This window comes from Gymnogyps californianus, chromosome 3 (genome assembly GCF_018139145.2).
Source record: "Gymnogyps californianus isolate 813 chromosome 3, ASM1813914v2, whole genome shotgun sequence".
Lineage (NCBI taxonomy): Eukaryota > Metazoa > Chordata > Aves > Accipitriformes > Cathartidae > Gymnogyps > Gymnogyps californianus.
Genome location: NC_059473.1, coordinates 101950057 through 102021138, shown reverse-complemented (window position 1 = coordinate 102021138; position 71082 = coordinate 101950057). Strand labels below are relative to the sequence as shown.

Below are 71082 nucleotides of genomic sequence, written 5' to 3'. Positions count from 1 at the left end.
CTCTGAATGCAGTTCAGCTGATGTCCTTCATGTAGCCTGGAAACAAACAGGTAAAAAAAAAAAAAAAAAGAGAAATCCGTGCTTTCGACTCCGAGTATCTGGATTTAGAGCTGCTCTGGCCTGAAGCAGTTACGAATTGCAATTGCTAGGGAGGTCCTGCTCCAGGCCCTGGAGCATGTCCCATGCTCATGAACTCACCAGAGAACGAAGCCTGCAAGCTCTAGCTGGCCTCTGGTGAGCACGTGTGAACTACAGCTGGCTTGGTTTTTTTCCAAAGCCTTATGAATTGGCCAAATTGAGACAGACTTTTCACTGAGATCAGAAAAAGTCCATCTCAGCAGTAAGGTTACTTTTTTGTCCAGCTCCAAGTCCCTCTTCCAATAAAAAAAGCACCACAGCTTTTCAAAGATGATTGCCAGAGTATTGGGAGGGGGATGTGGGCTTTTGTTTGTCTTAAACCTGGCCATGATTAGGTTAAGCAAAAAGGATGCCCTCAGAAATGTGGAACTGTTTTGGCTGAAAACTTTGAAGAAAACCCAGGCTTCAACATACACCTGGCAAGGAAAGCTTTGGCGTAAATATTTGCTGATTGGGCAATGGTATACGCAAATAAACCCAGGATTGAGATGGCAAGATGCATTGGGCAGTCCTAACCATAGGTTGCACTACCAGCCATGTATGTAACTTGCATCTTTCCCTCCCTCAACCTTGAACTCTGAGAAAATTTGGACTCAAGGATCGATGTGGGATTGGTTGTGGTTTGGACCAGATTTGGCTCAGTCTTTGTTTTTAACTGGGTGTCTTCAGTGAACCCATTTTATGACTGCACATATCTCAGATTCCGCTTTCTGTGTAATGAAGTTTGGCTACTTGAGCCAACCCAGTAATATGCCAAGACAGCTTGGCTATACAAATGAGGTTATAAAGGTTTAACTAAACCAAAGGGCTGAAGCAGAGGGTAGCAAAGTCATGTACAGAGTATCAAAGTGTTTTGCTTCCTCGTGTAAGTAAATACTGTATTTTGTTCACTGAGTATTAATTTCTAACAGCTGTTCCAGAGTATACCTTCATCGTCCCGCACTGATGTGTCTCTAAAGTGCTCAGAATCGGTCCTGCCCCCCAGGTGAGGTCAGTGTTGCTATAACCAAACTGGCTGGCTGATATTACTAACTTCTGCCTGGAAGAAGTTTGATAGTTTGATTATAAAATGCATTAGAAATATGAGACTTAAGGCTGGGGGAAGAATGCAGCCCTTAATTAAAAAAAAAAAAAGATTTCTGTCATTAAGCGGACTCTGCAGCACACAGTTCCTCAGTCATACAGTATGCCAGTACTAAGTGTTCAGCAACAGCCATGTAGCTCATATGTTCAGGCTCATGGGGCTCCTTTTTGGGGTTTCGGCATCCTCCATAGCCCCTAAAAGAAGCGGCTAGCGTGCCAGGGCAGCTGGAGTTTGCATCTTTATGGTGTGCGAGTCGGTTGTGAGAGGCAGGGCTGTAAGACCCCAGCACTCTGCCAAGTGTCATGTCCTTCTCGTTTCTGGATCAAAGAGGTCCTCTGACACCACCTGCCAGCTAAGTGACTGTTGAGTTTGCACAGGAGCAGAGCCAAGGAGCAGCTTCACGCAAACAGTGAAGGTCTCGGTCAGGAGGCAGCAAGTACGAGCCAAGAGGCTTCTCCAGTACTTGTTAGGACCTAATTTGTTCACAACAGCAGCGGCTCAGCCAGCATCTTGGATTAAACCCCAGAATTTGGGCCCAGCTGACACATGTGGTGTGGATGCTGTCTTACAGGTTGTCTGACACAAGCCTCCCCTTGCTCACATCCACTCCCGAGGTGCTCAGGTAGCACAGTCCTGTGGGGCTCTCTCCCTCCTTTCCTCTGCCGTCAGAAACTTGCCTTTGTGTCACCTCTGAGAAGTCATCACTGATCTGACTGCAGCGATGAGCACTGGAGTACCAGCTACTTCTCCCTGTGCAAATGAACTCAAACTCACCTGTCCTCTCAGCAAGCCACCCACAGTCACCAGTGGGTGACACTCTGTCCCTGCAAGCTCAGCCTCCTCTGGAGGCAGGAGCCTGGGGCTGGATGCCCCATTTGATCCTACTCTTGGGCCCCTGGGCCCCTGCAGTGATCTGGGCTACCTGGGTTTTTTGAAACATTTCACATCAAATTCTTACATGGGTGAAGCTCCTACATCGAGCTACACAGAAGGACTGGAAGAGATATTACAGTTTATAAGCCAAGGGGTTAGAGTTGTAAGGGGGTGTTTATTATTCGACAGCAAGCATGTGCCGATGCCGAGCACGCTCCCGGACTGCGGCAGCGCACCTCGTGGTGTCTGCCCGTGGGACTCTGGCCAGCATGCACCTCGCATGCCCGCAGCAGGACACACCGACATACGGGGGACTGCACGTGTGTTTCAGCGTAAGGACTGGTGGTTTTTTCTTTCCATTCTTCCACGTTTGTCCACGTTAAACTGCAAATGCAGAAGGGACATACTGGTTTTCATTGCAGTGAAAAAGTCAACCCCGGATCTTTCTGTGCATTTTATAATGAAGCTTCAAACCCAAGTTGTCTCGCCTGCACAGTTTTTGTAATGCGGTGGCTACTCTAAGGTAGTCAATGCATATTAAAAAGGCACTTTCTGTAAGACAGATATTCCCTAAGGAGTCCTGTGCCAGAGCGCTGGGGAGCCCAGGCTGTGAGATGGACTCTCTTTGCCTGCCCTTTGCAGATAATCCTGCTTTGCCCCCAACAAACTCCAGGTGTAGTCACTGGTGAGAGCTGCCATCTTTTCTTCCCTGTGTGGTGTGAGACAGCATGTGTGCGAAACAAGGCTGGAAGGGACCTCTGCAGCGAACCCCTAACTCCAGTAGCAGGGAGAACGGCAGTACTGGTAACAAGGGGTAAATAGGGAGAATAAGTCTGAACATCCAGGGTAAAGACGATAACATAAAAAGGTAAAGGAGTCAGAAGGAGAGAAAATTAGGCTATAATGAAAACAGAGTGCATTGCCAGCATTTGCGGATGCCCAGCATAAATCTGTCACTCCGGTCTGGTTTTGCTAAGGGAGGGAAAGGGAAGCCGGTGCTCGCCAGGCGATGCGCCGGCACCGGCCCAGCGCTAGCATTTACCGCCATCTCGTGGTGAACGAGAAGATACCAGCTCCGGGCCGTTCCCACTGAGTCCTTAATAGCAAGGGGAAGGAAGGGGCAGTGGGTTGATCCTCACGTTTTACAGTCAGCGCTGTCCCCGGTCACCCCCGGCACAGAGGAGATGCCGGGAACTCACTGACCGGGATTGACCAAGGGTGAGGGAAGCGTCACTGGGTTCATTCCCTGGAGACCACAGGCAATGATGTGCAATATGTGCCCAAGAAAGGGCCTAAGAAAGTCTGTCCGATAGACCTGCGCTCGTCTATGCTCACCAGGCTCACAAAACTTGAGAGACCTGCCTTCCAAGGAGCCTTCAGTCCCGAGGGGTGGTGCAAGAGGACATGATGCTTCTCCTCCAACACTGGCATAAATGCTCTACGTTTGCAGGGAGGAAAAAACCAACCTCCCTGCTCCTTTTCTTGTCGGATGGTAAAATGCATGAAACCAGCAACAGTAGCAAGTCAGGTTCACAGTGAAAGAAATTATGGAAATCAGTTTAGAAAACAGAATTTCATGGGAGGGCAGAGGAGGAAGAGTGCTGCCAAAAGGACGGGGAAGATTTATGATTTCCTACTGAAAATATGTGAAGCAATTTTGAGCTTCGTTTTAGCTGCTTTCAGAAACCAGTGACACAGTAACAAGCCTTAATGCACCATGCTTTATGTAGGAAACTCGCTTAATGCACAGTGGACTAATATCTACATTTGAGATTCTCCCCAGCCTGATAATAAATCAGAAAAGGTCTCGGGTGCGTGTGGTGTGGGGGTTAGCAAGCTGCAATCTGAACCAGACGGAAGGGAGCTGAGGATTAAGGCAACGCAAACCCAGTGATGCTTACTGACCGCCCTCGGAAAACAAAGTAAGTATCTAAACAAATGCTCATCTCGGGAGCTGGGTGTTTTACATCTGGTTTACCCACGCAGAGCCTAGTCAGCTGGACCTCAGGTTCAATGTAGTGACTAACCTGTGGCCTACAGGAATAAACTACTTTTTTCCCCCTCCATCTCCTACTTTGCAGCAAAACCAGGGAGAGGAAGAGAGATTCCCTGTGCTCTGACTTTCATCTCCTCCAGAAAAAAACAAAGACTTTCTCCTCCCATTTTTGAGGGATCCCTAGTGTGGACTGTTTTGCCTGTGGATCCTGTGCCAAGCTCCCTGCATTCCTTTGCTCGCTTCTTGGCTGTCCCAGCTAGAAAGAGGGCGTCTGATTTAAATTTGTGGGTGGTGATCAGCAGGCCTGTGAGCTATAGCTGAACAGACAAAGCATTTGGCATCACACTCATCTCAGATGATGACTTGAGACGTTCACAATATACACAGCTACAGCTGATGTGGACTCCCTTACAGGAGACAGAGGAGCCCAGACCCTTTTACTTCTCTATACTGTCACTCGGGAGATAAATGCATATCCAGCGTTTCCTTCATCTGAACAATTTTAGACATTGATTCCAGGACGAGATGAAGCGGAGCCTAGCCTGATTCATTATATTGACTCCGTGTCTGCTGGCTCTAAGGAGAGCGCAGCCTGAGCAGCTCAGGCGCAGACGTCCGTGCTGGCGGTTGCCTACGTTCAGCCAGGCAGACGCTGGCCCCTGTCCCTCTGCCTCCATTGGGGCACAGGAGATGTCTCAGTGCCTGCAGTCCAGGGGAAAGGGCTGTAGGCAGTGCAGCCACCCCCGAGCAGAGAAGTCACCTCCCGCCGTCCTCTGCTCCTGGCCTGGGGCGCAGAGGCTGACGTGGGGATGCCACCCTCCTGGGGGCTGTTAAAAACGATAGGTCAGCTGCCAAAGCAACACACCTAAGCACCTGCGATGTGTGCGTGGTTTGGCTTGTGTGTCTTGACATCCTCACACAGGGTAGCCTAGCCTCCTCCCTTTTGGGGGTGGGCCTGGGGACAGATCTGCCCTCTCGCAGGGTCTGCTTGCTCTGCCTCTTTGTTTTCTTGATATCCAGCTGATATGGAGCTACTCGTGTCATACTGTGGAGAACGACAGAAGCTGAGTTATATTTAGCAATGTTCCCATACAAAAGATTGGTCTTGTTAGGCAATGTTTGATGTACTGCATCTAGTGATGGCTAAATGCCATGCTCTGATCCAGAAATTTCTATTGCCCAAGCAAACAGGAAGCCCAGAAAGTGCAATGATGTACCTACTTTTAGAAGGAAAAATCTAAACCATGGTTAGATCTATTTCTACCTTACTTTGGAAACTTCTGTAATTCATTTCAGGGCAGTCAGTGGTGGACTTACAGGATGACCAAGAAAAACCCCCAGAGCTTACCACCATTACCCAAGGTGAAAGCTCAGCACAGTGGGACAGCTGGGGCCGCAGACTCTGCACAGTGTTCGGCTGTGGCACGTCATTCCCATTGGGTTCAAAGTAAATTGGTCCTATCCAGTTTTCAACTAACTTGCATTAAACCTTTGACTCACTGGACTGTTATAAGTTTTATTTCTCCTCTCAGGCAAGATCACTTGCTCTGTGGTGTTAATGATCTCCTAAGCATTCCTGTTGTTTAACTTTCCATGCAGAGTGAAGCATGATGAGAGCGGGGCTGTATTACATTACATTATAATAGTGCTTCTCAAACTGATATAATGAAATACCTGCAGCGGAGCCAGAATGTCTGAGGCATCCTGGGGTGTATTCAACAATATACTATATGCAGCTGTGCATATTTCTATCATCTGTGCAGCCCACGGTCAAAGAAAACCAAAAAGCAGAAAACGGAGGAATTTCTCCAGTCTCGCATTAGAAGACTGGGTGCTACAACAGAGCCGGATTTATCTGCAGAGCACCTTGGGGCCTGTCTTCTCAAGTGAACTGTGGAAGGACAGACAAACCAGTATCCCCTCTCTAGAAACAGGCAATCATTGTAACTTCTGTCCTCGCTAAGACACTTACTGCAACCTACAACCTCCCTCACCTCCACACTGTACCCCTTATCTTCAGGATCTATCACATGCTTTTACTGCTTACAGAGAACATAACTTATATTGCCAACAGCTCAGTTTATATTTAGTCGTTATTAAAAGCCGGGGGAAGTAAATAGAAGACACTATTGGCTCTGAGAAGCTCTCTGCTCTGCAGGCAGTCAGATGAGATGACCTTGAGAGCTCCTCCATTGCTGGTTGCTGCAGTAATCACTGCTGCTGAGAAAATGAGCCTGAACAGGATAAATTCAGCATACGATTTCATTACATTTTTTCTGTACTTGTTTTTTTATGGAAAAGCCTCCCACACTCTCAGCTTTCAACTTTGTTTCTCTCTTGTTCAGTTATCCTAAAGGTTTCTATCCTCCTCACTTCATGCTGCCTTCCCTCTTTTTGTTCCCTTCTTTGTGGTTTCTACATCACTGCTCTCTTAGCCAGACACACTGCGTATTTCTTTGTGTGCCGTTTTCTTGTATCCTTGCTACTTCTGTAACTTTATCTTGCCCCTTCCCTCTGTCTTTTACCTCTCTTCACTTTGGGGTACTCTTTTCCCTGTCTGTTTTTGCCTTGTGCTTTTTGTATCCTGGCTTACATACTGTTACTTGGACTGATTCTTTATTTTTGCATGTAAAACCCATTGCATTTCTTTAATCTTCTCTAGTACAGTCTCACCATCCCTTACACTACATTGACTTCATTGATTTCAGGGGCACCGGAAAGAATAAGATAATCCAATTTGGAAGAGATCAGGACCCAGACAGTACAAAGTGGCAAAATGAGGAAGAGAAAGCTTACAATAATCCCTTACAATTGCAAAGGGAAAACTCTGCCAGGTGTATGGATTTGCTAGACCCAGGACCAGCAAGAGACCTGCTGGCACGACTGCGACACGTAGGCTGGGCATGCCGTAAACTCACTTGAGTTTTCCAGAGCCAAGCAAATAAAGGATCAAGTCACCTGCATGACTTCCCAGCATCCTTATGAAGAGCAATGTATTCCTCCACTAGCCACAGTCCCACATTAGGTACTAGAAGTGAATTTGGGGCTACAGATGTCTGGGGAAACTCATGTTATACAACCTGCATTCGTATTGCCATTTTCCCCCGTGGCCAATGATGGAGAGCTCTTCTTTTTCCCACGTTATCTGTCTCTTGGCTATGAAACACAACAAACATCTGTCCCTTTGTTCAAAGAATCTGCTGATGCAATTTGTTAAAGGCAGAGAAGTACTGGGATTAGGGAGACGATTTCTATTTATGAAAACAGCACTATCAGTCCAGTCCCTGGCGTGAGCCAGTTATACAGCACAGCAGCACCTCACATTGCCTTAGTTTATTCCCTGGCTAGTACCTGGGTCAGCAGGACAGTGGCTTAATTGCCAGACTGTGCGAAAGAAAATGTGAGAGCAAAATTAAAGAACCAGACCTAATAACGAGTATCTGAGCCAGGCTGTCAGTTATTTCAGTCACCTTCCTGATGACTGAGCTTGCAGGGCTGGTAATGCTGCTAGCAGCATGACTGCAAACAGGGTAAGGCTTCCAAACAGCAGTTTATTAGTATGCATTCATAAAAAGTTGCGTCTAATCTATCGTTATTTAGTCGCAATGATTTAATATCTAAAATATGCTCATCCTATATAATTCCTATTAGATACATTCAAAACTCCTTATGTCATTCAAAGCCCTTTCAAAGTCCCCAGGCCACCAGGATAAACACATCCCCTCACTGTTTCTGCAGTGTACGGCTGTTCTTTTTTGGTTCCAGTTGAAGAACAATTTTCAAGTGTTCAAATGCTCTCTCCAACATAGTGATTTAAAAATCAAAAGAAAACCAAAAGCAAAAGAACAACATAAACCGGTAGGCAGGCCCTGTAAGGCTGACTTTGCAAAGATGACCTGCTGAATGGCTTTCGGTGCCCCAGCTCAGCCCAATGGATGCTGGCCATGCCGTGGATCTCCATCAGCCTCTGAACGCTGCAAATGCAGAGCACAGCCCTCCCCAGGGGGGACAGGAACTAGTGGGGATCGCACACCGCACTTCGCATCGCTACTAACACACAATCAGAATTGCTGTCAACATTGCAATTGCTGTAAAGCTGAAATTGCTCTGACTGGCTAAAGGACTTGAGGAAGTGGATACAATGTAGAAGTATATTAAGTCATGTCTTTTTAAATTGCATGGTATTACAAATTTCTCAAAATAGCTGCACTAAAAGTTGTCCTGACAACATTCCCAGTGAAAATGCAGTAATTTTATCTATTTTACCTAGAGCAGATTATAATGGGTATATGAATATACTGTCCCTTATATAGAATTGCCAGCTCTTTTACTGAAATAAATCGCTCCTTTGCACTTTATAATGGATGCATTTTTCATAGCCGGGATGTTAAAGAGTTAATTTTCCAAATGAATGCATACAGTAGCATGGCTTCCCAACACTGCCCTGGAGATGCAGTATTGGCTTACATTTTGTTGTCCAGAGCTCTCAGGATTGTACATGCTGGCTGAACTGGAACTTTGCTTCCAGCTTTTCACCTGTCCCCATGCATGTCCTCGCCATTTCCCATCCCTCCATCAGTTCACTTCTCATGCCCCAGTCGGCAGTGCCCCTGCATCTCGCTCCTGCTTCCCAGCAGCCTAGGTCGCTGGGGGCTGTCCTTGGCCAAGTGTCTCAGGGAAGGTAATATTTTCTCCTGTCTGCCTTTTCTCAGAGGAAAAATATACCAAGGCTTGCCCAGAGACTTCATTTAGGCAGCAAATGTGCTCAAGTGGTTAAAAAACAGGCCTGGCGCTCAGTGATGTAGTTCAAATTCCACCCTCATGACTCTGAACAGGGCAGTTTTAGTTTCATTTCCCTCCTCTTGCCTCTCTCATCATGGAGCTCAGTGCTTACATACTCACAGAAAGGTTGAGGTGGGAGGGGACCTCAGGAGATCATCTAGTCCAAGCCCAGGGTCACCTAGCAGGGTCACCTACAGCAGGTTTCCCAGGACTGTGTCCAGCAGGGTTTTTAGTATCTCCAAGGCTGGCTCATAGGGTGCTAGGGTTTTGTGGCAACTCCTGCGTTGAGTTGCTGAGTTGCTTGGTGAGCCCCTGCATGCAGGCCAACAGCTGACAGACCTCTGTTCTTCACCCTGCTCCTGCGGCAGGAGGCCACCGACGTTGCGGCTGCGCCCTGGGTCTGGCTGCAGGAGAAGGTATGAGGCAGAAAAACTAGGAAACATGGACTGATGTGGGAAAAATAAGGGTGGGGAGAGGTGAGATAAGGGATCCCAGCTGCTGAAGCGAGGGAGGGAGGTTGGGATATGTTAGGGATCCCAGAGTAGCAGGTAGGAGAGTAGGATCCTGGACTGAGAGGGGGTTGTTAATAGGAGAGGGGTACACAGGGCTGATGTACTAGTGTAGTGGGATAAGATTATATTAAAGAAAAGGTGGGGTTGGAAGTCTGTCTTCTTTAGTGCTTGTGTACAGCCCATCCAAGGCATATTTGGAGAAAAGCCATTTTCTCTCCTCCCCTTGGTCCTCCTCTGAAGCCTGTGCAGGCCAGAATGACAGGGTCCCAACTTAGGTCTCTTTTTGCGTTGCCTCAGTTTTCCTCCCTGGGATCTGTTTTTTTCTAAGCTTTGTGCTCTTAGATGATTCAGCTGCAACAATTTTTATCACGCTCGTTTCAGGCAGGAAGCCTGACGGTACATCAGCCTTTCAACCGCCGGCTGTTTGATCAGGTGCACAGAGGTAGCAGGGAGAATTCACATAACTCTCTATCTATACAATAGCTATTGTTTCCTCTATCTGCCAACTCCAGAGCCAGAAAAGAAAGAGGTTGTTTCCCATCTTTGCTTCTAAAAGCCAGGGTTTTCAAACAGCCTTTTGATCTGACTTTCACTGACTGTCAAGGCAGCTGGTTCCTGGCTTGCATACAAAGGGCGCTCGCTCTCCCTCACCTACTCAGGTCATTAAACTTCAGGGCCTAGTTCGCTGCTGTTGTTCGTTTCAAGTTGGGAAACTACTGCTGCCAGGTAGGTTTATAATGCTACTGTGCCATTTTTTTAAAGTTTCATTTCTGCTTTCCAAAGCAACACGTAAATCCATAGACAGCTGTGCCTGTAGTATTAACTTCTTAATCAATGAATTGCACCAAGAAAACCATCTCTCAATCATTTCAACGTGACATAAAGTATGTCTCAAGAAAACCAAAGCAACAGACAATGAGAAAGAGTGGACAGATAAACACCATGGCCTTGATGATTTAAAAGCTGCATGAATGTGAGAAGTCTGCATCTGATTAAAGAAATCCATTCCTCTCATCTTCTCTCTCCTTTGCTCGGCCTATGGCAAGGGAGGAAATTCATCCCTGCTGTAAGCCAACTGAAGTCATTCTGATCTCGCTGTTTTTAATGCTTACTGCTGTGCTTTTTGTATTTATATGAAGAAACAGCATAAAGAAAGAAAAAAGAGAGAAAAATTAGGCAAAGTTACAATAACAAGTGAGATACCAAGCAAAGATTAAAGCAAGAAACAAAATGTTACAGCTCAGCATGGGGTCAAACACACAGAAAAACAGCATTTTATCTTTAACTCTCCTCTTCCCTCTTTGTCTATACATCGTCTTGTTAGACATCATCAGCTTGCCATCTCACACAGGCCCGATATATTTTACATCTTAAAAATTGAAAATGGCGGAAGGATGAAACTTCGCTTTTAAATAAGGTGGATGTATTTCACATAGTATACATGAATTCCAACTAACCTTAATGTGTTTGTGTAAAATACAGGAGTTTCTCAAGGAAAAAGCAGCTACTTCTCTTTATTGTGAGAAGCTCACTCCATGCCAGGGAATGCTGTGAAGACTCCACACTGGAGCTGATATGGAAGGGACCCTTGCTTTCTGCTCCCACTCTTTGTGAACCGAATGTGATGCTACTCAAGTTTGTCAAGTCTTTGCATATGTATCTCTTTCTATATATATGTATATGTGTGTTTGTGTATGTGTGTTTGTAGGTACATACATGTATATCTGCCTGTACATAGGTAATGCTTTGAAATTAATAAAGCTACCATCCTGTTGAATCTTCCAAATTCAGGGGCAGAGAAAGAGTAATTTTCAGAATTGTAGCTTCACATAGACACACCTAGATCTTGTCTATATCTTATTTTTGTCTGGACCTGAATCTCTATGCCTTAGTATCCAAGGTATTTATTTTATATAGTAACACTGCTTTGGGGTAAAGCCTGAGATAAAAGTGAATTTTTCTCTCACCTTCCTGACCCTTTTTGTTTAGGGAAGAATAAAATTAAAAGGTTAACTGGCAATGGAAAATCTTACACAATGGACAATGGAAAATTGCAATGTTTCAGGGACTCGTTCTGTTAATGAGTAGCAATAAATAGTATCTTTTGTCTTCCTATCTAGTTATTTTTGATAAGCCAGCATTGCCGTATACTCTTCTGCCTGCCAAGCAGTCTCACTACTGTTGCATAACGCCCACCCTGGCCAGCAGTAAGGGCATGCTGTGTGTACACCTGGGGATATCTGCTGTATGGATTGCAGTGTAATAAAGAGGTATCCATGTAAACCTGGGTTTTAGAAGCAACCAGGTGTGGTAACTCTATGTACTGAGGTTGCAAAACTCACGTTATAAGAAAGATAAATTAGCAACACTGCGCTTATGGCTTGGGTACCATTGCAATGGCTGGTCAAGGTGTTTGCAGCGCAGACCTGCTCTGCACAAGCACAGAGCAGCAGTCAAGGACAGGTGTAAACCGAGGAGTCCACAGCTGGAGACCTGTTACCAACACACCAAACACTTCTGTTTTGTCCCTGGGGTAAAATTCATCTTGTCTGGTTACAGCTGTGTTTGTGAGCTCAGCTAAGGGCATCTGCCCAGACAAATGCGTCAAAGCTGAACACAGACAAAGCTCCCAATACAGAAGTTGGTGACAATACATAGATAGTGAAAGTAGCTGTGTGCCCAGCGTGCCGGAGAGGAAGATATGGTTGTATAAACACAGCACTTGTCTTTGAACATAAGGTGGCCATCTAGTCATGTAATATGCTTGCTTAGGAGTATTCTGCCCTGCTGAGACAGTTTAAAGACATTGGTGGATGGCAGCTATGATTTCACCCACATGTACCTCAAGAAGCATCCAAATACAGTGCAAGACAATCCTCATAAAAGAGTAGGTTACGTAGAGCACTGCAATATTGGTCATGTCAAAAAACATGGCTAAAAACTGCCTTTAAACAGAGAGCAGCTCTCTTTCTTTCTCAGGCACATTGTTGAACCTCCAGGCAGGTTCAATAGTTTAACATGAATAGTCCTAACATTTAAATTATATTTAATATTTACTAATATTGCTATTTCACAGAATCATAGAATCACAGAGTGTTTGAGGTTCGAAGGGACCTCTGGAGGTCATCTGGTCCAACCCGCCTGCTCAAGCAGGGTGACCTAGAGCCGGTTGCCAGGACCATGTCCAGCTGGCTTTTGAATATCTCCAAGTATGAAGACTCCCCAGCCTCTCTGGGCAATCTGTGCCAGTGCTCAGTCACCTACCCAGTGAAAAAGTGTTTCCTTGTGTTCAGATGGCACCTCCTGTGTTTCATATTTACTAATATTTTAATGCTAATAACCCCCACAGAAGATTCAAAAAGACAAATTTTATAGATGGGGATAATGTGGCACAAAAAGAAAAAAAATAATTGCTAGTCGGGAGCTATCCAGCAGCCCCAGGTCAATAACACGTGTGTCTCCTAATTCCCTGCCTTTTCTCACATGGCTTCCTTTTCCTTCAGAACCTGTGGTGTCTCTTCCTTTACTTGCCCGTTTCATCCACCCTCATCAGGGAGCAGGAGCAGGCTACAGTCGCTACTGGTGAGGTAGTAATGAGAACTGTCAGACTGGCCAATGTCCATCCAGCACAGGACTCTCCTCCATGGTGGACAGCAGCAGATGCACGGGGGCACAACCAAGGCCATGCATAGGCTGAACTTTCTCCTGACATGTCCTCTCGACCTCCAGCAAACAGCCATTTAGGAACTTCCTGAGGTGACCGTTTCATACAAATCCCTATGTACTGATGGATATATTTTCCATGAACTCATCTAATCACTTCTTGAATCTACTTGTACTTTTGGCCTCCACAAAATCTTTCACAATGTTGTTATATACTCATGAACAAGTCTTGTTTGTTTTTAAACTTGCTGCCTGATCATTTTGTTGAGTGCTCTCTACTTCTTCTATTCCAAGAAACAGTGACTAATCATTCCCTTTTTAGCATCTCCTCAATAATCATCACTTCCTAGGCCTGTAGTGCATCCAGACCCAGCATCTCTCTTCAAGTTGCAGAACCTAGCCGATTTAGTCTTTCCTCACAGTGCTCTTTTCTGTATCTTTCCTGGTTCTCCTACACCTATTCTGTAGTGTGGTGACTGGAACTCAGCAGAGCATTCAGTAAGCCCGGGACAATGTAGATTAGGAGAGTGACGTAACGCTGTGTTCAGTTTTGTTCTCAGCTCCTCTCCTCATAACATCTGACATTGTTGGCCTTGACGAGAAGAAAGGGCATGAAGAAGAAGTCAGAGTGCATGGCCAGCTGAGAACCACAGACTTCTTCAGGTTGGAAGGGACCCCAGGAGACCTCTAGCCCAACCTTGTCCTTAAAGCAGGGTCAGCTATGGGGTTAGACCAGGATGTTCAGGTGGTTCTTGAAAATCTCCAAGGATGGAGACTGCACAATCTCTCTGGCCAATCTGTTCCAGTGCTGAGCTGTCCTTGTGGGGAAAAGCTTTCTCCTCATACTCAGTGTGAACCTCTCTCGTTTGAACTTAAAGACATTGTCCTTCATTCTCCCACCGTGCACCACTGTGAAGAGCCTAGCTCCATCTCCTTGACACCCTCCCTGTAGGCACTGGGGGCTGCTGTTAGGTCCCTCTGAAGCCATCTCTTCTGCAGACTGAACAAGCTCAGCTCCCTCAGCCTCTCTTCACAGTGCATGTGCTCCAGCCCTGACCATCGTGGCAGCTTCCACTGAAGTTGCTCCAGTTTATCTGTGTGTTGCAAGGGGAGGACTGGAGGCAAAACTGGACGTCCTAATCTAGATTAGGTCTAATGAGTGTGAAGTAAAGGGGAATAAGCATTACCCCAAGTCAACTGACCGTGCTCCTATTATTACAAGCCCAGATGCTGTTGGCCATCCCTGCTGCCAGGGCTCACTGCTGGCTCAGGCTCAGCTCGCTGCCCACCAGAACCCCCAGGGCCTCTTCAGTTGAGCTGCCCCCCAGGCAGTCAGGCCCCAGCCTGGATCGCTGACAGGGTTTTTTCACAGAATCAAAATGGCTGAGGTTCAAAGGGACCTCTGGAGGTCATCTGGTCCAATCCCTCTGCTCAAGCACGGTCACCTAAAGCGGGTTGCCCAGGGCCATGTCCAGATGGCTTTTGAGTATCTCCAAAGATGGAGATTCCACAACCTCTCTGGGCAACCTGTGCCGGTGATCGGCCACCCTCACAGTGAAAAAGTGTCTCCTGATGTTCAGCTAAAACCTCCTGTGTTTCAGTTTGTGCCCATTGCCTCTTGTCCTGTCACTGGGCACCACTGAAAAGAGCCTCACTCCATCTTCTTTATACCCTCTCTTCAAGTATTTATACACATTGATGAGATCCCCCTGAGCCTTCTCTTCTCGAGGCTGAACAGTCCCAGCTCTCTCAGCTTTTCCTCATAGGAGAGATGCTCCAGTCCCTTAATCATCTTTGTGGCCCTTCATTGGACTTGCTCCAGTATGTCCACGTCTCTCTTGTAATGGGGAGCCCAGAAATGGACTCAGCACTCCAGTGTGGCCTTACCAGTGCTGAGTAGAGGGGAAGGATCCCCTCTCTTGACCTTCTGGCAACACTCCTCCGAATGCAGCCCAGGATACCATTAGCCTTCTTTGCTGCAAGGGCACGTGCTGGCTCATGTTTGCCATCCCAGGTGCACAATTTGCATTTGTTCTTGTTGAATCTCATATTGTTCCTGTTGGCCCATTTCTCCAGCCTGCCTAGGTTCTTCTGAATGGCAGTCCTGCCCTCAAGTGTACCAGGTGGTCACTCCCCTAACCCCACTTTGTTGTCATCTGCAAACCTGATGAGAATGCCCTCCCTCCCTCCCTCACCTCCTCCGGGTCATTGACGAAGATGTTAAACAGGACAGGTCCCAGGGCAGACCCCTGCAGCACCCCACTTGTTATTGACCTCCAGGAAGAGTACAAACCATCAGCGACTACCTGCTGAGCCCGACCATCCAACTAGTTTCTTTCTGGACTGAGGAATGCTTGAAATTTGCATCTGAAGGTTTAGGATAATCTTATAAGCAGAGGTTGGCCAACCTGCTTCTGAGACTGATCAAGACTGGTTCATGAAGATCTGGGGCTTCACTTGTGCTAGTTTTGATCATTTCCACCAGTGGAGGAACCGGCTGGAGCAATTTTCACCTTTGGCTTCCCTTATAGTCAGTGGAGAGATAGAGCAAGAGCCTTATCAAAGGATAACCCATTCTATCCACTCTAATATAGATTTTTAAGACAGATGGGATAAATCATTGAGGGCTATCTGTCTCCACTAAAGAAGGAGCTTAAGCAACTAGTTCAGTATTAAACATCTAACTTGCATGTGGCTCAGGTCAGTGAGATGAGCCATACACCTGCCATCTTTTTATTTTAATTCCCTATCTGTAAAATGAGGATGCTAATGCTTCCTTGTTCCTCACATCTGTTTGCACTGTACGTAAGTACAGAGTTAGGCTGAAAGGTGTTTTGCCTGGTGTCTAGAATAATAACAACTGACATTTTTTTGAGCCTCTCTTATTGGCTTCATGCTACCACTATTAATGATGAGGGGATGGAAGATGGAGCTTCTAGAGCCAGTAAATTTTGAGCATCTGCACACAACTTAAAAAACTCATATAGAAGAGGCATGAAGGGAAAAACAAGGCAGTTAATTTCCACAATTTCTCATTCTCTCAACCTTCTGAACTGCTGCCAACTTCAAATCTAAACTGGCATATTTCTTATTTTGCTGTTTTTAACAGGAGATAATTATAGCTCATTGTTCCACAGCTTACTGTGTAAAATGCTGAGCAGTACTTCTGTCTATTCTTCTTAGCTCTGAGGAACTTTAACTACTTTTGATTCTTGTGTCCCAGATAACCACTACTTAGCAGTTAAAAGTTCATTAAAAATGAGGCCAAACATAGATGAAAATGCCAACAAAAACATGTCTGAAAAGACAGATGAATAAAATGGCAGTGCCAATAGAAACAGGTTTTCTCACACTATATTTTTAAACATATCTAATGAACATTTTATAAACTTTATTTGATGAAACAGACTTTCTACAAAGTAATTGTCCTAAGGATGGGGAATTTAAAAATGTAAATGATACTCTGAAGCAGCACCCAATGAGGACACTTTCTGCAAATATCCATGTGTATTTCTTTCGTGACCTAGAGTTCAAATTTCTCTACTGTTTTGCACGCTATGGAAATAAGTTTAAACTATAATGCACAATTAAAATGAAGATGGAAAAAGCGTGTTTGAATTGCACTCCTGCACTTTTCCACAATTAGGAAGGCAACAGTCCCCTTGGGTTTTCCTTCTTTGGCTGTGAAGGAAAATGGCTGGTTAGTATTTCCAAAACATTTCTGTGCTATTCCACGACATCAATTAGCTCAACAAAAGGAGGTTCCTTTTCCCATTCTTTTAATCCAAAATCCAAATGAAAAACACATCATTAGAAGACATTCTTTTAGAGGATCCTCAATTTTCCTTTTTTCATTTGAAGTTTCCACACTGAAAGGATGCTCAGATCATCCTTTCTCTCACCTTTAACTTTGTTAATGAGAAGGTCCTCAGCTTTTTTTCTTCTTTGTGGATGGGTAGGGAAAAACGAGTGCTTTTCTTGCTAGCAGCAAAACAGGGTGGATGAACAGGGCACCAGAATCTTAGACTAGGACAGAGATTCATCACTGACAGATAGGACAAAGGTCAAATAATTTCTTACTAGAAAATACCTAACACAGTGAAGCACACTTGGAAGCACAAGTTGCAACCAGAATTCCTGGCCAGGTCACAGCAATAAAATCTATTTTCCTATATTTAAAACTAACTCTGAAATACTAAACAATTATTAGTAAGCTTTGTGTTTTGTAGCACTGGTTGAAGAAGCCTAAGAAGCTGGCAGAGTCAGGGCTGGCAAACAGGCAGCAAGGCAGGATGATAACCTGAACAGGGCAATAAAAGCGTGCCTCTGTGTCAGCAGGCACACTTCACAGGCCAGATGTTTGTGGAAACACACATTCACTGGAGCCTGAAATAATTGTTCAGAGCACAAAGTAGGGCAGTGCTAGTAGAGATACGGGCTCAGTAGCCACCATCTCTGCTAGGGCACTGGCTGGCAGGAAGAGGATACAGATAACCAGAGATATGACTATATGTTATGAAGGGAATAATTTTTTATTTGCCAGAGGCAGCAAATATCCCCATAAAAACTGTTGTTCACCCATTCCTAACAGTTTACGGCATTGTTTGCAATGTATTCCAATGAGAACCTGATGGTCATTCAGAGATTCAAAATGAGCCTCTTTTTATTTGTTTGTTCATGTTATGCTATGGTCTGATAAAAAAAGACAAACATAAAGTTCTTGTTAAAGAATAAAAGAAAACCAGAATGTTCTCATTAACCCATCAGAGGCCTGACATTGTACCAAGGACCGCTGACTAAAATCGTATTTGTTTTATAGGAACATGTTTTGGTTAGAAAAATATCTGGACTTACATTGATTGGTCCTTCTTTATGTTAAGAAAATTTTATGTAATAGGAATGGCTAGGCACTGCACGGAGAACCAAGCAGGGTATGATGCAAATCTTTAAGGAGTGGAAAATCACCCAGATGGCAATTATTTATTATGGAGATGTTCAAAAGCATGCAACTTCCACTAAAAGTGCCAGGAGTTGAGTTCCTAAGTTCCCTGTACCTTCAAAGCTTTTTCTCTTCTAATGTCATGGAAATTGAAATTGCTTCTACATTTTCCTAACTGCTGCAGAACTTGAGGAATAATGATCCAACTCCAAACTGCTGTGCTCACATGAACCAAAACAGAAAAAGAAAAAATCCAGTGAATGTGAAATGTCAAACAGAAGAGAAACAAATTCATACAAGTACATAAGATATAAAAAATGAGGCCAGAAATTATATCTAGCTATGTGGTCACCTTGATAACTTCAACAAAGAGCCCTTCCAGATTGGTTTTGAGCCAACCTAGTGCTTTTCTCTTATTTAATAACTTCAATGATTTGTAGTCCTGTTTGTATGCTATTTCCTCCTATTTTAATCTTCACAGGATCAGTGAAATGTTAGCTCAGGGATACTTTCTCTCTGAAGCAGAAGAGGCTTAGTCAACCTGTTTTGCATAAACATCTGAAAATACACAGATCAATTGATTTACCAAAGGCAGTACAGTATCTAACTTGTCCATTCCTTCCTGTCCTGAGATAGATAGTAAAGATTAGAGACACGAGACGCATTTATTATGTTTTCCCTATGCTTCAACAATCATCATAAAAATGCAGTTCTGCTAAGTCCGTAGACTAAGAATGAAGGATACTTTGACTCCCTGTGCTTTGCCACCACAACAGGGCTTTAAGGTATGAAAGCTGATTAGGTAAGCAGTCAAATCCCACCAGGTTTTCTTCCTCCCATTTCTGAAGGACAGTCAGGTAGATGTGTAATGTGGGACTGAAATAAAAGGGATGGCTCCAAATTTGGTAAAAAGTGAGCCAGTCCTGTTCCTTTTTTAGGGCCTGAAATATACAGAAATAGGATAGGCAGCTCTTCTTGATACTTCTGTATGGTACCTTCCATCCAAAAGAATCTCAGAGACAGGTGAATGCTTTCACACACTGCGGAGAGCCCGAAGCTCCCCAGGTGGAGTTCTGGGGCTGTGATCTGAGACAGCCGTAAGGACTAACACACATAGCTGGAGCTGCAGGAAATGGCAGCAGAAGCAGTCTGCTCTTAACTAGATCAGAGCTAGCTAAGTAAGTACCAAAGATCTACCCTTGATCTACCCAAAAAAAGGCCTGTGACATCTTAAACAACCAGTTTGTCGGGACAATGACCAAGGCAGCGTTTCCAGTGCCACTTGGAAATCTGATGTGCTTCTTGTACCAATTAAAGAACATTCTTTGGGCTCCAGTGTCCCAAACTGTGCAGCCCTGATGATAGTGTCCCAGCTCTACCTGGTTAGGCAAACTGCACCAGGAGCGCATCCAATTTGAACCCACTATGCAAAACGTGTGTCTTCATCCTCCTTGTGCCTGGTCTCCCTGACACCTGATCACCACCATGACCAACAAATTTGATCCCTCACAGGTGAATCAGACTAAGCAAAGGACTGACCCCCATCTGACAGTTTCAAAAGCTCTTGTTCAAGGAAGAATACATGTCAACATTGATTTGAGCTTCTCTGGAGCAGCTGAAAGGCGATCTTCTGTCTTCCCATGGTGTCTATTCCAAAGCTGAGGAAAAAACTGCAGACCATGAACGCAGCTGAACAGGCACATCTGTATCTCTGCCTGAACACTACACTGAGCACTGAAGACTACACTGAGCTCAAATGTGTGAACAACACACATTTTTACCCACTGTTATAGCTAAGATGGCTGAATTACAAGGTCATGTATCTTGCTGAAGGCCATATCATGAGTCATTTGATTAAAACTCTGCCCTTCCTGGCTCTCAGTCCTTTGCTCTACTCATTAGTACACACAATGTAACGAAATGTTGGAATGTCCCCAGAAAGGAGTCTTGCTTAGACCACTTCCTCTGTAGTTCACTACCACAGACCTCAATTCTTGGCTTGGGCAGCTTTCCAGCTGAACTACATGATGCAAAATAACATTTTAAGTTAAATTTCAAGTGGGATAATGAGGAGCTACAGAACTTCAACATTGTTCTAAATTTAAACAAAACAGCAAGAGGAATTTTAGAGAGTATTCAAGAGAGTAAACAGAATAGAGGCTAAGCAAATACATAGCGGACACTGCTCGCCCTTCCTATTATCCATCTTGACAAGCGTTCTTTGATGCATTTAGTAACTTATGACCTTCCCTCCCTTGCCTTTTTTCAATTTTTAGCAAAAACCTTTACCCAACTCTCTAACCCAGGATAACGGAAAACTGAAAAGCTGGTAAAATTAACCAGCTGCGCTGGCTGATGAGAAATCATTGATAACATTAGATACTTTATTAAAATTGCATTAAAACTCTTCTATTTAATAACACAGTTTAAGGAAGGGTTCATTTTATAAACTCATAGGGTGTTGGAATGAAAGATGTGATAGTTCCCATGTAACCTCATAAATTCTCTTGCTAGTCAGTCTCGGGTCTATGAGCTCTAATAAAATTCTCATGAGAACACAGTATCCGTCCATAAAAACTCCTGAACCCCTCATGGGAATCAGCTGGTTTAGAAGGGTTCAGAGGTTCAAGCCTGTGGTTTATTTATTAAAATTTTCTCAGTAAATATATCATGGTATAATAGATAACAACCACACTGTTCTGTGCTGGTAACATCCGTCTTCCATACAATACATGAACAGTAAGCTTCAAAAATAGGAAGGAAGAACCTTAAGTTACATTTAAATGTGGGTGCACTGAACCTTTTCTCAAAAAGAGGCTGAAATCATAAACAAGAGTGAGAATTTGCTTCCTTATTTTTCCCCTCACAAAACCACTGTCATCAGAAGCAGCTAAAATGTTGCTCTATGCAAAGTTATAAAAAGGGAATTCAGATCACCTGAGCTTTTAATAGACTGGGCTGAGGTTAGACACTTATAGTCCCAAAAGACAATGGTGACTTAAGAGATAACATAGCTGTAGTATTAGAAGTGTGAATCTGATCAGGAACACCATGTCCATGTTGAAGCCTCTGAACCAATTTTACCTCCTCCCTCTTTAAAGCCTCTGAACCAACCCTAAAAAAGGAAAATGCAAACTCCTTCCCTTGGAGCCAGTGAACAGCAGTAGGAACGTGACAGACAGTGGTAGCTTCTGTGAGGCAATATTGTACCCAAGAATTGCTCAGATATACTCTAGTGATGCATTTGATAGCTAGTTGGTGTCAGACTAATTATTCTAACACAGGATCCACATAGTCATTTCCACCATAAAAGGCTCCTTAGGGAGGAAAAGTATTACTAAAATCCAGATAGATCTTTTTTTTTTCTGTTGGAAAGCAAAACCAGTTGGTCTAAATCCTCTGGTGGTGGTGTCTTGAAGAACACTTCCACCCTAAAAAAAGAGTAAGTCTCTCATAGATGTTTTATGGCAGGTCATTTCAGGCCTTTAGAGGCAGGCTCTTGGGGTGGCAGGAACAGGGAGGTGACATGGATTTGACGGATGGACCACTCAGTGGATAAGGAATTGGCTGGACGGTCGTACTCAAAGAGCTGCAGTCAACGGCTCAATGTTCAAGTGGAGACCAGTGAGGAACGGCGATCCTCAGGGGTCAGTATTGGGACCGGCGCTGTTTAACATCTTTGTCGGTGACATGGACAGTGGGATTGAGAGCACCATCAGCAAGTTTGCAACAACATCAAGCTGCGTGGTGCGATCACCACACTGGAGGGAAGGGATGCCATCCAGAGGGACCTTGACCAGAGGCTTGAGAGGTGGGCCCATGCGAACCTCATGAAGTTCAACAAAGCCAAGTGCAAGGTCCTGCACATGGGTCGGGGCAATCCCAAGCACAAATACAGGCTGGGCGGAGAATGGATTGAGAGCAGCCCTGAGGAGAAGGACTTGGGGGTGTTGGTTGATGAGAAGCTCAACATGGCCCTGCAATGTGCACTTGCAGTCCAGAAAGCCAACAGTATCCTGGGCTGCATCAAAAGAAGCGTGACCAGCAGGTTGAGGGAGGTGACTGTCCCCCTCTACTCTGCTCGAGCAGGTCCAGAGGAGGGCCACAAAGATGATCCGAGGGCTGGAGCACCTATGAAGACAGGCTGAGAGAGTTGAGGTTGTTCAGCCTGGAGAAGAGAAGGCTCTGGGGAGACCTTATAGCAGCCTTCCAGTACTTAAAGGGGGCCTACAAGAAAGATGGAGAGGGACTTTTTACAAGGACATGCAGTGATACCACAAGGGGTAATGGCTTTAAACTGAAAGAGGGTAGATTTAGATTAGATGTAAGGAAGAAGTTCTTTAGTGTGAGGGTGGTGAGACCCTGGAACAGGTTGCCCTGAGAATTTGTGGATGTCCCATCCCTGAAGTGTTCAAGGCCAGGTTGGATGGGGCTTTCAGCAACCGGATCTAGTGGAAGGTGTCCCTGCCCATGGCAGGGGGGTTGGAACTAGATGATCTTTAAGGTCCCTTCCAACCCAAACCATTCTATGACTCTCTGATTCTATGAAAGTCACCTTCCTCCTAGCACTACAGCCAGCTGCCAGCTTCCAGCTTTGAAAATGAACAGGCAGACAGTCACAGCTCTCCTGGTCCAAAAGACACTGCTTCGTGCAGGTGTGCAGAGCATCGCAGCCCCAGCACGCTGTGGGATCCAGGACTGCCAAAACCTGGTGCCGGGGCTGAGCATACCATAGGCAGTCTCCACTTTCTCTACTCAGCAACTCCCATGTCCTCCACTCTTCTCCTGCTACTTCTCTATTAAGAGAAAATGGGAGAGGAGGATGCTATGTGGAAAGGGTGGAATACCCTTGCATATTCCCCACCTTGCCTCCCTGGGACAGAAACGCATAGCTTTCATACTCAGCTGCTCTGCTCTCCATATTGCATCCCATATTCATCTCCCCATTCCCTAACACTGATGCTGTGTTTGCACAGCAAACGAGCCATTAGTCTCATCTCTGTGTAGTCTGTGTGCATGCAGATCCTGCTCAGAAATGGACTCTGTTCCGATTTCTGCCAACCATCCGCTGAAATGTAAATGTGGTTTACTTTTTATTCTCAGTTTCAAACAACTCCAAGCAACTTCACAGGCTTCCTTCACTTACCATAACAACACCTTGAATATGTTCAGAAAATTTGCTTAGCTTGGATAATAAAGTTCTGGCTTTGTATTTCAAAGCAGTGTACTTTAAATTCTGCTGGTACTGCATTTTTATTAAAAATTCTCTGTGTATTTCGTTTCTCTCCATGTGAGCTCGGCATATGTACAGTATTTGAATGCCTGGATTAGAAAGATAATTAACAAAAATATTCAAACAACCTTTTTTTTTTCTGGAAGAAGCCAAACTCACTCTGTGTGTGTGTGTATGTGCATGCTCATGCACGTGACAAGAGCTGGCTTCCTTCACACTGACACATCCAATAAATGTTTAAATAGAAATGTGTATGTAAAATTCAACTGTTCAACATGTAAAGTAACCATTAAAAATCTTTCTTAATTTCTTAATGGAATCAAGAGTCTGATCCTACAAATAGTGTACATTATTATTTACTGTTAACCAGCTATAGCTAGGCACATAGAGGAAGTCTGCAGGCCCAGTACCTTTACACATCTATACATCTTTTCTCTCAAACAGAGCTGGCGTTTGCATTTGCCAAATGATTTACACCATATGGATAAGAAAAAGCAAGGGAATATAGCATTCATTGACTTTTGCAAAGTAGAAACTAGATCTGAATTCCATTTTAGCCCACTCAAATCCTAAGGCTTCAGGGAAAGCTTTTGCTTGCATTTTAGCTCCAGTAATAACAATGACCTATAATTTACATAGCACATCTTTTGAAAAAATCTCAAACTTACAAAGATTTATAGGGGTCATTTCAGCCAACAGTGAACTGCAGAGATGGGGGGAAGTAAGTTTGTGACAAAGAGATAGGCCACAGAAGTGAAAGACAAAAGACTAAGAATACTGTATTCCCTTGAAAAATGTAGAGGATAATAGGTAGACACATTATAAATTATGACACTGGATTATCCTTCAGCTTGTAAAAAATGTCAGGAGACCTTAAATACCTACAGATGGTCAGTGCCTCCATTTTCAATTACCTCTGACAGATGGCCCTTCCCTATGGCCCAGCGCTGATATGCCAAGAACAGCGATTAGAGATTGACTCAGAGGCAAGAGCGGTGCCATACTTTGCAGCTGTATTTATAGTCAGACCCAGAGTTTTCCTTGCATGTCTATCTGCAATTCAAAAACGCCGCCTGAAGACACATTGAAACAATAGCAGTCACATAGCTCTATCCCCCTGATTTACCTGCCCTGATTCACCACCATAAATCGTGCTGTACTGAGAGAAAAGGCTATCCATCAGTGACATTAAGACCCCAGATCCCCTTACCTGTATCCTTTCTAAAAGCTAACGGCTCTGCGTACACTTAATGCATTAAATTATCAATGTAACTCTCTTCCATTCCCAAAAGTTGAGGATTCTGTTATAGATCAAATCACCAGTTAAACTATTGGCCAGTAATCACAAAACCCAAGCCAACTGCTGACAAACCAAATCCGTAACTGGCATTTATACTAAATTAATCATGTAACACGTGGCATTTGTTAGCGTTTTACCACATTGTACATAGTCTGGTTATTTCCTGACTCCAGTTCCAGTTTCAATCACAGCTCTTCATTTTATGTAAAATATCCAAAAAATAAAATGATCCAAATGTCTTTATCACCTCGGAAAATGTAAACTGTGGGAGTGTGAAATGTAAATTCTTCACCATCCAGTAAAGCACCAGGTCCAGATGGCCTCTCTGCAGAGTTTCCAATTTGCTGCTTCCGTCCCATTTATGTTCCCTTTATTGAGAATCATAATAGGTGTTCAAAAGACATTTAGTAAAGCAACCGTTAATTTTATTTTTGGATTTTGGAGCCTGAAGAGACTACCGTTAATTTTATTTTTGGATTTTGGAGCCTGAAGAGACTCTGGAAAAAGGTTTGCTTGCCCACTTATCATGACCTTCAACCATGTGGGATGCATCCAGAAGATCACAACTCTCTCTGGTTTGAGCAGCGTCAGCCACATGGCTGCAGGCCGCTGCTTGGCCGTGCCCCTTGCTCTCCCTGCTCCTGTGGCCCACGTGCCTCCCAAGGATGGCTCTCCCTCACTATGGACCTGGCGGGGATGGACAGCCCCTTGACAAATGCCATAGATAACATCACCTGTGAAGATAAAAATGTGTCCAAAGTGCATATGTGTGTGTGTCTGTGTCTGTGAATCAAATAAATACACCAAACTGCCTGGTCAGCATTTGCCAAAACTGATCACGTTACAGAAAATGACCATCAGCCAGATTAAACAGTTACCGGGGAATTACAAAGAGACTTGACACAAAGCAGGAGTCAGACTGAAAAGGAGTATAAAAGGCACATGAAAACTCTTAACAGGAGGGAGAGACCTCGGAGGGGAAACAGCTTTCTCAAGGGCATGTGGTTCAGCCAACGACTTGTAGGGAGCTGCAGGGATCTGCATAAACGTAGAGGACCCACATCTCCCGCAGGAGGCATGTGTAAACAGGGAGACCTCCGATCTTTGGGAAGGGGGTGTGTTTTTGTAACCCATACTGCCCACGAATGAAGGCGTGCATACAACTCTGTGTGTGTCCGTGTGTTTCTGTGTGTGTCTATGTGTACACTAAGAAGGCTTTGGGATTAGTTATAGGAGACTGTTTAGAAATTTCTAGTATGGTTTGCCTATTGTATTACTGATCTTGTATGCATAGTTCACTGATTGCTGGTTAATTATATACTGTCAATAAAGCAATAAACTGCTTTGATCCGTATTTATTTTAAACTATGTGAACTCAGCAGTTTTTCCCTGCAATATGAGTTGCTGAAACAACCAGAGATCTCTGTAGCACAAGGATTTTATGTTTTCTTCCAGAACATTGACACTGAATAAATTCATGTAAAGAATAAATTCATGTTTAGTGAATCACATCTAAATACAGGTGAGATCCCTTAAGTGCATGCAATATTTGTCTCAAAATAATTATTTTGAAGCAAGACATTACACATATGGTTATTTCAGACCTATCTCCCAGGAGTTTATACGCAGATGTTACATGGTTAGCATTTGTAATTAAACATGCTGTTATACTTCAATTTGGGGATCAGCACTCACTGTTTGCACCATGTTTTCCCTTGGAGTTGTCTGTGAAAAGAATAAACCGGGCTGGATTTGGATCTTAATTACCACAATCCGACAGAGAAGAGCTTTAGCTAAGCCCCACTATAGAATCAAAATCCTAACTGTACAAATGTTTTTTGCATGTTGCAGCGTTTCACTAATCCTATAGGTTTTTGGGCTGCTTTTGTAACATCAACTCAGAATTTCCTTTTTCTGTATGACAGATAAATCTTTTCAATTTTACCCATTTAATCGGCCTGGCCAACTCTCCCTCCTTCCATAGCTGTAACAACATACTCTAGTATTCCCTAAAGCATGTTTTGCTGTGCATGCCTGGATATGCTAGTCAGTGCTAATTTGCTATAACCCTGCTGTCGTGACTTTCCCAGACCACACTGATAAAAATGTAGGCAGTTTGGTCCAAAGTGTGGACTTTGCGATAGCCTCACGGCCCTGAATATTGCCCAGCACTGATGCACTACCAGGGACAGCAAACTCTCCACACATCCTCGCCGTACGGACAGAGCATAAGCGGGCAATCAATCAGGAAAGCTCTAACACTTACCAAACAATGAACTTTGAACAACTTGGTAAAGGAAACAAACAAACAAAAAAAAAATCTATTGCTGGGCTGAGATTGTAGCTGGATATCCCAGCCAAAGATAATTGTATTTCACAAAATTGCAAACCTCACATGATGGTTTATAGTGGAAAAACACTGACAGGCCATTGTCTGTGGCATTGTATTCACAATGCTGTAATTATAGCTTTACCATAACAAGTGTAACTCTGTGGTCAGAAAGATGGCAAGAATATGATATTTTTCCATGGAATACTTCTTCCTTCATAGATGTTTGGCTTGAAATCTGGAGCTTAAGTTGCAGTGTTGTTGGCATTATTCTTCTCACATTTTCATTTTTTGGGGCTGATCTATGTAAGTGCTTTAACTTGGCTTCTCCTTTTACGTGTACAAACAAAAACTACTTCATTTTCTCCAAGCTTGACTAATGGCACGTAAAAGTAGACGTGTAAACACTTTCTATCATTTGATGTCTATAATCCTCCCTTTGCACCCACAGTGGTACTCCTTCAGGTATTATCAGCCACAAAAAAATGAAGATAGCTTTTTTCTCTTTTTTCAAATTAGGTCACTGCTGTTATTAGGCGAGATCCCTGAGGTCTCACTGAGCTGTGCTCCTCCAGGCTGGCTTGGCAGGAGACATATCCTAACCCACGCTGCCTGATGACAACCACCATGAGATACCAGTCTTACACCCACCAGGGGCTCCTTTACCACATGGTTGTGGAAGGTTTCTGGCTCGTCTGCACTGGAGGAGCAGCAAAAAAACCCGCAGCAGAGACCAAAGATCTGGCTCCATGATCAACCAAGCATGAAAGTACTGTCTAATATACCCTCGTGTGGGACGAGCTTTGGAAGGGGAAGGAAAACAACGTCTGAACTGTTAAAAATGTTACTTCTGATAGGTCTAAAAGATGGGTTGGTAATCATTACTGGAGCCTGCTGAGTAGTGGGTGGTCCTCCTTACTGGATGTCCCAACTCTAATGAGCTCTGAAGAGGAAACAAGGTCAGAATCTCACTGGGAAAGTGCTGAAACAAGAACATTGCTTTGAGGACCCAAGCCTGTTCACCACTTTTTCTCAGTAGTACTTGTGTAAGCAATACTCCTGATGTTAATGTGATTATCTAAAGGCAGAAGGAATACTCATACAAATAAAGGCTGGGATTCATGCCTAGTAATCTGTCTAATCTGGCACTCTCTCTCCTTCAGCTGCACTAGATGTTTTCCAGCAGAAGACTCTGAAATAATATATCCAAAATACACCAATATCCTGGGGGAAAATTCTATCACAGCTTATGAAATCTTTCCTGGGACATGAGTATTCATCAAATTCTGTGCAAACAAAGCAGAAGGATCCCAGGGGAAAAGTGCAAAATCAGGAGGGCTATAGTTTAGTCTAAGGGTCCCTTTCTAAGTGCTAATACTATGTGGATTGTCCTAAAACTGCATGTTTCCTCAGTAGGGTACAATGCAGCGTTAGCGATCTAAGCATCAGGTCTCACTGAGGTAAGAGAACCCTGAGATATTACCTTCAAAAAATAAAATACAAACTCCTACCAACATCACATTTGTCCTCACATATCTGTGGACACAAAACCAGGGCCCTGAAAAGAACACGAGGGATGCCCTAGTGGGTCAGACCAACATCCTTTCTCAAATAATAAGAGACGCTATTTAAAGAGAATATGCAAGCCAGGCATATACATTTCCTTTGCTCTCCTCCAGCATCCACAATGATTTGTATTATGGATGTTAGGGAGCACATCCCTACTCATTCCTTTTAGTATCTCTTTATGCACCTGTAGTCCATTGTCCTGGTTTCAGCCGGGATAGAGTTAATTTTCTTCCTAGTAGCTGGTATAGTTATGTTTTGGATTTAGTATGAGAATAACGTTGATAACACACTGATGTTTTTAGTTGTTGCTAAGTATTTATACTAAGTCAAGGATTTTTCAGCTTCTCATGCCCAGCCAGTGAGAAGGCTGGAGGGGCACAAGAAGCTGGGAGAGGACACCGCCAGGACAGCTGACCCAAACTGGCCAAAGGAATATTCCATACCATATGACATTATGCCCAGTATATAAACTGGGGGAAGTTGGCCAGGAGGGGCAGACTGCTGCTCGGGAATTAACTGGGCATCAGTCAGCAACTGGTGAGCAATTGCATTGTGCATCACTTGTTTTGTATATTCTAATTATTTTAGTAGTATTATTATTGTCATATTATTATTATTATTATCATTATAATTATTTTCCTTCCTTTCTGTCCTATTAAACTGTCTTTATCTCAACTAATGAGTTCGGGGGTTTTTCCGATTGTCTCCCCCATCCCACTGGGTGGGGGGGAGTGAGTGAGCGAGCGGCTGCGTGGTGCTTAGTTGCCAGCTGGGGTTAAACCGCGACATCCATTTAATCGTTTAGTCTCCTTTCCAGTCTGCTGACCTATCTGCTTCCAAAGCCTCTGCTGGCAGCAAATTCCACAAGTTCACTATACCTGCTACATAAAAGAAGTATTCCCTTTTATGTTTTCTAAACCAATCTATCGGTTTCAATGAGTGCCTCCTCGTTCCAGTACTGCAGGATTTGGAGAACAACAATCTGCATTCACTCTACCTACTGCCTTGATTTTATAAATCCTGATCATATCCACTCTCTCCAAATTGAAGCTCATGCTGTGGACAGCCTCAGTCCTTTCTATTTGCCCCCTGAGAGTACGGCATGTGGGTTTGAGCGGGACTGTCCCTCCATCTTTCACTCCCCTCTTCGATACATGAGCAAGGATCAGCTCTCTCTAAGACTGCAGTTCCAGACCAGAAATGTCAACAGTGAGCTAAATTTTCTGATGATTTATCATCATGGCTCAGCACAGAGTTCACTGAATGCCAGAGGTGGTTCAAGGAAGGGACTGAGAATGGGGAAGCCAGCAAGTGAAGTAAGTTACTGCAAAATCACAGCTTGAGCCACTCTCTGTGTACCCCATAAAAGCTAGGATCTCACAGACCTCTTCCTTCTGGGAAGGATGTTCTATTTTACTTTCCTTTCTTTTTTGGTGTGAGAATGATCCGAAGGATGCTTATGATTAGAATACTCCAGTCCATAAGCTTGCCCATACTGGACCTGAACAAAGGTCCAGCCAGCTCATGCTCCTGTCTCAGTCAATGGCCACAGGTAGGAGAGAAACAGCAAGAACAGTGGGCATGAACTGATGTCTAGGAAAGAGTAAGGATAAGGCATGCATATATGGACCTTCATCCTAAAACTTTCCTAGCTTCAAACTATTTTTCAGCCCAGGAAGCCGCCTTGAGGCACATACAGGGTTTAGGTATGCCTCGGTGTATCTGCTAGAATTTGGAGAGGGCAAGGGATCCTGTGCCTCTGTCCTTCAGTGAGCTGTTGTCTGGAAAACTCTTGTCTCAGTGTGTGCAGCGGAAAACAGACCCCTCTGTCCCAAGCACATAGTGGTGAGAGGTATCAGAGATCTGATGTCTATCATAGGACGACAAGTATTAGGGAAAGGGTCTGAAAATATACGAACACACAAAAATCTCTCCTCTGTCCCAAGGAACTTTCATCTTCATGAGTTTTTTTCAATCAGCTGAAAACATCACACAATGACAAACAAGCCACTTCAAATGTCTCTGAAATCCCTCAGGGTTTCACTCTGACTTCCTGAACCACTGTAAAATCCACATACTTATTAAGAAAGATGGGAAATTTGGGATATCTCAGAAGCAGAGCACAGCTAGTGGCCCTAATCTGGATTTATTTAGACCAAGGATTCCTGAGACAGTGAAGAGAAAAACCTCCACTTCTTCAGGAGATGGAGTCTATCAGCTTTTGAGAACTCAGCTAGGAAAACCAAAATCACTATGCTGATCAGAACCCAAAGCAGTTTAATCACTTGTTCTTAACATCAGCTACAGCCCTTTGATCATGCTTGGTGGGCAGAAACAGTTTTGCCTACGCTCTCCCAAATCACTGCAAATCACAATCACATTCTTGCATTTTGTTCCCATTAATCTCTCCAATGTTAAATGTAGCTAGAACCTAATTTCGCTGGAGACCTCTCACTAAAATCACGGATATTGTTAGCTCACAGTAAAATTGGGTATTGTCAGCTCCCAGGGACCACAGGTAGGTTTCTGTGGGCATGTACCTTATTTCAGTGTTTGCTAGGTTCCAGAAATACTAGTTTGTTGGATTCAGCATCTGGGAAGATTCCTGAGATACCACTGACCAACCATAATTCTGAGTTGCATTCCACTGAATTTACCAAGAATTTCAGTCTGTGCCATACCATAATGCTTTCTCACAGGCAAAGTTCCCTGAAAATTAGGAGGAAATGCACAGCTTCAGGTTATCTCACTCTTTCTTGCTAATGCCTGCAGAGGCTTTCCCCAGCCTCCCACCCGGTCATGCAGTCCCAGCTCTTCCTTTGTGCCCTGATGCTTGTTCGACTCTCCTGACTTAACTAACTGAAACAAATGACTGACTGAACTAATTCAGCAGAAAGCTATGTATTTTTCTGCCTGGTTATGTTTCTGCTGGGCTACTGAGTTGACTCAGCCATTGAGGATTGGGAGAGGAGCAAAACTCATCAATTACTGCACAAAATATGGGACTAGAAAGCAGAATTGGAAATCAAGAGGCCCTTTTGGCAGCAGTGAGCTGTTAAATTTGCGCACCATCTCCTGTGAAATCACTGCCCAAGAACCCATCTCTTTTTTCTTTGCAGGCTTTAGTCCATGTTCATATACATTTAGTTCATAGAAAAGGCCTTAGTTTGTGTGGCTGTTTATTAATGTGTATGTTCTGCCAGATTACTTCATGGTTATTATAAAGAGCAGTATCTCTGTTTTTTACCATTTGATTGAATTGCCAGGGATGATTCTGGACCTAAGCTTTCATACCAAATTTTCAAGGAAGTGACACCTCAGGACTGAAAGGTAATGACCCATAAAAGCAGCCCAATGAGGCTGTACATCAGTCTCTTTAAAACAACCTTCCATTACTTTAACACCACTGTCCTTCTCACTGCTTATATACATATGTGTGTGTGTATATGAAAGCTTATAGAATTTATTTCTAACAGTCACCTTTTTGTACCAGAACATGATAACTGACATCTTCTTATTTAACCAGAGATTATTAAACCTGAAGCCTCTGAATCTGGATTTTAAAAACTGTATTTTGCTCCTCTTCCTTTTCCATAGCCCCATCTGATGAAGAGAACAATCTTTTGCACAAAAATCTTCCAGAATTACAGCGGTGTCAGGGTGCTTAGCTGCTCCTTGTTCCCCCACTCAGGACCTTTTCTTCTGTCTCTGGTATTTCAGAGGCACTCTTCCATTCTACAGATCCCTTCTGGCATCACATTATGTTCTGGGATAGCAGTCAGCATTAAATCTTACTTGGAGCTTACAACTGTGAGTAGACTTTAGTGTTAATACAGGAAGACCAACAAAAACCGCAAACAGCTTACAGCAGGAGACAGGTCTTCTATGTGGTTCATCCTGCCAACACCCTCTCTAGCAACAGGTAGCCTAAGCAAAAATGTTCAAGGGGAGGGAGATGGGCTGCGTTACACAAGCCCCTTAGAGGCTTCTTGTTTTATACAGAACATTAGCAAAGCAAGGCACAAGCTCAGCCCTTCTCTGGAGAGAGTGCATACATTCAGATGTGAATGTAGGTGGGCCTAACAAAAGGTCACACACGATCAACATGGGTGGAACTTTCTGGGGACCGGGCTGTACAATTTTAAGAAGCCTCCACCTAATGTTTTTAACGCTTTTTCTCTTCAGGTCACATTTTCATGAAGATGGAAAAATATATCCCTGAAACTAAAGCAATTTACTTGCCAAATTTGAAAGCTGTTTTTCCAAACCAGAGAGATGCTAGAGGCTGTTCAGTAAAATGGTTATGTTTATAATGGACAAAACCGTGTATTCTCCCCTAAATTCATCCCTGTAGTTGGCTCTACTGTTGTAAATGGAACTTTCCAAAAACAAAGCAAACAAATCATAATACAAAACAAAACAACCAAAACAAGCTAAAACAAAACAGCTGGAAGCAGACACCCAACAGGGGAAATTTCAGCTCAGACTGGCAGTTATGAACAACTGAAAACTAGAATCCAAAGCGCTTAGCAACATTAACACTAGCTTTGCTGCTAGCTCTGTTGTATCTCACTGTTAGGACTGAGCGGTTTGATTTATCATGCTACCAACAAACTAATTTAATGAATTCTCCTCCCATTAAAAACCTCCCAGGGGAGACTACCTGTGCTGTAAAATACAGCAACCATTTCACATCAGACAATAGTTTAAGTAACAGCTTAGGGAAAACAATACCAAATACTTTTCGTAATTGAAAATGGAAGGGAACATAACAAGCAGCATATAATTATGTGAATTCAAATTTAGCCCAGACTTCAGGGTTATCCAGTCTACTTTAGTGAGGAGTATCATTGAATCAGTAACCACAACTGGTCATTATCCTAGAGGTGCCAAAAGACACTGCATTTGTTCCACTTTGGAGCCCCCTCAAATAGAATTGCATGGTTTTCTCTGTTTAATCCACTGTTTATTTTACTGTGCTTTTCAAGAGCCGCAAGTCTCAGAATACTTCATAAAGAAATTCAAGATTTCTGGATTTGAGCTTATGAATCTGCTTTTGGTTTGCATTTTGGAGCCGTCCTGCCCTCAAGTGTCCTATGTTTGTTTTCCAAAGTTGCTGTACCTTCAGTCTTCCCACAGACACTGGTGAGATAAGGAGAGCAGTTCTGTTTTCCACCGAGCAGACAGACTTGGACAGCTCACATGGAGTGGGTTTGTGTCACAGCAGTTAAACACTAACAGAAAAAACAAATGGAACATTAGGAGTGGAAATTAAATATGTTAACCCTAATGAGAATACTGATTCGCTTTCCAGCAAGCTCTTTGGAGCGGAAAACTCCCACACCTTTAAGCAAAGAAATCTAAAGGAAACACAAGATTTTGGCAGGGATTTTCAAATGACCCCTGAAGAAGGCAGGTATCCAAGTCCCATCGCACGGCATTGTGTGTCTCTCCCTGTTGTGGCCATGTTTATGCTCAGCCTGTTCGTGGGAACAAGGGAAGCGTGGGGAATGTCACAGGCAGGCACCCCGAATTACCGCTGAAGGACACGTCCTGCACTGGTCAAGAACAGCTCACTTGAGAGAAAGCTAAAGAAATATTGTGAAGGGTGACAAAACACGGACAAAAATAGCTCGTAGTGGAATAGCTCCAGCAAACAGGGCTAGCAGACAGGAAGTCAAGGTGTTAAAATAACCATGTCAAGCAGTTTCATAAATTAGCTACGTGTGTAGTATCTGAGTCTTGGCATCTGCGCCTGTTGGTTTCTTCCAACAAATAGATAACATCAGCGTTCAGTCTACGTGCCTGCCCACCTGACTTCATGCAGGCAACCCTCAAAGTTTCAAAGATGCAGGTGAGGAGAAGGAGGAGAGGAACCACCTCATGTGAGGGGCAGAGGGGTGCCTGACACGCAGCACGCGCCTGTTGCTGGGTCGCAAGGTGTCTCTGGGGTGCTGCAGGCAGGAGACCCTCGCCCCCAGCCCCTACCCTGGTCTCCATGGGATGTGCGCCCTTTGGGGACAAGCGGCTCTCCAGTCGTGACTCTTTCTCGTTCATGAGTTCTTCCATCCCCAACGTGGCAGGGGTTTTTAGGCTTAAAAAGCTAAAATAAGCCACGGATCTTTCCGCTGCCCATGGAGCCCAGGCAGACGAGCTGCCTGAGGGCAGGACGAGGAGTCTCAAGAGGCAGGAGGCGCCAACCCCGGATCCGGGCCCTGCCGCTGAGGGACCCCGACAAACACGGTGCACAGCCCCGCTGCCCTCCGCCAGCACGGGCACGTCTCCCCGCCTCCCGCCTCAGCCAAGTGCCACAAAACGCCGCTCCCCCCGCGCAAGGAGCTCCGCAAGCGGCAGTGCGGCCTGGCCCCGGCGGGGCACCGCCATGATGGCGGCAGGCGCCCTCCTTCCCCTTCGCCCGGGCGCAGGCCCGCCGAGGGGCAGAATCCGGGGAGGGGGCAGTGAGGCGCCCACCGGCGGCGCGGCGGGACCGAAGCGCCGGCCCCAGGACGCCTCACGGTGCCCGCCGGGCGCGGGAGGCGGGGCCGGGGGAGGTCGGAGGGCGGCGGGCGCGGCGCGGCGGGACGAGGTACGGCGGGGCGGCGGAGGGGCGCCGTGTCCCGCGGGGCTGAGCCGCGGCGGGGCTGGCTGAGGGTGAGCGGGCCGCCCGCCGCAGCTACCTGCCTCCTGGCAGGGGCTCCGCCGCGGAGGGCGGGGAAAGCGAGCGCCGGGCTGCAGGGAGCGGAGGAGGGGGAAGCGTGGCGAGAGGCGGGCTGCGGCGGGGCACGGGCCCGGCGGGCCCGGGGCGGGAGGTGGAAGTCCCTGCCCGAGGGAGGGCGACCGGCCGCGCTCGGCCTCGGCCCACCTGCCTAGGCCACGAAGGCCAGGTGGATCAAAGGCCGGGCTTCGAGCCTGGCCCCTGCCTCTGCAGACCTTGTTTTCGGGGGTGCCACGGCCCCCTAAAACCACCTGTCTTCCTGAGGGGGTTACAGCTGGGGGGGGAGGGGGCTCGCTGTGAGATGCTCACTTTAATATTAAAGGCTTGATATGAAATGATGAGTCTGTGCTTTTGCCTGCCATCCCTTTAACACTGTGATCAAGGACACACCCGCTCAGGTAAAAAGAAGGATGCGTTTAATTAAGCATACACTTAATTTGGGAGAAGGAGGGGAAAGGTGTATTCTACCGGCTGGTGGGAGAGAGGCCATAGTGTTGCTGGGGCTGTCGTGCTGCAAACCACTGCCACTCGTGCCTTTACAAAGCACAGCTGGGGAAGTAGGGATCAGTATTGCAACAGTAACTTAAATGCTTTTTGGAGGACAGAAGCCTAAATTCAGACAGCGCATCAAAATCTAAAGGTGAAACAAAAGGGGCATAGACAGATATAGGATAAAGCTTCTGTATGCATAGTTTCCTGAAGACGGCCTAGGTTTCTGTCTGGAAACTTTGGGTAGACTCTGAAAATTCCTTTTTTTGCCTGGTATCGCAGGGCCTGTGACATTCTGCCTGAAGTACGCCAAGTACAGCCTGGTTGAAAGGACACTAAGCTGTGTGCTCAGAAGACCTGTATGTATCCATAGCGTATGCCCACATCAGTCATATGGCGCAACTGCAACAAAACTGATGCTTTGGGTGGTATCAAGCTTTTTGCTTGCATACATGTATTTTTGACTGGGAAAAATGCATGCCACATAAATATCCCCAAAAATACCAACTTACCGTATTTCCATTAGGGGATACCTAGATACTGAGGTGTAAGGAAGGGCAGCAGTTAGTGAAAAGATGATACAATAGCCAATAGACACACCTTCACCTTTTGAGTGTTTTGACACAGTAGTCAAACACGACTTAGGAGAGTGTAGTGTTATTTAGAACACTTTAAGTAATGATTTTTTTTTTACCAGGAGGAAGGAACTTGTCTGTCTTCAGTTGCAATGTGTTTTCTTTTCCAGAGTTGGGACCATGGCTATTGACTGGATTGGTTTTGCATATGCTGCATTAGTGGCTGTTGGAGGTGTTGTAGGATACACTCGTAAAGGTAAATACTGGGACAACAGGATTTGGAAATGAAGCATTTGAGTTTCCTCTCCGCTACGCTTTGTAAAAAAAAAAAAAAAAAAAAATTGATGCAAGACATGAAAACTTTGCTGTAATGAACACGACTGCATCTTAAATCCATCCTGCACTGCTGTAAATGAACTGAGTCTCATGGGATTTACTTGGGTCAACTTAAGCATTTAAGTGGTCACTTTTTTTCTGTTAATCTAACTGATGAGTTTGTTTTCAGGGCAAAAAGGGGCTGTCATGTTATCTTCGACCTTAAGTGTATTTTGGGCCTTCTCATGTCCTTTAATCATTCCTGTGTTGAGCGCAGCAGATGATCTTTAAGTAAAGCTTATTTTCTACAGAGGCATCCAGGCTTGATTCTGAGATTTCCAGATGCACGCTGGAAAGAAAACCCTTTACCTGCATATTCTGATTTGGTGGTTAATTATCTCATACTGTTAGAACTGTGCATTTTCACTCGAAGATAATCAGACGGGTTATAGGTTATTGTGTACTATAAAGCGCATTTTCCGTATTTCAGTCATTTTTGCAGTCCGTTCTAGCTGGCTGCGCCCTGCCCGAGCCGAGCGCAGCATCCCGGCAGAGGTCGCAGTGGTACCGAGGACGGGCGGGCGGGCAGGATCTCCAGGCTGGTCCCCCTTACCTCTCCCACAAAGTGCACGTCCCAGCGGCGCACCGTTCTTCTTCGCTGTGGCCGTTATCCATCCTGATTCTTGTGATTCAGGGTCGCTGTTTCCCTGTGTAGCGTGCACATGCTTTGCTCTTAGAGACATGGCTTTATATCTGACTTTCTGAAAACACTTGATGTATTTTTTTGTTTGCACCCAGCTGCACTCACTATTGCATTCGCTTGTTCTCTTCACTCTTTAGTAGTTGGTCAGTCCTTGTGGCAAGTCTAGATTGTGTTTTTTAATTGGTAATGATTTCTGTTTTCTTGCAAATTCGTGATTAAAAATATTCAATATAACAGGACTGGGAGCTAAATGACATCTGGGGGTCTGGATTCTTTATTTATAAACATTTTGGGATCAGCTTAATCCAGATAATGCCTGCTGTGCTGATTCTACGCTTTTATCGTACGGTACCGAGTCAAATGCCTGTTCAGAAACCTAAGTATATTACTGAAACTCTGGGCTTTATGAACCGTTTTGTAATAGCACTGAAAGAAGATGTCGAGTTACTTTTAAAAGCCATATTTTCATCCTCATTGCCATCTAATTGTTTTTTAATTCTTTATTAATTAAATGTGATGTTGGTGATACCATTTCTTTGTCCAGGAATGATGTCAGACTGAAAGGCTTATGACTACATGTGTTGTCCAATTTACTCTTTATATATATTGACACATTTCTACCATTTTTGGAGACCCCCAAGTGCTCTAAGATAGAGTTAAAATGAACAGACAGTCCAGAGAAATTACAAAAATGCTTCTAAAGGTATGTATGGTAGAGAAAATAGCAAAATTTAGGTTTGTGCTTCAAAGATTATTTTTCCCAAATTGCAAGTATTATTAGATCCTGATCATCTCCCTCTAATTTAGTCAACTTTGCCCCTAATGCCATGCAAGAGAATGACCCAGTTACAGAAATATTACCTTTCTCTTCACACTGGGTGAGCTAGCTGCGCTGTGGCAAAATCGGTTCTATTTTTAAAATATTTGGATAATACTGTGGAGAGAGAGAACTCCTGTGTAAAGATTGAGCTTAAAGACATTGTATTGAGAAATAACACTTGAATCATTTCTTGCAGGTAGTAAAGTCTCTTTAGCTGCTGGTCTCACCTTTGGTTCTGTGGCTGGTTATGGAGCTTACTGCATAACACGTGATCCAAGAAATGTGAAGATATCATTGTGTAAGTGTTTTATTACAGTAATCAAACAAACGAACAAAAAAAAAAACCCCAAAAAGCAGTTTCTGAACTGCATGTAAAATTCTCTCTCTTATTAAATTTTGAGTATTGCTTTGGTTTAAATGTTAGTTTTTAAATAGAGTTTGACACTTCAACTTAGCTTGCAAAATTTAAGAGCTTAACTGTGGAACCATTTGCAAGGTAAGGCAGATCATTCACACAAAGCCCGCAGGTGGGTGTTACCACCTGGCAGTGCCTCCTTTTATTAGATGGTTACCTAACTTTGCAAATATTGTGAAATCCAGCTGAGAAACATGGGAGAGTACTGGAAGAAAATCATTAGCACTACAGATTAGAATGTAATTTGAGAAGTAAAGTAGGTGTGGGATCCAGTCTTGCATAATGTAACGTATCCTTAGCTCTCAGTGAAACAAATAGTTCGACTTAGTGTTTTTCCTTTGCTGCTAAGAAAGACAGGATACAAACTATGCTATAATTGTCACGTTAGTCACATGTTACAATTGTCAGTTTGCCATGAAACCCTCACGAACTACCGTCTGTAAGGGGGACATTAACCTCACACAACTGATTTGCAATAAGAGCTGTTAGGAGCTTGTCTCATGGTATTAGCAAAGGTGGCTTAGGCTGTGGTTTCACATGCACAAATGCATTTAAAATATATTTAATCCAGATTGTGTGAGTACACAATTGTTTTTTCTGAACTTAGTTAGAATTTACAGTATACTGTTCATGCTGGGTTTGTGCTTTACACCAGCCACAGTTGTTAAAATTTCCATTTCAAAAAAATGTTGAATAGCATTGTTAGCAAAGTATGTTCCCACGGAGTTCTTTAGTAAAGGTGGTAATGGCACACCTGATCTGCTCCTAGATGGCCTTGCTCAGATTAAGTTATCCCACTGTTTAAAAAAAAAAACAACCTTTTTTTAGAATGAAGACAGAGCCTTAAGTATATGTAAATTTGTAATCATTCAGTGTGAGGTGCTTTTAAGTAGCATACGGTATTGTACTTTTATGGGTCAATTAAATCACTAATTTGGACACAGAATTTGTGGAAGAGAAGACTAATTAAAACTTACTAAATGTTGCCTGTTTCCCAATTCCCTGGTTTTGACAGGACTAATACAAAATTTCCACTAATCTGCTTGTGAACATCAGGTATACTAAAATATTGTCAGTGTTGTGCATTTCATGTAGCTGTAGGCATGTGAGGACTTTCTCTCAACTGGAGAAATGTGTATTACTAATTTAATAGAAATTATAGCAATACAGATGAAACGGAGTTCACTACACCTGCCTTAGAAAGTTCTTATTATGTAGAGTAAAAGGAGCAAAGACTTTTTAAAGCAGTCTTAGTTTAGAATGTTTACAAAGTAATGTTCTAATTGCTTAAAACCTAAACATATATTTAACCTTGGCTATGAATGGTTGGCCTCTTCAAGATCCACGTGTGCTGAATGAAACAAAGAAGGTGGTCTGAACTAACTGTGGTAATTTTTGCCTGAAGTGAGTTAGGAAGTATTCATACAAAGTACTCTGCCAGGGCCAACCGTTCAGACTGGTTTTAATCTCTTCCAGGCTGATGTATCTCAGTCTGGAAGAGGGCGTCTTCTGGCTTCTGTATACATAGATATCTCAAATGAATAAAGAACTCAGTACAAAGACTTCAGAGGAGAATTGGACACACTCGGAAACATCTACAGGTCCACACCTTAAAAACCTTTGGTGGCTACTGTATCTGCTACTATCAGAATAGTAAGGGCTTTCTGTAATAAATGTGTATTGCTTTTGTAGAAAATCAGAATGTTTTCACTTATGCCTAACCTCCCGAAGTGCCAAAAGCAACTAGACCACAAATGAAAGAAGGAAATTAAGTGCATGGAAGAAAGTGACCGCTCTGAAATTAGAAACCAGTAGAGTAAATCGCAATGTAAAATGAAGCAGGTACCCAAACCTTTAAAAGGTTAGGAAACTAAAAAAAAAAAAATCCCCCTCCAAACCCGTAATTATCTGTAGTATTTATCACCTACGCAAGAGTCTCCTACAATAATGTAGGTAATGTTTTAGTACAAGACCTTGGGTTCTTTTAACTTGTCTTACATTCGAAGAGTATGTAGCACACAGATACCCCAGGCAAATTTTCTTAGTTGTTTTATAAATTATTCTTTCAGGCATTGTTCCCACTCCCCCTGAAATTAACTCTGCGCTTTCTTGAATACTTTAATGCAATTTTATGTGTTTGGAGTAGATGCAGAAATTCAGACTTCAGTATGCAACAGTGCTATTCAGAGTGCAAGTTGATGCACCTGATTTATTGAATTTCTGATCTGAATCTGATTTACTGAATTGAGTTTTGCTCAATTTATTGAATTTCTTTGACTGATTTAAGGTGAACAGTGAATATCTAGCACTTTTGAAAATCAGATCTAAAAGTTGAACATCTTAAAAACTCACTGGCACATGTGAAAAGCCAGATACTAGTAACTGGAAAAACGAACATTAGAGAGTGATTTGTAGCTTGTAAAATATACTCAGGGCTCTGCGAGACGCTTGCTGTGGAATAGTCCACTCTTCAGACATTCCTGAGAGGATCAAGGCTATGGGACCAGAAAATAAGAGCAATGGAGAACAGAGCATAATAGGTTTTTTTGCAGGGTATCTTTAATGAGTGCACATGCATAGCTGGTAGAGTTTTGTAAGATGCTTGTAACTGTCAGAGCTTGTTTTATAATGCTGGAGTGAGTTTAAAACTAATTCTTGACACCTGTGAGCACAGGCCTGTCCACAGGAGTAGACAGTGGAGTTTGAAGAGAATTAGCCAGGTGGTTTAACTGCTCCATAAAAAAAGGGAAGGGATTTGTGTAACTGCCATTACTTTGGCTGCAAGAGTGATAAAGCCCAGCTGCCCATGAGAAGTCCTGCCTCTCTGCTCACTTCCAGGAAGCATTTCAGGTAACAGTTCTGTAACAAAGCTAGCTCTCTTTGCAGAGTTCTATGTATTCTCATCAATCTTCTCATTTATGTAACGCTCTGCAGCCATAGTTCGATATGAAATCCCCGTGCCTGATCAGTTCATTGCTACCTCCATTTTTAGGTAAAACAGCTCCAGGAAGAAGATGCAATTCCTTTCATGATGCGTGTTCTCTGCTGCTTGCAGTGCATTTGTTGCCCTCTTGGGCTGCCCACCTCTTGTCACAGACAAGGATGGTTCCCTTATAGCAGAAGGAAACAAGGGAACTTGTGGTCATGATGAAGGAGATGTTGATAGCCATATTCTGTAGTGAAAACAAGTGGCAAACCTTCCAATTTAGTTTTTAAGGCTCAGTGAACAAAGAGCTAGCATTCTAAAAAGAAAACAGATGAAGTTGGATGCTCTAGCTCCTTGAACAGTTAGAAAACAGCTGCAATGATCTAGGGTGGTGGGATTTATGAGATGCTATTCCTGTAATTCAGCATACATGTTACTGTTCTGACGAAGATTCTTCCTACTTTATTTGTATCCCCATGAACATTGATACGGGGGAGTAGAATTCACTGTCTGACAAACTTACTTAGTATCTGTGGAATAGAACAGCATTCTGCTGCACGTGGAAATCTTATTTGTAGTTGAAAGAAATCATAGCAGTGTATTTTGGAAAAGCAAGAATGTTTTTATAGACCCTATCTCTGATCCAGTGTTTTATTAAATTACAGTTCATAGCAAAACATAGCCGTGACCTTTGATAACTCTCCATGTTCCAGAATGGTCTACTGGGAGACGTGAGAACATAAATGTATTGAATTGTCTTTTACAGTTTCAGCTTTTCTTTTGACCATTATAATGGGAATGAGGTTCAAGAGGTCCAAGAAATTAATGCCAGCCGGACTAGTAGCGTGCCTGAGGTAAACATATATTGAGGATCTTAATGTAAAGATTTCACTGATTTTCAGATAGTTGCCATTTGACATCTAATTCAAGCCAGTATCAGTGGAAGTTACTATCATCCAGCAATTGTATGGTTTAAGTGAAATCAGTTTGGAGGTCCCAGTCCCGTTTCCAGTGAACAGCTTTTTCATCTCACTAGGCGGATACATCTGATATGGACTGACTTTCTCAGCACAAAAAGGAGAGATCTGCAATTAAATATTAATGCATATTGATAAGGCTCTTGGAAGAACCTGAGGTAAGCCTCAGTGTTTTCAAACACATATGCATAAAATTAGTCATCTAATTTCATACAACACAGTCATCTTAAAAAAGACCAACACTTTGGTTTAGAAGTGCTGCATTCAAGACTACTGGAAGCGCAGCACCTTAGAAAACTAGGACATTTTTGACCTGACCCAAGAACTTTGTTCAGTATTACTGCAAATTATGTTTCTAACCATTCTGACTGCTTTATTGCTGCTGTTTATTTTGGCATTCTGGAAAACGTAATTTTCTGTAATTATTTTGGAATTAAATTATGGAGTAAGTTGAAACTTCTTTTCCCCAGTGAGTCTGTAACTCAAAATATTTTTCAACTGTAAGTCAGAATCTCCATCTTCTGAAGGAGTAACTGTTGCTTTGTTGTTACCAGATTTAATATAACACCACTAACTGTTTTACTCCAATTACATATAGGGAGGAAAAAATCAGATGCAAATTGTCAAGATGCAAAATTTAAGAATTAGGACTTAAACTGGAAAATGTTATTTTACATTGTGGATCGCTTTTCAAGCCTAGTTGGACTGCGTGATTCAACAGACACTAAGACTGTAGATTTAGACATTTTAAAAGATTGCTTACCAGAGGCTCTAGTGACAGGTATTTATGAATGTGCTGTTATTTAATGATGATTTTCACTGGTTTTGTTCATGCACAATCATGTTTATGGCTTTTGTTCTGGGTTTTTTTACAGCCTTTTGATGATTTTGAGGCTTGTTTTTATGCTGCTGTAGGAGAATTTAGCAGCCTAACCAAAGCGTGACTGCCGCACCCACCGAACAAACAGGCAAGCTCTCCATACTTGAAAGACAAGTTTGAACACAAGTCTTACATTGCATTTATCTTTTCTGTAAAAGATCTGTACCTGTTATTTGATTATTGACATTTGCTGATATTTTGCAAGCTTTTTTTTTTTTTAAAACTAAACAAGTCTTTTGTTGATGATATATTTTGATCTACTTCCGTGTAAGCAGTCTGTTAACTCAAGGGATCTTTCTCTGTAAGTTTGATCTCTTTCAGGCGTGCTGAGCACCCCAAGAAATTGAGTTAGTCTTGCACTGTATCTCTGGGAGAAGAATAATGTTTATGCTAAAAAGGTATATTGTATTGAACCATAATTTTGTAGCTTCTGAGATTAATCAATTCTAATCATATTGTCAATTACTAATCAGTAAAGGCTTGGGCCTGTACTGGGTTGCACTAGAAAACCCGCCTTCCTTTCAAACACATGTTCTTGTTCCACTGATTCTAAATGTAAAAACCATTATCAGTGTTTAAATAAAATGTAAAATGGTTGAAGCTTCTTGGTTTTTTTCTGCAGACTAGTGAGCCCTTTTGTCAATGGAAGAGTCTGGTGATCTGCTTTGTACTCAGTACTGGTTTAAAACATGTACCATGCTGTAAATTCCCACTGACATGAACCACAGCTGAGAACGGTTCACCATCTTGCACAAGTAGGTTCTGAACTCTCAGTCTCAATACTCTGTAACAGGTTTGCCGTTCTGGCCTTACACAGATTATCTGGCTGAAGCCCTCCCCATAAGCAAAGGAGACTATATTCAGACATAAACTATTCAGGGGTTGAAGTTGCTTTGGTTTGCACAGAAAATAAATATTCTCAAAGCTTGGCTACGACTATCTTCTGGTGCACGGGAATGTGCAGCTGAATCATTAGGAAACTGAATATGGGTAAGTGCACTATTGAAGACAAAGAAAAATTTGGTTTCTTTTCATTTTTTTCATAAAGAACTTGCTTATAAAGGCTATCATGTATCAGATCTCAGTGCTGTGCAAATCCATCCGTGGAATACCAAGCTTAATATTCTTGGCAGGGACTTAGGTGGTGACAAGGTGTTGTGAGCAGCTCAGATGTCTGAGGCACAGCTGGCCAAAAAAAAAAAAAAAACCCCAAAAGGGCAAAAACCCCCCCACCAACCCTCACAGCCTCCAGCTGTGGAATCTTTTGCTAACACATGTTGGTATCAGTCACCTCCAGGTGTTGCCAGGCTTACAGGTGATTGAGCTGGTATGTTACAGATTTCAGATTGGGATGACAGCTGGACACATAAGATGTGGTTCATTTCATCCTGAAGTAGAACTTCAAGGCATGTCAGAGGAATTGAACTGCCATGTACCCTAGCAGGCTTGGGTGACCAATGCCGATTTGGTTCTTCGTACTGTAGACAAGGTGAATCCTGCCTTAGATTAAGCTCCAATGAAAAGTTTAGGCAACCTAGTGCTGAAATGCAGAAGCCATCCTGCAGTTGCTGCTCAACCCAGATTCTAAATGCAGTGTTGTATTTTTGAGCATGTCCAGAGTTGAGCCTTCTGTGCATTCTCTGAATTACTCCGTGGAGGCAGGGGTCTGGGACTAGCCTCCAAGCCCAACTGTAATCCAGAAGCTTGTGCTGAAATTCCTCAGCAGGCCAAACAAGTAGCGTTCTCAGCAAGTCCAACATATCCCTATGGGACTGAGGACTCACAAAATGCAAAGGTGCTGTCCTGTGCCAGTCTCTGTGATGGTTCAGCAATCATAGCACTTTTTTCGAACAAAGGTATAGCTCAATGAAACTTGAGCACTACGGTGGGCATGGCAAACTACTGCTTCCAGCTACCTAGGTAATTTTCAAGTAAAACTCTTAGGAGCTCATCTGGGCAGTGATAGGTGATGGGGGCGTTTCCGGTTTGTACCTCTGAGATGCATTATGTGGCTCTTCTTATGCACAAGTCGGAAAAGGAGTTAACTTTTTGCTGGGCAGCAATTCTGTATATACACTGGTTGACGGTTTTCTCTGCCTAATCAGTTCGAGTCCTACTGAGAAAAACAACTAACTGAAGGAAGAAGAATAGTTTATGGCACTGTTCTTAAAGGGAACAGTGATGGTTCCCATGAAATTACAGTAAAGAATCTGAAATAGTAGTGAATGCTTTAAGCACTGTTGAGATAAAACTTAACTCTTTTACTGAGAAGGAGCCAGTGCAGTTTTCTTTACAACTACTTGGGAAGTGACTGGAGAAGGTAAAACCTTACAAAAAAACAGTCAAGTGGCATTTTCTTCACTGTGACCATCTAGCCAGGCAGCAAAAAGAAGAGCAAGGGAATAGGTGCTTTCAATGGATGAAAAACACATCAGGCTAATTAAACACAAGTACTTTGAGCTTTCAGTGAACAAAATCGCTTCTAAGAGATTCATGTGTGGATTAAACAAGTTTCTTACTTTTGCCCATAAACTTATGAGGATCATGAATTTTTTTTATTTTATTGTTATTTATTTATTTTTTAAACTGCAGCTCTGAAAGTACAGAGACAGCAGTGAAATACAGCAGGGGGAGAGTGAACTTTGATCTAGGAGACCACCTAGAGAGCAAAACCAAAAGATGTTAGGCCTGAATTTAAATGTCTTCCCCATTTTTATGCAGTGGCTCTTCTCTCCTGCAGTTTATAAGGGGGGGCAGGGGCTTTCTACAGTACTCTGGAAGCTACAGCTGAAACATTTTACCCTACCAGGCATGTACTGTAATTAAACAAACACAACGTATCAGCATATTTTATTTCATGTAACTGCTCCATGAAATACCACTTTCTGGATTCCAGAGGTCCAAATTAGCCTTTTACTCTAATTTCAAAGTGTATTCTGTTTCAACAATTATCATGTGACTGGCTATATGATGCAAGCTACACAATACATCTATGCAGTTTACACTTACAAGGCACAGCTCTGGTAATATACTACAGTTGTGTTATCTTCAGCAGCCACATGATTAGATATTGAATATTTTCCTCACAATGGCAACAAACTTCTCATCTGTTGGTGGCTTCCTCTGGCTGCCAGGCTGCAAGAATTTTTTGATTGTTGGAATGTTGCTTGTTCTTCCTTTAAAAGCCTGTAAGAAGCAGCAGTAAAGCCAATAAGGAAATTATAATTCCATCCTTTATAGCTTAAAAACCAGGTGACTTGGATTTTTACTTCTCAGACATACTTATTAAACAGAGAAAGGTAGTAGCTCCTTATAGCCAGCTCAGCACTCAGCATTTTCCATTAAAAAAAAAAAAAGCAAAAATAATTAATCTTGGAAAATCCAGGTGTTAATATTCTGATCTGCAAGGCTGGTGCTAGAAAGTTTACCTTAGTTTCCCAGATGGGGATGGGAGAAATTAAAGAGTTAAGATTCATCTAGTAAAGGTGGAAGAAAAAAAAGAAAAAAGCAAAAACCACAGCCTAAATCCAAATCCTGCAGATACATTTGGGCAAAAAGAGAGGCAAGGACAGGAACACCTCAGTGCAAAGCACCATGGAAGACAAGACATGAGAAACTTAACAGCTCTTGTATATGATTTCTTCAAAATATAATTTTGCTAGCAAAAAGAGAAGGACAGGAACTGCAGACACAACAGGCCACAGACTTCCCCTCCTGATACTCATTGCCATGTTTGAAGACATGGAAGTAGCAGTTACAGGACCAAACTGGTAGCGTTTGTAAGTGAATTCCTGCCAGCTAAGAACAGCTGGGAGAAGTAGAGCTGGAGAAAGGTGAGCCCCCAGCAGCTCTGGGGACAAGGCAGTGCGCGTGTATTCAGGTGGTTGTAGTCAACAGAAGTAGACCAGAGAACTGTCAGTAACATAGTACAACGGTTCAAAAGATTTAAACATCAATTAACTTCTAAAACTGAGCAGTGAAATTTGTACGTTACACTCAATATTGAGATCAGATGATTACTAACCTGTAGCAGAGGGAATGCAGACAGTATATCAGGCTTACATTCTTCTGCCATTAAAATGGCTTCCAGCAGATGGATGTCTGCCCAGCTTAATTTGTTGCCAACAAGATAATCATGCCCATGGTCTTTTAAGGCCTACAAAATACGAACAAATTAAAAAAGTCATATAGGATGTAACAATTTTATCTAGATATTTCATTACAGATAGATTTCTACAAAAACACATAGCAGAGCAAATCCATGCATGAACCTATACAGTTAGAAAGTGATAGATACTCTCATGACAAAAAATTAAATCAGAGCTCATGTTTCAGTGTGTGTGGACCTATCACTCACTCTAACCTACTGCACCAGGTAGCTGTAGCAAATCCAGTACCACAAGAAAGACTTAAATCATACAAAAGAAACAGGACTAAAGTAATTGGAACAGGTAGTCAGGACAGTTTACCTGTAGCATACTTTGATTTTTTTTTAAAAAGTCAAGTGAATTCCCAGATGTTTCAGCAAAATTTGAGATTGTTGATTACAGTTTGAAATAGGTCAGGTATGAAGGAACACAGCCTTTCCACCCTTCATCCTGTACAGAAGGATTCTTTCATGGCAAACTGCTGACGCAAGAATCACAGCCTGCCAAAGCTACTAATAGCTGTAACAGACAAGTTGTGGTCAATGTTGCAGCACAGCTTCAGAGCCGTTACCAGCTCTCCAGCCTACCTTTTTCCTGAAGACTATCGCCCTCGTAGCAGGAGCAAGAGAAGGAAACGTGTCTGTGCCTAAGCTACTCTAATGCTACACTTAAACAACTAACAAATGTGCACTAAAACTAGGACATCAGTCTGTAACTTCGGAAGCTGATTCCTTCTCCAGTCCCATCTGCCAATTTTACTATAAAAGAGGCAGTAACCTCTGAGAGAGGCAAAGCTGATACCTTCATGTAGTTACTTCCTATACTGCTCTAACAAGGTCCACCACAGCTTGTCTATCACAGCCATATAGAAACTCCCAAACAGAGCATCAGAACCAGATTGCCTGCAGTGCTTTATATTACCTTTTGCCGCTCTATCTGGCTGCTGTTTAAAAGTGAACACTCATAGCTAGGGATATTTTCTGTCAGGATTGCCTAACACATGGACTGCAAACCCTGCGAAGCTGAATCAATGGACAACTTGAACAGCTGCTGCAGAAGGAAAATTATTAATCATTCTAACAAAATTAACTACGCTAAAAATCATGGAAAAGTTTAGCTCTGTCTTTACCATCAGTGAACAAGGATTATTTTAAACTTTCCTCCAGTGAGCATACACACTAAAACATATCATAACAGTAGTTTATGCCACCTAGGCACAGGTTCGAAGAATACTGGTGTCTAAATTTGCTTTTTTATTTTTTAATAACTTAAATAATTACGTTATCAGACTTCAAATCTTTGAAAGATTAATGTGTGCCATCAATCTCGCTCAGCACAGCCTTCCATTGGTATGGCAGTGGATCTATATGAACTCTGATTACAGGAGTGCTGGCTTATGTCATTTATGTGCAATTTTTTTTCACAGGGCAGCCTCTGTGGGTTTCGCTTGTGCCATTTAAGGCTCTAATAAAAGAGGCACGTGAAATTGCATCAAGTCCTGTATTTTTTGAATGGACTTCAGCTGCCTGTGAACCAAGGATTCAAGCTAGAAACCCAGTTCAGCTCTGAAACAACACAGCTTTGTACCCTTGGCACAGACTAGCGAGGAGACTGCTACGCTCTCAAAAAGCACTGTGAGAAAGTCTGTATAGTACAACCATACAAGGTACAAAAGGTAAAGTTACAAACAGAAGTAGGATAGTGAGATGAGGATCACAGCTGGCTCAAGTCAAACAGGAAAATGTTAACACCAAAAAAAATTAAAATATCCTGAAGGGAAAAACAGAACAACAGAACAAACAGCTAGTTGGTAGAACTGGCAACTCAGTAACATCCAGGCTATGTTCCAGGGAGAAGCAAAGAACAACCCGTCCCCTCCTGACCAACTCTTGCCTAGCCAAGAAAGACTCTTCATGTGCTCTATGGGGGTGGCAAGCATACCAATGCTTTACCTTGTAGCTTGTTAGAGGCTAGCTCTTCAGTGCATGCTAGCCACTAAATAATTGCTTTATGCTTTTAAACTAGATACATCCTGTTTGCAGAGCCTCTTTGCGTACACGTAAGGATGCCCAAATAGTGATTGAGAAAAAGACAGTAATAGTCTGTAAGTATAATATATTTAAGCAACAGGTTTGAGAAAGATCACAAAATTAGGTCCTTAATTATAAAGTACAATTATATTTAACTTTGAACAGCAAGAGTATATAGACTTTCAGGCAGTAAGTTCTGAAGGCTGGCACAGGTATTTAAATGGTGCATTTATGCAAAATGCTAGGAGCTATCAGCCACTAAGCTAGGTTTAAAAAGTAGGATCTGCTCTTTGAGGAGTCTTAAAGAAGACAGCAAAAATACTCAGTACTGAAACCAGCCAAATATTATTTTGTGGCCCTCTTTTTGCATAGCTGAATGCTGGCTCCATCATACAGTTCTAGAGTTGTACTGTCACTTGCTTTTTGGAAAGCAGGTGTGTGGGGCCAGGGGAGTGGGGGGGGGGGGAATCTGTACCTCACTTTACTGTCTTTGTGGATTACTGGTGATTTATCACTTACCTTTTCATAAACAGGAAAGTACCTGGTTGTAGCTCGTTCGATCATTAAGGCAAGATTCTTTTCTTTTGTGTCAGCTGGTTGAAAAGGGAGATACATGATCATTCCCATCAGGTCTGTTGTTCCCTCCACGTACATATCAATCCTGAAACAAACATTTTTATTTCACATTTATCATTTGAACATTCCATTTTGGTTATTTTCCTGAAATACAATGCTGAAGTGATCATTGAGTAAAATGCTTATTAGTGAATGTAACATAAGACACTAGTTTGTTTTCTTGTCCTTCCACTTTGATTCCAGGTCAGTTTTTTTCAAAGCACAGATCTTTATAAACAGGCTCACAGTGTCTGCAACAAGCAAGGTATGAATAAGAGTCTGCAACTAATGTATTTAAAGTGGAGCTTACATTGTTTTCCATTGATAACCTATTCATCTGTGCTGTGGGAGAAAAGACCACATATGCAAACCACGCTAGAGAAAAAAAAATAGTTTTGAGGTCTAATCATGAAAGGATCCTGGCAACAAATGGTTGCCAATTGCCAGTTCAGACATGCCAGTCCATAATAATCCCCACAGTCTCCAGAGCTGCCCCTCCATTATCACAGAATAAACCCTTTACACTAAGTGGTAGTCAGTTAGGTTAAGGACTTAATTGAACTTTTGCATGACTTCTTTTTTTTTTTAAAGAAAGAGTAAACAAGGATTTTTGCTTTTGCATTAGCCCTTTAATTATGACAATGGAACATATCGACAGCTTACATAGTAAAGTAATATTAGGAAAATATTGGTTTAACTTTCAGTAGCATTAAGCCACTGAACATGTCTTTTTTTAAATCAGTTATGAAAGATTCTTTACATTTTGAAAAAGGAAATTAGAACACTTAAAGACACTTCATTTTTTTTCAGGCAGCTGTAGTTTTTCCCACTGTTTTCCAGTTTAAAGAGAAAAAAAAAAGGCATACTTAGCCTTTATTATTGTATTAAGGTCCTGCAGTTGCCCAGGAACTTAATGCACTTCTGGTCCCTGTGAAATCAAATGAGCCTGAAGGTGGCCATAACATTCTCACTATGTTGACAATTAACAATCATTTATCAATCACAAAGTCCATTCACCCAACCCCTGGATCTGAGGAGACAAAGCACTGGCAGAAGTATATGCACCTTTACACGCAGATATTTCACAGCAATATTCTTCTCATGAATATTAAAAATCATGGAAGAGTGTTAGTAAGGACAGTATGCACTGTTACCGTACCAGGCTCTCTCCTTCAGGTCTTTTCCATAGAGGTTGTACTTTGCTGCTATGTAGCTGAGGATGGCTCTAGTCTGCACCATCTTCATCCCATCAATCTCCACCATGGGCACTTGCTGGAACATCAGGACTCCATCTAGGGAAGAAAAAGCAGCAAACTACTCAGACTGCTGCAGTACTACACTGAATCTGAGAAAGACACCTAGTAACACATCAAGACATTTCCAGTTCTGAGGGATGAAAGCATTCACAAGCAAGCAGGTCTCTCAAATCTTCTCTTTACAGGTCACATCATGTTGGAGGTCTTACAAAATCTCACCTGTTGTCCCATTGTTATATTGGTGTGAATTTATGTTTAGGGTACAGACTCACCATTGCGTAATTTTTCTAGGTCTTCCTTCGTTTCTATGAATTCTTCCTCAAACTGAAAAGCAAAGACAGAACACAACACTGCGTCACTCCAAAGGCAATGGGGAAGTGGAAGGGAGTCTGGAAGTTAGACTCCACCTCTCCACACTATTCTCCATGCTTCTCATGATTGTGTTGACCCCCTACTCCTATTCTTCATCTCTGCTCCAGCAAACAAGCCAGGACTATAGTGTCCCCAACCCCACAGTAATGTACAATGCTTTACACTTCAAAAACAGCGTCCTTCACTATAAAGACCAGTCTACTTGCCTGCACAAACAATTATCAGACACCAAATCATTCACTGAAAAGCAGCTGATGCCATGTGAAATATTGAGAAATTTTTAATAAGTTATGCCTCTGTTACACAGCATTTATCTCCCTCTTTCCCCCTGCTGGCATTTTTTTTTTTTTTTTAATGAGAAGGACATTGGAATGAGTGCAAGATCTTTGTTTCCTCAGCACTCATGCTCTGCAGCTTCTCTGTCAGCAACATTCACAAGTGAGCACCATTAAAAAAGCCTTTTATTTCCAATGCAGTATAAATAGTTTCTGAGAGAACAGTTTCAAAGTACTGTATTCAAGCAAAAATTGCATGTAGAAATTAAGATGCCTTAGGATGGTTTTCACCTGATGTGAATCTAGATAGCTCCCCCACTGCCTTCAGGGCAGCTTGCTGATTTATCCTACTCAAGTCCTGACCCAAAGAACGAAAAGCACTTTGTTTGGAGATAATGTTCTAAAGTTTTTCATGTGGTACGCATGGTCTTTCAGTGGAGAACAATCATGAGACACAGAGTAGTAAGGAGCATTCAGAAAAAGCCAGAGAGACACGGTTTTAGTCTGTAGCAACAATTTAAGATCTCCTCAGCTTAAAGTGAGTTTCAAAAATGACACTTAACAATTCTCTTTGTATGTTAAAATCCTTTTACTGGGCAACTGTTGCTCAAGGAATACGTTAATTAAATACAACATGAGAGAGTGCATCATTGACTCTAAGTATTCTGCATCACAACATATGATGTTGTGCATATCTCTAAGCATAGATGTAATTGGGAAACCTTTCTAAACAATATTTATTTTAATCACACATTAATCTGATCACCTTATTAAAAAAAAGATACAAACCTCAACCCCAGCTGCTGCTAACAGCCATCTGATTGACTCCATCTTCCCCCTTCCCTTGGTATAATGCAGCTTGGGTTTCCCCGCCATGATTTCAGAGTTCTTGTTTCCTGATAAATTCAAGAAGATGATCTTACAGGACGCATGTTTTAAATTAGCATTTAAAATGTTCCACTCCAAACTACTAAATACACTTGGATTAATGTGAAAGTAGAAGGGCAATGAAGACCTAAACACTTGGGCTTGATGCAACCACATTTCCTGTGGATTAGTGAAAAAAAGACAAAGTACACACTACCGGGAGAATATGCAGCAATTCAAAAAAGAATCATGACAGAATGTAATAAGCATCTACTAAATCATATACATATCTTTAAAAATATTAAAGCTCATGAGTTTTACAACCAAAACAGAATTGTAGGGTATTCCTGAATAAATACATTTTTAACCTAGTAGCAATGCAATGTCTTCAGCAGGTGTTAGGTTTTGTGACAGCATCCATGTCATACCAGACTTGAAAATGTACTATGTCAAACGAGTTGCTTCTCAAGAACACCAACCCAGAGACACCAGCATTCTCTTCACCTCTCTTATTGTGAAATTTCAGAGCCCCATGCTGCTGTGCCTTTATGAATATGAGCTTATAACAGCAACATATATTCCAGCATATATTTCACCAGGCCTGCTGACTTCCATATTTAGCTAGTTCTGTTTTGACCATTAGCCAAATCATAATATATCCATTATAGAGAATGCGGACCGACTTCAATGCCCATTCCAATTTTGCAAACAACACTTAAACTGTAACAGGGATTTATATCCTATTGGCTCTGAAAACTTAACTTTAAAATCAAAGCCAAACAAATGAGACCGTGACCTCTGTTGGGCAGATAAGGCCTGGTCAACGCCCCCAGCAGCAGGGGGATGAAGTCAGCCCACCGGATGATGCAACTGGGATGATACACTTCATCCTTTCAAATTTCACTAACAAGTGCACTCACATGCTATAGTATGAACTCAGCAGCTGATGTGAGCTTGCCTGGTGCTGGAAACAAAGCTAACACTGTACTCTTACCACTAATGGGTCCCAAAAGAACAAAGCAGATTTAATAAGACAGAGTCACAGACTAACAGAGTGCTTCACCATTAAGCCAAGGTTTTACCTGTTTACAGGCAGACTTATTTATTCTCACATAGACTTCACAGTACGTAATTGAGCCACAAAGTGGAAACTTTGGCCATAATCCCAAAAGCATCAGTAAAGAGGCACAAACAAACAGTACAACAGTGAGAGGGGAGACCGCATCCCTGGCCTTCTCCCCTGAAGTCCTTTGTGTTGGATGGTATCTTCAATAGGTCCTATAGCAAAAAGGCACTGCTTTACTAGGGGCTGGACTCACAGCAGAAACCTGGTTCCCCAGTCCAAAATACAGGTCTTCAAAACTGCTGCTCAGCTTCCCCCTAGCCCTGGCAATGCCTATATCCCCAGACCCCTCAGTCTCTTGCAACAAAGTTCTCCTGATACATAAATATGTGCTTGATAATAAAGACTTGATTATGTCTTGACCGTTTAAAGTTGGCATCTAGTCTAGAGCTGCTGGATGCCTAGCTAAATTCCTAATACCTGAACAGCAACAGGGCGCATAAACAAGGCACTTAGAGAAGTGCCTTATCACAGCTACCTTACCAGGCCCTACACACAGAAGACCATTTCTAGTTCCCATAAGTGTATGAGTTACGCCATACCAAGTGAAAGAGCTCTCAACCTTCCATACTTCAAAAATACTTCATTCCCTGGCACTCAGGAAGCAGATGATGGTCCCAACTCCGCTCCAGCAGAGAGGAGAACTGCACTTGGGCCCTCACAGACTGGACAAGCACTCTAACCTCCAGCACGTGGGATCAAGGCTGGGAAACATGCTACAAGGACAGGCTAAGCAGAAAGAGCAAATTTCCCTGACCTCTCCCCGAAGCAGAGGTAGAGCTGACAAAAATCAACCCAGCTAGAGCCCTGCTTGCCAGTGTCGGCTCAGTGCTCCACTCCGAACAGCTGGGAAAGCTGAAGAGCAGAGCAAGTATCAGTGGAAAAAAGTCCAGGTATCAACATAACCTGTACTTGTTCACCACAGTTCCTTGTGGGGATTGGCCAAAGGTTGAGGCTTTTTGTGCGGGTAAGAAGCAGCTTACATTTTCTTGGAACTGCACTACTTAAGGACTGACTTTGGGGTTTAGGCTGAACGCTTACATAGGGTTGCAAAGTACTTGGTGATTCTGTTACTGTTTTGCAATGAATATCCCTTTGTTAAGCAGTGAGTCATGAAAGAGTAGCAAAGTTGGTAAATTATCTTTCTTAAATAGCGATAACAGACCTGAAAAGAAATCACAAACTTTCTTGATGTTCTAGTGCATCAGACCTTTCTTGGATCTCAGCCAGGCAGTTGTCAGAGTGACAGCTACTGCTGTGATCGCTGTATTAAAAAATCACACTATTTTGTCCAACACAATTCAGGCACTGGCATTCCAGTGAGAAACAAGGAAGTGAATTCAACAGCAAGCTCATAATCTGCTGCAAGATCTTAAACTTTCTTCCTAATTGGATGTGGACCCCAAAGTAGTTCTCTGTAATGCTATGTTCCTTGAACACACCTCACACAGGGCTGCTCAAGCAGAATGACCTTACAGCACAGGTCCCATACTGCATCGAGCCCAGCTCGGTCTTGAGACCGTCTTAAGACTGTAATTGCTCACCAGCGTGTGGTTTCTACTGGGACTCAGGCCAAGTCTGGATTCAAAAAGCGTTCCTTCCACCACCCAAGCTAGGAGGAGCATTTGAACGAGGCGAAAGGCAAATCACCCCGAGAGATTTTAAAACTTTAACTCCAAACAGCAATTCCTCTTCAGGTTCCCTGCCGATCCTACCCAGAGCCAGACACAAACTCCCTCTATGCACACCCACCCCGCCCGGCGTGGGTCCCTGCTGCAGGAGAGAGAGTGGGGACTAACCCCGGGACAAACACCCTCGAGCAGCGCGGCAGGACACTCAAGCGTGTTCCTGAAGTAAAAACCAGTCTGTCACGCACCTCGCCTTTCGCCCGCCTGGCAGGGGCCCTGGCTGGCCAGCCCCAGCCTCCGCAGGCGGGCTCCTTCCCCCCTGCGCGGGTGGCCTGGAGAGGGCAGGCAGGCAGCCCTGCCGTGCCCTGCCGTGCCCTGCCCACCTAGCCGCGGCAGGAAACACGCTCCTGCGGCTCCGCCGAGCAACGCGCTTCGCGGCAAAATTCACACACTCCGCCGGGCCGGGGCCGGGACCGGCCGGCCGCCCCCCCCCCCCCCCCCCCCCCCCCCCCCCCCCCCCCCCCCCCCCCCCCCCCGCCCTCCGCGGGGCCGCCAACCCCCGCAACCGCCCCCCAGCCCGCCGCCGCCGCCGCCGCCAGTACCCTCCGCACGGGCCGCACCGCCGACAGATCCCCCTACTCAGCCAGCTCCGCGCAGACTCTCCTCACCGCCCGACCCGCCGAGTGGCCTCCGCTCCTCCCCTCAGCGGCCGTGCCGGGCGGCCTGGGCACTGCCGGGCCCCGCCCTCCCTCAGGCCTGGAGACGGCAGCTTCACCGCTCCCGGGCAAGGGGGCCCGGCTTCCCGCAGTTAAACCGCATCCCTAAGCCCTACAAGCGTAGCTGAGAGAAAAGCCGCCTCGGCCTTGTCCCTGAAGTCTTGTGAAGCGACTTCTTCCACTGGGCTGGCTTCGAGGTCGGCAGGGTGCCACGGCTGTGCTGTCCCTCAGAGGGACATGGCGGCTGGGCCACGATGAGGGCAGGAGAAAGGTTTTGAGGCCCCCGAGGCAGCAATGGGGTCACAGCAATGGCATGACTGGGGGAGAGGCGTGGGCGGCAGCCCCCGTGCGAGGGATGCCGAGCTGTCGGTGTGCCAGGGGCTCTGGCTCTGCGTGGCCGAAGGCTGGGGTCTGTGCGCAGGCTCCTAAAACCGCCTGGCTATGCAGGGGAGCTTGCACAGCAGAGAGTCGGCAGCCACGGCCAAAGTTTCCAGCTCGAGTTTCGGACAGTGCTTGGCAGCTGCAAGTGCTGCCTGAATGCTTCAGTGAGGCAGGAGGGAAACAGCTCTTGCAACAACTCTGATTAATACACGCTCTGCTGCAGAAAAACATTGGGTTTTTTCCTTTCTTGATGCTAAAAACTGGTTCCAGCCGCATGGCATTTCTTATAAAGAAACGATTGGTGTTAGCAAGAGTTTTAGTGCCCTGAGTTTGCCCAGCTTAAAACTGCCAGTACTAAAGCATTAGTTGGTTTTAGGGCACTGGCTGTTTTATTTACATACTTGGTTGATTTGGTGTTTAAATAATATATTTATGTGTTCAACTGTCTTGCTAGCCTCTCAATAGTAGAGCTTGATTTAAGTGATTATAATGTACAACTTATATTTAACTGAGTTTAATATGAAGTGGCATAAGTCAACATGAAGTCCTACATTTCAAGGTGTCACTAGCACCTAACACCAGTCTGACTCCTCGTTCCTCAAACAGTAAGTTTTCAACTTTACAGTTGGCGACAAGCGTTCGTTTCTCAGTTGAGTCTGCGAAGTGCTTTTAGCTGCTACAGTAGACCTTTTGTTAAAGGAAATATTGGTGAAGCTACAGTACAAGAGTTTAAATGTCTCGTGACAGAACAGAGGTGCAGTAGGACCTCTGGTCCCAGCATACTCCAAGTTAAGTTCAGAGGAAAACTGAACCCAAACCCATCATCCCCATCAAACTGGAACCTGCAGGCTTTTCCTGGCATTTCCCAGAACAGATACGTTGCCCACTGTTTGGGCTAAGCTCTCTTCATTTTCCAGCAACTCTTGGGAATGCCAGAAAGACAGAACCAGACAGCCCTTAGGTATATAAGTAGCAGCAAGAAGTCATTGAACAAACTGGTTTTGAGTGTCAATAGTAAGACTTTATTTCAAGTATTCTCTTAAGTAATTTAAGACATCCTGTGTTGTCCAGTGTACCCCCCAATTCAGTGAACTATTTCATTTGCTGGTATGCTCATGTAGATTTACCTTGGAAGTGTTTGCAGTAGGCTAAAACCAGTCCTGTAGCTAAGGAAAGAGAGATCAAAAACCTTTTCACTATTTTCATTAATTTCTCTTTGCCACTATCAGCAAACAAAAAGACAACGAAATAGAGTTTCTGTGGGTTTAGGTTGCTGCTCAGTGGAAAATTTTCATCACTTTTGGTACATCTTTTTCTTGTAGTGGTGGTTTCCTCTGGCTGCCAGGCTGCAGGAATTTCTTTATTGTGGGGATATTGCTTATTCTTGCTTTAAAACTCTACAAAACAAAACCAAAACAACACTGTGCTTAAGAACCATGGTAACTGTCAAACATTTAGATGTTATCCATGCTCTAAAAGTAACATTAGAGGTTGATCCTGCAGAAGAATCTATATGCTTCATCCTATTATGCTTTTGTGGCTATAGTGACAGAAGGCAGCAATAACCATCAGTATTTGAGGCCGGCTAAAAGTACTTAGGATATTTGATTTTGATTTTGTCTTTCACTTCTTTCCTCACCCTCACCCTCTCCCATATTTCTCAGCCAGTTTAAATCAGTGGTCATGCTTTGATTCATTGTCCATTAAAACTGTCCATTCAATTACCTGCAAGAGAGGAAATTTGGCAAGTATATCGGGCTTGCACTCTTCTGCCATTAAAAGGGTTTCAAGTAATTGCACATCTGCTCTGCTAAACTGGTTGCCGACAAGAAAGTCTTGTCCATGGTCTTTCAAAACCTAAAAACAGAGAACCAGAAGCAGATGTGATTTTTTTTTTTCTCTGTGTGACTTAATATGGTATCTTCAAAGCAAGGTCATACACTGCATGGAGTTATCCTTGAAAGAAGGAAATGCAGTAAGAACATCTGTAGTACAAACGATCTGACCACACTGTCATCCTAGGCATAATTTATCAGTCCTTTCTCTTCTGCATTTCTTTCTGGCAGCTCAGTTGTACCCCTCTTGCCTTCACTTCCGTAGCTCATGTAATCAGCGCTGCTGTGTTGAAGGCTAAGCTTTATCGGATACCACCATCACTGCAAATGCCTGTATAAAATTTACAAGAGGCTTAAGTTCAGCGCAGGGCATAGTAAGAGTGTCTTGGACTCTTTCAAATTATGGGCAGCTCCCTTACTTCTCACCTGTTTCCTCTTCAATTTTGGGAATATTGCATTGGGAGCTCTCCACGTGTAACCTGTGCCTCATGGTCTTGACACCCAGCTAATCCATCCTCCCTTTTGTTACGCAGGAGCTGTAATGCTTTTACACAGTATGTATGGTAGAGGGGGTTCTGCACTTCAGGAGGAAACTTTATGTAAAAGCTGATGCTATAGTGTCTTTTGTCTGAAAAAACATACAGACTGAAACATGGACATTTGGGGAGCTCAGTGTGTCCTGGGTTTTTACAGTTCTGCATCTCTTCCAGATTTGTAGTGCCTTCTGTCCCCTCTGTAGTGTTCTGCCTCCATCCTCATCCCAGCCACACCAAAACCACAGCATTTATATTTAAGTGGTAATTTTTCTTCTCTGTTTTCCTCAATGAAAATTGTTTGTGTAGATCCAGGATGGATTTTCAGGAAAACAACATCACCTGCAGTCACAGTCAACACATGCTACATGAAAAGCTGCTGTATCACCCTGAATCTAACTGTGAGCTGGGATATTAAGCTAGTACATCTTTGCCACGTACCTTCTCATAGGCTGGGAAGTATCTGTTTGTGGCCTTATCCACAATAGTAGCAAAATGTTGCTCCTTTTTATCGGCTGGTTGGAAAGAATGGATCATGAGTAACTCATTCAGATCTATTACTGCTTCCACATACATATCAATTCTGAAAGGAAGAGATCCAGTTGGTCAAGTCAAACACAGTAGGTCTGAATAGCACGATAGCTACTACCATAACCCCACTGAGATGTTGGGAACTCTCCGCCTCTTCTATCCAGCATGCATAGCTTGGAGCGGTTCCCCCCGGAGTGCAGTAGCTTTGTGGGGGGACAGACACGACACTGTAGGTGAAAGACAAGTGCAAAGTGCCTAACGAAAAATTAAAAGACTGTACCCCTTCCATTTTTCACTAGGGGTGATACTTCTCTGTATTAAGTTTTTTTGAACCTGAGTACAAAATTGGCATGTGTGTCATCCAAACTTGTGTTAAAAATCCAATCAGACATGGGAAGTTAAACAGTGGGTCTATACAATTCCTAAGAAATATCTTGACATGTGTTTACCAGTGCTAATTAACTTGAAGCATTTAAAAATACTTCAGGTCAAACCATGTGTCCTGAGCCCTGTCCTTTAATAACCAGTTATTAATTCTAATTCTAATTCCTGGTTATTAGAGAGAGAAGTGTTTTGTTTCGATCAAAGACATTTCCCTGAATTTGATGTGGTGAAAATGCCTGCTGCTGACAACTGCAGGAGAAAATGAAAAGCAGCATCAGTAAGACAGTCTGCCCTCTGCGCTCCTGACTCCTTTCTTCTGATAACTGTATTGACGTTTGATCTTCATGAACTCCCTTGCACCATGCCTCCTATCTAATCTAGCTGGTTATTACTGTTGTAGGCATCACCTGCAGTCACAGTCAACACGTGCTACATGAAAAGCTGCTGTATCACCCTGAATCTAACTGTGAGCTGGGATATTCTCGTGTTACAGAGAGAGGTAGTATGAACTGTAGTCTAATGAACAAAGGTGGTACTGTTACAGTACAGGGCTCTCTCCTTCAGGTCCTTCCCGTAGAGGTTGTACTTCATTGCTATGTAGTTGCCAATGGCTCTGCTCTGCACCATCTTCATTCCATCGATCTCTACCATTGGCACTTGCTGAAACAGCAGGGATCCATCTAGGGAAAAGGGGACAAGACAAGGAGACATTCAGTCTCTGAATGAGAACCATTAGTGGGTGTGTGGCAAAGTAACCACAGGTATTATTTTTTATTTAGAATCATGGAATCATTTAGGTTCTTAGGGAGAAGACCCTTAAGATCATTGAGTCCAACCATAAACCTATCACTGCCAAGTCCACCACTAAATCATGTCCCTAAGCGCCACGTCTACACATCTTTTAATACCTCCAGGGGTGGTGACTCAACCACTTCCCTGGGCAGCCTGTTCCAATGCTTGACAATCCTTTCAGTGGCAGTCTTCCTCATTCTCACAACAATGTATGGAAAACGCTTACCATGAAACCAAGAACCTTTCTTAGTGACATGTTAATAACTTAATATTATAGCAATCAGCTTCTTGAAGTTTCTTCAAATCTGAGGAAGCACCCAAATGCAGAACTTTTAGCAGTCAATACACTGAAAAAGACAAGTCCTGCGCTGCATGGCCCTGACTCAGATGATTTTCATGGAGATTAATACAGATGAGAAGGACTGAAGGATCTGACCCAGCCAGTTTCTGTCATGCTTTGGTAAGTATTATGGAAATCTGGACTGTTTAAGGGCTTGTCAACATATAATGTGAATATAAATGCATATAATATCTTTGTGACTACTATAGTGACTTTATACAATGGCATACATCATACAGGCGTGAAGCAGCGAATAATGGGTGGGTTTCATGAGATTCCTGCAAGAGCCAAATATCACTTGGTGTGAGACTGTAGCCATGTAAATCCCTTACTAGTCTGCAGAAGCCTTATTCTAGCAAGGAAGAAGTCAAAATACCTCCAAGAACTGATCAGAGAAGCGAGTCAGAGTATTTGCTTTATGGAATCATATCTCTTGACTCAGTTAATTGATCAGCTACATCCATCTTTGTATCCACTGTAAGGCAATCATGTGGAGAAACTGTCTGCTATTAAGGGCACATTTTCATTTATGCTTGTGTCTCAAAATACTTTTTGAAAGCCAACAGGTGGCAGGGGGATCAAGTCATTGTTCCTAAAGGAGAGCAGGACTGCAAATGCCAACACTAGCTCAGACTTCTTTGAAAAGCCAAATGAACTGGAAGAGCACAGACACGTAATTTGGTTTGGAGGAAATGCAAATCTCATGTTCACAAAGATGGAAGATAAAGATAGCAAGGTGAGTAGTTGCCTTGGGAAACAGGAATGCAGGTACAGGTTAAACTCAGAAATCTGGAACTCGTTTCATATGGATTATGAAACAACAACTTTGTAGGCAACTTAAAATGCTAATGAATTTCAAGATGATCTGATGACAAAAACCTGTATTGTTGTAGGACAGGAGGCAATGGGCACAAACTGAAACAAAGGAGAGTCAATCATCTGAACTTAAGGAAAGGCTTTTTTACTGTGAGAGTGGCTGAACACTGGCATGGGTTGCCGAGAGAGGCTGTGGAGTCTCCATCCTTGGAGATACTCAAAACCCAACTGGACACTGTCCTGGGCAACTGGCTCTAGGTGGCCTTGCTTGAAAAGCGGAGGTGGAGCAGACAATCTCAAGAGGTCCCTTCTGACCTCAGCCGTTCTGTGATTCAGTGAAGACTGAAGCAACTGGGTGGATGATACCGTCTAACACGTTGCAGTGTGCGTCTGTGATACCTCATGTACAATCCAGTCTTTATTTTCTTTTTAAGAGACATAAGACTACTTAGGTGTTCTAAGACAAACAATTATTATTATTATTATTATTATCTATTTATTAAAAAGTTAAGGAAGCTTACCCTTCTGTAACTTTGTCAGATCATCCTTTGTTTCCAAAAAACATTCTTCAAACTGCAGGAAATACAGAAGAAAAGTTGTGTTGTCACTGCATGTTTTAGCTTCTGCTTTGCATGAGACAGTAAGAGCACAAAGAGCTGTGTTTTGGGGAATTTTATTTTTAAAAAAATAAATCGGGTTTGGAAATGCTATCTTTAAAACTTTATTTTGCCTCTGTCACATCCTCTCCTCTTCCCTCTCACATGTGATTCATATTTTTGTGCAGGTGATATTTTGGGTAAAGCTGAGGTGACTGAAAGGCACAAAACCTTGTCTGCTGAGCAAACAATGACCAAGCCGCTTCTGTTGTCAGTGCTGGCAAGAGATGGTGCAGGGAGAGAGGAGGATAGGTAAATTCACACTGCAGCAGCAGAATGGTGGTATAGCTCCTTTGCCACAAGCTGGCAAAAGGAGGTACGAAGAGATCATGTGCCCCGTGCAGCTTTCTGGCACGTTGCCCATTACCATGACAAAAACTCACAGCACTTAAAACACACAGATCCCCACACTCCCTCTCCAGTTTAATGTCAGAAACAGTTAGAGGTAACAACAATTACTCTGCTTTTTATAATATACAGTACCTTCAGGGGTAAGCTACATTGTAGTAGGCATAATAATTTTTTGCTATTTTGGACATCGGGATTTAGCTGAAGGTCTTCAGAATTGAAAGTGCTTGACCCCTGTGATCAGAAGATAAGAAGCCAGATTCTGCTGCTGTGGTTTTAAATTTTTTCTTTCACTAGCTACAGGGGAGAGGCATTTGTGGTGCTACCAGTAGGCTTGGCACGTGATGCTTGGAAGTGAAATGGGAACTTGCCCCCTGCTTAGGGTAAGCTAGTGGTCATTGTTGGCTTGGTCAGCAATGCACTAAATGCAGAGCTTGAAACTGCTGGTCTGTCACATTTTTTATAAGGAACAGTAAAAATACATATTTGTCACATGCTCTTAGTATAAAAAACAGAGGCAAACCTCAACCCCGGCTGCTGCTAGTAGCCACCGTATTGTTTCCATTCGGCCTCGTCCGTTGAAGTAGTGCAGCTTGGGTTTCTCAGACATGTTTCCACGTGCCTGATTTCCTACTGTCTGGAATAAAGAAGTAATTTTTGCAAAATAAAGATTCAGAATGCTGGTTTTGAGTCTCTGACTGGTTCTCAAGCATTGTTCAAAGTTGTCTTGTTTGAAACCAATGATTTATGGTCCAAGACTCTCATCAAATTAGTAGAGGAGGTAAAAGACTATGTTGAGAGACTGCATTGTATCATTTTGCCTTAAGATGTCTTTTACGTGTGTGGGTTAGTTAAGCAGAACTCTGTACTGAGAGCAATTGGCCCATGTCAAGAGAACAAGCAAATCAAAACCCATTTGCATCCCAAAGTGTTCTGCTCTGACCAAAAAGCAGGGTGTGCGAGGTACACTGCTCTGTTTATTTTGGCATTATCTCAGGATACAGTTTACCATTTAATCAGACAGATACACAATATAACTCAGCAATTGCTGTGCTTTCTCCAGCAGCCATTATGCTCCATTATAAAGTGACAGGAAGGATTTTTTTTTCCCCATTGTAAGCATTCAATCTCATTTACAACACTCCCCGCTTCTCTCATTTCTTTAGGCAAGCACCTGAAGACATGGAATTTAATATTGTCTCTGGTAACATTAGATTCGCCTTTACCACAGACAGAGCTAAAGTGCAATACCTGCTTGGTCCAATTCCAACTCTGCTGGAATTTAAGGCAACAACAGTTTCTAGACAGACTGTCATCCACCCCATTCAGAACCAATGCGTGCACATCAGCAGCAAACATGTAGACAGTGCCTAGTTTATACTAGCTCCACAGTTATTAACACCATGTCATCAATAAAGCTGAAGCACTAACAGCAGCAAAAAGAAAATGGCTAAAAAACCCCATATTCCCCTTGTAAATAACATGTCATCTTCTCTACAATAGGAAGAGGTGGGTGAGAGGAAGCACTCTAACTTCTGAGGTCTACATTTCTTTTTCTTAAATCTGTACACCTAGAAAGCAGTTGATTAATAATTTAACATTTGATGCACATAACCATGTTAGTAAAGAAAGTACATACAAGTATTTAATCCATAAAACCCATTCACTGACTTAGTTTCAAGTACACTAATTCCCTATGCGTGTCCAAAATCCAAAAAGCTTACCTTGTACACGGTATAACTCACTCTAAGCTCTCAGTAGCTTTGCCTTGAGATTATATAGATCTGTGGCCCCTCCTACAGAGAGAACTGCAAACAGTTCTCTGCCAATGGGAAACTCCTATTTCTTAAACAAATAAAACCAATTAGGTCTGTTTAGTCATTTCTCACCTACAGAAAATAAATTCCTGACTAATGGTGACTATGTACAAATGTAAGATTCATGAGAGGTCATGATCATTGGGAACACATGTACCAGCAGAAAATTGTATGCTTCCTATCTTCATTGTTTGGCAACCTGCTAGCTAAAAAGTAATCAGAAAGGCTGAAAAGCTCCCATGATTTAAAAAAATACTGTGATAGCAATCAAAATTTTATTTTAATATTTTATGGTTTTTTACTTTTAACAGATTGACGCTTTACATAAGTCACATCAACTAATTCAGCTTGAATCCTTCATAAGCTTCCTTCCCTTCCTTAGTGACGGGATATTCCTTCAGGACATTTTTTCTGCTGAATTTCATTCCTGGACATAGAAGGTTTCTTTCGTTTCTGTCAAAAATGTTTCCCTGAATTTGACCTGGTGAAAATGCACCCCAAAGACAACTGTAGGAGACAGTGAATGAAAAGCGGCATCAGAAGACAAATTGCCCTCTGCACTCCTGACCGCTTTCTTCTGATAACTCTGTTGACTTTAAAGAGTCAATACAGCATAAACTCCCATGCACCGTCCTGCCTGTCTAATCTAGCTGGTTAATACTGTTGTAGACATCACCTGCAGGCAAGGTCAACGTGCTATATAAAAATCTGCTGAATCACCCTAAATGTAACTGTGAGCTGGGATATGCTTCTCGTATTACACAGGGAGGTTGTATGAATTGTAGTCTATCAAACAAAAAAACGAGTTGTTACAGTACAGGGGGCTCTCTCCTTCAGGTCCTTCCTGGAGAGGTACTTTGCTGCTATGTAGCTGAAAATGATCCTCATCCCATCGGTCTCCCCCACTGGTGCTTGTTAGACCAATGTGTTCCATGCTTGACAATAAAATAAGCTTAATTATTTACTTAGAGCTAGAACCAGAGAAGGACAAGGCATCAAAACGGTCACCACTGCAACGTCTTGTCTTTTAGGAGGTGCCTAGTCCCCAAATGGAACACTCTCTACCCTGTGTGGCACATGAGGAGAGCCAGGCTTCACAGAAGGGGACTCCTCACTGACAGCACATCCTATAGCCTCTGCCTTCTGGTTCAGGCTCTTTTCTTTCTTATTTCCCTCTGTCCCCTTCTTACATTTTGGGAGGTTCTTCTCTCTAGCCTCTAAAAGCCTGCAGCAGGGCTCAGTCACCTGCGCAGAGGTGTCCACGCCGCTGTGCACGTTCCAGAGCATCCGATGGCCTCCAGCTGCTGCTCCAGAGAGCCTGGCTCTGTGGCATGTGCCATGGCACGATGGCCAGCCCTGCAGGGGTGTCACAGAGAGCCCCAGGCGTCTGTACTAAGTGCAGCAGAAGCCCGCTCTTGGTATCGCTGTAGAAGCGCAAGCTGCCCACATTTTGTTTTCTGTTAACATCCAGCCTGAAATAATTTGTTCATATTCTATAATGAAACAGAACTCTGCATTAGAATGTTTTATTTGCTTGCTTGGGAAGTGACTGCTTTCCCCTCTAGGCTTCTGGGAGTGCTGACTTTTGCTGTTAGCACACGTTTTTTTAAGAGTAAAAGATCAAACTACACTGCTGGAAACAGTGTTTCCGGCATTGTTGGACAGACATGACTTATGACCCAGAATCTAGGATGAAGTGGGAGATGACTGAAGCTTTCCCTGCATAGACATGTGCACTGAGGTGTGTCTGGTAGTGTTTCACAAATCCAAACTCACTCTTAGGTAGCTTGGCTGGATTAATGATTTGTAGGCCTGGCCATGATAAACTCTAGGAGATATCCCAGTCTAGCGACTACTCCTACAAGGGCTTTACATCCACTGTGTCAGAGGACTGCAAGGTAAGAAAACATGAATTCAAGCATGAAAGTTAATCACAGTGTAGCAACTTGGGAAAACTCATCTCACCTAACTTTGTAGACACCTACATCTAGTCTAGCTGTCTAGTCTCCTTTAAATAGGTCTAAATTCAGGAGGAATCCCTCACCATACACTTGAGCTACAGCTGATATCCGAACTACTTGAAAGGATGCTGTCTTAACTGAGGCAGTTAAAAGTTTAGATGAAGCCAGTCCCTTCAGCCTTCCCATAGGGACAGGGGAGAGCAGTAGAAGTCTTCAGAGGATGATTTATCCCAACACTGACATTTCTTACCCTATCAGAGGTATCCATCAAGATTTCAGGCAAGTCCTCTTCAACACAGTTACTAGCCTAAATAAAAGTGAAAAATACAATACAGTCTGTCTCCTAACTTAACGAGGCTTTTGGAAATGTCACTTCACTGAGCTTGTAAAGTATTTTGGAAAATGCTACAGAAGTGTCATTTGTATCTTCCATGCCTGAAGGTATCTAATGTCTTAAGAATGTCTAGGTTCAGATTGACCATTGTCGTGGTTTAACCCCAGTCAGCAACTCAGCACCACGCAGCCGTTTCCCCCTCCCCCTCCCAGTGGGATGAGGAGGAGGAAAGCAAAGGAAAAAAAAAAGTAAAACTCGTGGGTTGAGATAAGAACAGTTTAATAACTAAAGTAAAATATAATACTAACAATAGTAATAATGAAATATAATAGTAATGAAAAGGAATGCAACAAAAAAGAGGGGGGGAAGGAAAAAAACCAGTGATGCACAATGCAATTGCTCACCACCCGCTGACCGATGCTCAGTTAGTTCCCGAACCGCGATCCACGCCTCCCGGCCAGCTCCCCCCTGTTTATATACTGGAATATACCCCTTTGGCTAGTTCAGGTCAGCTGCCCCGGCTGTGCTCCCTCCCAGCTTCTTGCACACCTGCTTGCTGGCAGAGCATGGGAAACTGAAAAGTCCTTGGCTTAAGATAAGTGCTACTTAGCAACAACTAAAACCTCAGAGTGTTATCAACATCATTCTCACACTAAATCCAAAACACAGCACTGTACCAGCTACTAAAAAGAAAGTTAACTCTGTCCCAGCCGAAACCAGGACACCATCCAGCAGTTAAAACTAGGGGAAATGTCAAAGATACCCTAATAACTTAGGAGTGAATATTCACCCCAGCTGCTGCTGTTGCCCACCAGCTTGTTTCCGTTTAGCCTCTTCCTTTAAAACAATAAGGTGTAATTTATTTTTTTTTAATTTGTTTTTTCAGACATGATACTGATTTCTTGACAAAGCACTGGAAAATGTTTTGTGTCATCAGGCTTTGTGAACTTTCCTCTTTACATAAAACGTATTAGAATTATGTTAATTTGGGTTGGAGCTGTGTTCAAAATTATGAGCCAATATTTAAAATGTACTTGCACACACAAATTGTTGTGCCTTATTGTATTAGCAGGGGACTGTAGAGAAGGGAGCCTCATCTGTGGCTAATGAGACCTGTTGGGATATACCCAGTCCTGCCTTGCTGCAGAAATAAAGTGCAGCTCCAGTGTTTCATATTATTTAAAACAAAGGTCCCATTTGTTGTTGTTTTTCTAAATTGGCGCTGCCTGTGTTCAGCACACCTGAAAAGTGCAGCTCCCACATTATGTCCCATGAAACATTTTTCCACACTGAATTACGCCTTCCGAACCCAGCAGGGTAAGTGTGCAATGTAACCATCTTACAAACACAGGAATATGTTTACAAAAGATAGCCTTGCAGAGGGAAGAGAGAAATTATAAGAAAGAAAACATCCTTTTCTCCAGTGATCCTCATGCTGACTTAACACTTGGCTTCAGGTATGTGAAGGGCATTAGGTGTTTTCCAAAAAATTTTGAAGAGCAAGTGGGTTACCTAGAAGCCGGCAGGTGTTCTCAGTGCTACTGAGCTTGAATTTTTTTGACCATGATGTATTTTTGCCAGCGGTTCCTTACGTGACAGTTTGAATAACAAATGCAAGACCTTGCCTAAGCAAAACCAAAACAACGCTGTGATATTCAGTGAAAATTAGTGACCATCTTTCTTTGACTAACATCAGCAGCTCCTGCCATCTCCATGTGAGGCAGACAAAGAGAAGGTTGTGAATGGGGTGTTACCTGCTCACTGTTGCTTTTAGAGCTCTCTCTCCACCTAACAGCAGGTTAAGCTTTCAGATTTCCTTCTAGTTCCCTCTAGCTGGCTCCCTTTCTCTCTCCCTCTCTCCTGCTTAGTTTGTAATCTTAATTTGTGTCTTCTTGGCAAATTCCAAACTGTCTCACTTACCTGTGATTATTCTCTATTTTCCCCTCCACACTTCCAGCCCCTGGACCTTTCTCCTTTCTGGATGTAATTCTCTCCCCACGGAGACAGTCAGTATGTAAGAATAGAAAGTAGCGTGCCATTGACAGGCAGGCAATATCAGGACTTCCAGAGCACTTCACACCTGAAAACCTTCTCTTTAGCATCTTTCCTCTTCTTTTCTCAGCTTTCCATCAGCCAGCACAGAAAGGATCCTAATATTTATAGAAATTCAAGGATTTCTTAGATCACTACTAGTCATGATTTCAGACTCCTCCTCTCTGAAACCAGGGTTAAGGGATTAACTTCCTCTGCAAGTATCCCTCCAAGCCCACTCAAGCAATAACACGATACAAACCAGCATGACTCCACTCTAAGGTCACTTACGGCCTAACGTGAAGGTGCATTGGCCATTTCAACATCTAACCTGCAGGTCCTCACTGTCCTAGAGGGAGAGATGCCAGCCATTTGACTCTGCTAGCTGTTCCTCCACCAGTTGTTGGGAATTTAAGAGTAGAAAACCGATGGGAAATACAACTTCTGTTTAGAAACCTGAGGTGGGCATGGAAAAGCAGACTTATGCACCAAGTACCAGAAGTCTGTATTTATCTGCCTTCTCCTGACAGTGACCTCCAGCCTTCTTGCTCCATGGAGCCTGGAACGTGCCATATGGCTTGTTAAACTGCTTGTACTCTCTGCCCCTACAGTTTAAGCCAATGTATGTCCTATACCAGCGGGAAATGCAATTGATTTTGACAGTTTTTTGTACCTCTTACAGAGTTAAGCTGTAAATAGGGTATGCTAGCATTTTTCCAGCATCCTTATTTTCAGAAGATTTACTCTCTTGTTTAGCTTGCCTGAAAGTTTGACAACACTAAGGGATGCATTTTTTTTTTTTAAATCCTGGTTACAAAAGTAATACAATTTTACAGGAGGGCCCTACCTTACACACACATGTGAATAACTCACATAAGTATACTTTCTACTTCAGTTCTATTTATGCTTAAAGTATAAAGGTGCACTTGAGTAACACAGTTCGCTAGCACTCACTATTTGAGTTATGTGCATAAGCACACACTTGCCCTCAGATGAAAAAAGATGAGTTTCAGTGTTTGCAGGTCATAGCCAAAAAGCTACACAATTGTATCAGACATAGTAGTAAAAGAATAAGTTGCCTCTGACAAAATGCAGAGCATATTCAGTTAAAAACCCCACTTCGTCTAGTTGCATCCTAACAGAAATAAATAATTAATTGTCCTTCTGTAGTGTGCTGCGTGGGAGGGATGTGGGGGAATGCTGGAGAGTGAGCAATCTGAAAAGGAAGTTCGTTCTTCTGTTTTCTCTCTACCAGGTTCATTTTCCAATATTTTTGTCTGATTTCCTTTTTCTAGACTTTTGTCACAGTAATATTAAGCATCAGATTTTGTTACTGACATCTGCTGGAACAAAGTTTCCTTCTGTGCAGATTCTGCTCTGCCACATCAGGCCCCTTCGCAAGGCAGTTATTGTTTACTGTAAATGTATATAAGCCCTAATATTTTTGTTTTTAAATCAATAGAAGCTGAACCTCTGTTGCTCTGTGTTCTGTCCTACAGCTGTAGAAATAAACCATCTCTGCCTTACCTGAGTCTGCAAAACAGATTGCGTGTTTCTTCCACGATGCTTCGTTCTCAAGAGATAATATATTTGTAACGTGCATGTGAAAAGCTGGTAAGATCATACACAAGGTTTGAAATAATTGATTTATGAAGAAAAATAATCAGTTGCGCAAGGAAGACTTTGCAGAGAGATCTTAAAAAAATCCAATTCACTCACAGGCCTTAATTTAAAGATGGTAACATTGACTACATTTTGACCTTTTACAGGTGTGTAAGCAAGTGATGTACCAACCAGCTCACACTAATTCCACTTTCACGTTCAAAGCCCATCCTGTTGCTCAGCGTGGAGAAGTAGCAGCCACAGGGATTGCATGGAGATGTACATCGCTGCAGTGTACACAGGTGGTGTCCCTGCATGGGCAGGTATGCAGTGGCTTTCTTCTTGGGACAGCACAGAGGTGCCTGGTGACACAAGGTGGCGGGATGCACCACAGCCACACGGGCAGTTTGCCTATGGCATTGCCAGCTGTTAACAAATAAGTTCAGGTACTTCTCCTG

At 43.1% G+C, this 71082-nt stretch overlaps 3 protein-coding genes across 6 annotated transcripts; 1 reads left to right on the top strand and 2 right to left on the bottom strand.

The window, feature by feature from the left end:
• The first annotated feature begins 34986 nt into the window (after positions 1-34986).
• TMEM14A (transmembrane protein 14A) lies at positions 34987-43822 on the top strand. 4 transcript variants are annotated; one of them, XM_050895017.1, is made up of 6 exons: positions 34987-35004; positions 36368-36453; positions 38232-38333; positions 42143-42230; positions 42413-42511; positions 43229-43283. In XM_050895017.1, the coding sequence occupies exons 2-5, from the start codon at positions 36378-36380 to the stop codon at positions 42486-42488; spliced, it is 342 nt and encodes a 113-aa protein (XP_050750974.1). In that variant the 5' UTR covers positions 34987-35004; positions 36368-36377; the 3' UTR covers positions 42489-42511; positions 43229-43283. The 4 variants fall into 4 exon arrangements, with proteins under 4 accessions (XP_050750974.1, XP_050750978.1, XP_050750975.1 ...); XM_050895018.1 differs by lacking the exon at positions 34987-35004 and adding an exon at positions 35494-35531; XM_050895020.1 differs by lacking the exons at positions 34987-35004; positions 42413-42511 and adding exons at positions 35665-35773; positions 35905-35981 and having other exon boundaries at positions 43229-43822.
• A 1944-nt stretch (positions 43823-45766) lies between these two features.
• On the bottom strand, positions 45767-56233 carry LOC127015024 (glutathione S-transferase). The gene is made up of 7 exons (XM_050894734.1): positions 56150-56233; positions 52719-52825; positions 51555-51606; positions 51186-51318; positions 49931-50072; positions 47258-47389; positions 45767-46419 (listed from the first exon to the last, which is right to left on the bottom strand). The coding sequence occupies exons 2-7, from the start codon at positions 52803-52805 to the stop codon at positions 46297-46299; spliced, it is 669 nt and encodes a 222-aa protein (XP_050750691.1). The 5' UTR covers positions 52806-52825; positions 56150-56233; the 3' UTR covers positions 45767-46296.
• A 1424-nt stretch (positions 56234-57657) lies between these two features.
• On the bottom strand, positions 57658-66916 carry LOC127015026 (glutathione S-transferase-like). Its single transcript, XM_050894736.1, has 7 exons — positions 66908-66916; positions 63403-63516; positions 62397-62448; positions 60475-60607; positions 59454-59595; positions 58370-58501; positions 57658-58041 (listed from the first exon to the last, which is right to left on the bottom strand). The coding sequence occupies exons 2-7, from the start codon at positions 63487-63489 to the stop codon at positions 57922-57924; spliced, it is 666 nt and encodes a 221-aa protein (XP_050750693.1). The 5' UTR covers positions 63490-63516; positions 66908-66916; the 3' UTR covers positions 57658-57921.
• Positions 66917-71082: the final 4166 nt, after the last annotated feature.

Coding starts and splice junctions, on each gene's coding strand:
- TMEM14A (XM_050895017.1), top strand. CDS start 36,378: ATGGCTATTGACTGGATTGGTTTTGCATATGCTGCATTAGTGGCTGTT. Junction 36,454..38,231: donor TGTAGGATACACTCGTAAAG/GTAAATACTGGG, acceptor CATTTCTTGCAG/GTAGTAAAGTCTCTTTAGCT. Junction 38,334..42,142: donor AAATGTGAAGATATCATTGT/GTAAGTGTTTTA, acceptor TGTCTTTTACAG/TTTCAGCTTTTCTTTTGACC.
- LOC127015024 (XM_050894734.1), bottom strand. CDS start 52,805: ATGGCGGGGAAACCCAAGCTGCATTATACCAAGGGAAGGGGGAAGATG. Junction 51,607..52,718: donor TAGCAGCAGCTGGGGTTGAG/GTTTGTATCTTT, acceptor TTTGCTTTTCAG/TTTGAGGAAGAATTCATAGA. Junction 51,319..51,554: donor CCTAGAAAAATTACGCAATG/GTGAGTCTGTAC, acceptor TTTCTTCCCTAG/ATGGAGTCCTGATGTTCCAG.
- LOC127015026 (XM_050894736.1), bottom strand. CDS start 63,489: ATGTCTGAGAAACCCAAGCTGCACTACTTCAACGGACGAGGCCGAATG. Junction 60,608..62,396: donor TCTGACAAAGTTACAGAAGG/GTAAGCTTCCTT, acceptor CCTTTTCCCTAG/ATGGATCCCTGCTGTTTCAG. Junction 58,502..59,453: donor ACTTCCCAGCCTATGAGAAG/GTACGTGGCAAA, acceptor CTCTGTTTTTAG/GTTTTGAAAGACCATGGACA.